General features: G+C 43.5%; 3 protein-coding genes across 4 annotated transcripts; all 3 read left to right on the top strand.

Moving 5' to 3' along the window:
- Window positions 1-21,965: 21,965 nt before the first annotated feature.
- On the top strand, window positions 21,966-25,963 carry LOC124670182 (GATA transcription factor 26-like). Its single transcript, XM_047206690.1, has 6 exons — window positions 21,966-22,202; window positions 23,203-23,556; window positions 24,300-24,729; window positions 24,881-24,953; window positions 25,040-25,157; window positions 25,303-25,963. The coding sequence occupies exons 1-6, from the start codon at window positions 22,163-22,165 to the stop codon at window positions 25,617-25,619; spliced, it is 1,332 nt and encodes a 443-aa protein (XP_047062646.1). The 5' UTR covers window positions 21,966-22,162; the 3' UTR covers window positions 25,620-25,963.
- A 2,614-nt stretch (window positions 25,964-28,577) lies between these two features.
- On the top strand, window positions 28,578-32,061 carry LOC124670181 (pentatricopeptide repeat-containing protein At1g02150-like). Of its 2 annotated transcripts, XM_047206689.1 has the most exons (4): window positions 28,578-28,955; window positions 29,728-31,044; window positions 31,515-31,691; window positions 31,762-32,061. In XM_047206689.1, the coding sequence occupies exons 1-2, from the start codon at window positions 28,578-28,580 to the stop codon at window positions 30,877-30,879; spliced, it is 1,530 nt and encodes a 509-aa protein (XP_047062645.1). In that variant the 3' UTR covers window positions 30,880-31,044; window positions 31,515-31,691; window positions 31,762-32,061. The 2 variants fall into 2 exon arrangements, with proteins under 2 accessions (XP_047062645.1, XP_047062643.1); XM_047206687.1 differs by having other exon boundaries at window positions 31,515-32,061.
- Window positions 32,062-40,463: 8,402 nt separating this feature from the next.
- Window positions 40,464-43,740, top strand: LOC124676940 (cyclin-P4-1-like). Its single transcript, XM_047212951.1, has 2 exons — window positions 40,464-40,892; window positions 43,258-43,740. The coding sequence occupies exons 1-2, from the start codon at window positions 40,516-40,518 to the stop codon at window positions 43,535-43,537; spliced, it is 657 nt and encodes a 218-aa protein (XP_047068907.1). The 5' UTR covers window positions 40,464-40,515; the 3' UTR covers window positions 43,538-43,740.
- The last annotated feature ends 21,323 nt before the right edge of the window (window positions 43,741-65,063 follow it).

Raw genomic sequence — 65,063 nt, 5'->3', positions numbered from 1 at the left:
TAAACAAACCGGCTTGTCCTTTGTGCTAAAAAGGATTGGGCCACTCGCTGCAATTATTTCTCTCGCATTTTATTTACTTGTACTTTATTTATCTGCAATATCAAAACCCCCTGAACACTTTTCTGTGAGCATTTACAGTGAATCCTCCATCGAAACTGCTGCAAACACCTTCTGCTCCTCGTTGGGATCGACATTCTTACTTATCGAAGATACTACGATACACCCCCTATACTTGTGGGTCATCAATAATCAATTTTATTAGTTGTAGTGGGAGCAAATTCAACAAAGTAGCTATCATTATTATTCTCATCAAGTGTAGGAGGCATAGTATAATCATAATAAAATTTACTCTCCATAGTAGGCGGCACCAAAAGACCACTATCATTATAATCATCATAAATAGGAGGCAAAGTATCATCAAAGAAAATTTTCTCCTCAATGCTTGGGGGACTAAAAATATCATGCTCATCAAAACCAGCTTCCCCAAGCTTAGAATTTTCCATATCATTAACAACAATGGTGTTCAAAGCGTTCATACTAATATCATTGCTACTAGCATGCAAATAAGATTCCATAGGTTTTTTAATTTTCGCAGCAAACAATCCATGTCTTAACTCAGGAAATAGAATAAGAAGCTCATTGTTACTCTCCATTATACCTAACTAGTGTAAACAAGAAACCAAAAGATGCAATTGCAGGATCTAAAGGAAATAGCTTCGAGTACTTACAACGGTGCCGGAAAATAGCTTAGTAGCCGAGATCCGGAGTGTGAGTACCTTTTACCTTTCCTCCCCGGCAACGGCGCCAGTAAAATAGCTTGATGTCTACGGGTGCTTCTATTCTTGTAGACAGTGTTGGGCCTCCAAGAGCAGAGGTTTGTAGAACAGCGACAAGTTTTCCCTCAAGTGGATCACCCAAGGTTTATCGAACCCGGGGAGGAAGAGGTCAAAGATATCCCTCTCAAGCAACCCTGCAATCACGATACAAGAAGTCTCTTGTGTCCCCAACACACCTAATACACTTGTCAGATGTATAGGTGCACTAGTTCGGCGAAGAGATAGTGAAATACAAGTAGTATGGATGAATATGAGTGGTAATAGCAATCTGAATAAAATATGGCAACGAGTAAACATGCAACAGAACAGTAAATAAACGGTGTTTGCAGTATTGGAAATAAGGCCTAGGGATCATACTTTCACTAGTGACACTCTCAACATTGATCGCATAATAAATAATAACTTCTCTCATTTGTGCTACATATACTCTTGTTTGATAATGAACACCATTCGTTGCGTAGGATTCCACGAACCCTCAATGCCGGAGTTAACAAGCTCCACAACATTCGATATTCATGTTTAAGTAACCTTAGAGCATAATAGATCTTTGCAAAATAGACCGAGTACTAACATAGCATACACACTCGTCACCTTTACACTATGAAGGGGGAATAAATCACATCAATACTATCATAGCGATAATCAACTCCATAACCTACAAGAGATTATGATCATAATCTACGACAAGAACTACACGATGCACACACTGTCACCATTACACCATGCAGGAGGAATAGACTACTTTAATAACATCACATGAGTAGCACATAACTACTAGCGATACAAAGCTCATCATATGGATCTCAATCATGTAAAGCAGCTCATGAGATCATGGTATTGGAGTACAGAGAGAGAGAGATTAACCACATAGCTACGGTAGAGCCCTCATCCTCAGGGGAGAATTACTCCCTCCTCATCATGGGAACAGCGATGGCGGTGAAGATGGCGGTGGAGATGGCTTCCGGGGGCAATTCTCCGTCCCGGCGGCGTGCCGGAACAGAGACTTCTGTCCCCCGAATCTTGATTTCGCGATGGCGGCGGCTCTGGAAGGTTTTCTCGGGTTTCGTCGAACGGGGTCGAGGATTTAGGTCAGGGACGACTAAATAGGCGAAGAGGCGGAGTCGGAGGGGCCACAGGGGGCCCACACACTAGGGTGGCGCGCCCCCCCTCTTGGCCGCGCCGCCCTGTGGGGTGGGGCCCTCCTGGCTCCCCTCTGGCCCTTCTTCGGTGCTCTGGAAGCTTCCGGGAAAAATAGGATGTTGGGCGTTGATTTCGTCCGATTCCGAGAATATTTCCTTACTAGGATTTCCGAAACCAAAAACAGCGAGAAAACGAGAACTGGCACTTCGGCATCTCGTCAATAGGTTAGTTCCGGAAAACGCATAATAATGACATATAATGTGTATAAAACATGTAGGTATCATCAATAAAGTAGCATGGAACATAAGAAATTATAGATACGTTTGGGACGTATCAATCTCCATCCCATTGTATGATGCACTGATGTCAACACCCGGATTTTTAAGTCCGGATGCCTATTATGTCATTCATCGCAATCCCAGGAATATTGTTGTTGCAAGACATAACAGTTGATATCATAAGTCATCATTCATTATAAACCATCATTGTCTTACAAAAAGGGATCACATGATCCAATATTACACAAATAGTTGATCTATTGATCAACGAACAACATAGTAGCGGAAGCGTAACAGGAGTGGACTATCTAGTTCCACAGGCCAACGCTTGACGTCAGGCGACTCCTAGTTGTTGTAGACGTCCTGCTGACCGTCGTCCTCATACTGCTGCTCTTCTTCATATTCTGGCCATTTGAATAGCCAGGGACACAGCCGTGAGTACTTCAAAGTACTCGCAAACTAATACCAAGTACTAAGATTAACTGTACTAAGGGGGTGCTAAGCTCTAGTTTATTTGCATAAAGCCAGTTTTAGTTCATAAGCATCTCATCAAGACTAAAATTAAGTTAACTAGCTCAAGTGGGAACATTAGTGTCATTCCCACAACTCAGTTGTGGTTTCAAGTTCAAGTCACCACTTCAAATTCAACCATTATTTTCAAATAAGTTCTAATGACGGAACAGTATGGCCTTTCCAATTGTCCGTAACCGTGGACACGGCTATTCGAATAGTTTTACACTCTGCAGAGGTTGCACAATTGTGCCACAAACATTTGATTACATCCGTCAGAGACAACTCTGAATAATCGTAACTCAGTACGCGGATCATCAACTCTAACCTTTCACTTACACATCCTAGTATAGGCACCTCTCCCCATGAGCTTGGCCTCCCGGTGAAAACAAACCGTTAACCCGGGAACCGCACGAGGCTTGGGCCGGACAATTCACCTCATTCACGTCATTTCACATTTCTCGGAGGCAGCCTCGGCATAACCCCTATGACGCTTGTTTAGAGGGAACCCATACTAAGACATATAAACTTCTAGTTAGACCCTACCCATAATCAGGTATTGTGGGGGTACTTGTATATTGGAAAGGTATCGCATCCAACCAACATTAGTTTTTACTTCAAAAATCACTATCTTCTCTTGGTCATATTCACATTCAAGATTTCTTTCATATTTTCATCATCATTCTCACAATGTTCCCATCTAGAGTAGTCAATTTTAGTTACTTAGCACTAGCCACTAGCCATGAGGGGTGCTAACTTAGCTTGCTTGTCATAGACTAACTTTAATGATATTATCCTACTCTAGACCAAGTGAATCATGAATCAAAAAGGACTTCGATAAAAATAAAGTAATAAAGCTTGAAAACAAAACTTGTAATAAAACTGGGATAGGCTTAGTAAACAGGAAATAAAATGGTGGGGTGTTTTGCTCTTGAAGAGCTTTGCACTTTGCAAGGGTATTAGCTTGCCTTGGTTGTTGTACTGATCAAAGTGGTCTTCCTCTCCTTGAGTGTAGACCTCGTCTTCCTCGGCGTACTCCTCGGTACTAGCGTCTAAATACGAGTATAATACACACAATCACCACACAAGCGCAATATTAATCTAAGCACACACATGAATCACTCCTACTAGTTATCATAACTACATGCTTATTATGTGAGTGGATTTAACTTTTATTTTTAAGATAAATAATTTCTCCTCATTATCAATATTAATTAGTGTTCCTATTTATTTCTTGAGAGAAAATAATTTCCTCCTATTGAATCTTATTAGGATTTAATTTCCTCAATTAATATCATATGACCTAGGTTGACCCAAGTCAACCTCTTCATAAGTATTATTTGGGAAAATGATTTAAATGAGGTACATCACCTCATACCTTTTAATAACTCATGATTAATGATTTAATATCATCAACTAATTTAATAGGAGGTTAACTTGACCATGGTCTCTTCCTCATATTAACTTAGTTGAGACAAGATTGAAATGAGAGAGAGGCTCTCATACATATTAATAAATAATATATTGATTTTAAAAAAATGCACTAGAACTAGCCATGGGGCCAATTTTTAAACAAGGGTATGATCATACAAACAACTATGCAAGGTTTTTACATATTCAGATAGCTATATTGAAATATGATTTTTGAGAGTTGGTTTCAACTTAAAAGCATTTTTATTTAATTTTTAATAATTAATCTAAGTGGAAAAAGGCCCTGCCTTGTTTAATTTCTCATATTTATTCGACAAACAATCTAGGGTTGGGACCAGTGTAGTTTTGTAGATATTTTCACAAGGTTTCCAAATATATAAAATTTGTCAAATTTGGTTTGGTAGATTTTATTCTATTTAAATTTGAAAACAGCATCTGAGAGTAATTTAACAAAATTCGAAATTTCCAGTTTGAATTAAATGGGCTGGCGGGAAACATTAACGGGCTAAGCAGGGGAGGAAGGGAATGGGCCGGTCCAGTAGCGCATCCAACGCCACGGGCCAACTGACAAGGTGGGGGCCACCTGTCATTGTGTTTTAAACAGCGAAACGGTATGAGCGAGATAGGCCGTTGGATCAGAACCAGATCGGACGAACGACGTGCGTCGTCGTCTCCGACGAGAAGCGGCTACTGGCGCGGCGAGGCTAGGGGGTCGACGGCTCACCGGCGGCGCGGCGAGGGTCGGCGACGTGCGGCGGCGACGTTGTCGAGGTAGAGGAAGCAGAGGGAAGCAGTGGCGCGTGCTGAGGTGGTCTCCTTCTCCGGCGATCTTCTCAGCACCTCCAGGGGCTCCGAGCTTCAAATTGGACGGCGGCGGTGGCTAATCGAGCAGGGAGAGGTGGCTAGGCGACTCAGGATGAGAAGGGGAAGTGAGAGGTGTGCTCAGTTTGGAGAGGGGAGTGCTCAATTTATAGTGGCGAGGCGATGTCTGCGGGGCCGTGGTGAAGTCATCGTCGCCGACGATGCTACGGCCGGCGCGGGGCACCGGCGATGATGCACACGCGTGGGCGATGTCCCGGCGGTGACGCGGCGCTTGACGGCGTTGAAAAAGAGGGAGAGACGAGGACGAGAGGGTGACGGGAGCTTGCTGTCCGCGGCGGACGTCGTCGGCGTGGGCGTGGCGTACGGCGTTCCCGCGGGCCAATGGCCGTGTCTCGGCGGCGCAAGGTGGCGTCGTGGAGCGTTTGGCGCAGTGGGTGAAGGCTGGGGTCAACGGAGCGGCTCTGGCGTCGACGTGGTCGGGCGCGTCTGTGGCGCGCGCCATGCGCGCTCTGGCGTGCGCGTGCGCGTCTGGGCACGTCTGGGCGTGCACGGCCTGGCGCGTGTGGTGCACCATTTCGTCGAGGCCAGTGTCTAGGTGACTCAGTGAAGTGTGGAGAACCAACGTGACAAGGTGGTGCATGCTGAGATGGAGCAGAGAGGGAGTGAGCATGTCCATGTCATGCCATGCCACGGCATGACATGATCTTGGTCAGTTCATGATGAATTCGTGTACCCCAGTTTGTCCCTTGTGCTTGGCAATGTTCCTGGAGGTCAATGGGGTACTGGTGATGATCTAGGCTTGATGGTGGAGGCCATTGTCCAAAGGATTTTACAATGCACAAGGTTGGCAGATTCATGCACACAAGGTGTTTGTTGAAATGGCCGCAAGAGAAAAAGTTTGGAAATTTTGAATGAATTTTGGTGGGTTTGAATCATATATTATTTGCAGTAGAATGGTGGTGGTGGTCAAATTTGAGTTAGTTTGCAAAAAATCAAAATGGGTATGATCTTCACATTGATTTAAAGTCCTCACTTGTCACCCTTTTTCTGGTCAACCTAGTCAACTCTAGCCAGGGTGGTTAACATGAAAGTTCATCATCTTGACATGGTCTTGGATGACATGGCTTTGGTTGACCAAGTTTAGTTTAAGAAATGATTTAACCAGAGGGGTAAAGAGGGGATCAGGTTAAAAAGTGCACAAATGACCATCATCACATGTGAGATGGTTTTGAGTTCAAATTTGATTTAATTTTGGTTTCTTTGATGCAATTAGGTTTGTTTGAGTTATATAAGCATTTTAGAAACAAAAGATCAAGCCATGGTGGCCTTTGGTGATGATTTGCATATTTGCCCTATGTGTATGAGAGGGTTTTAGATCCAATTTGGTATTTCTTTTATTTTTCTCAAAGAGGGGTGTGATGATCATATATTAGGGTTTATTAGCAAGTGACAATCATATCAACACTCATCATGGCAAATGCATCAAAGAAAATCACTCATATGCATGAACTTGTATGGAACACTATATGCATATAAAAAGTTTTTGTTTGTTGCAAATTTTGAGTACTTGATCTCTCTCTCTTGATTTCATTATGGTTAAAAACTTGGGATGTTACAACTGATGCATTGTGGATGGAATGCAGCAGTTAGCGTGGATCCAATCCCTCCCTAGCAGGACAGCGTAAGTGCTTTTGCTGTCAACGATGAAGAATGACGTAGGGATAGTCTTTCGGCCCACGGTTAGATCTACGTTCAGAACACCCTTTGCTTCTGATGCTTGGCCGTTGAAATCGCTTAAAGTGACATTGGTCTTGATCGGATCTTTATTGGAACGTCCCAAACGTCGTAGCATGGAATACGGCATTATATTGACTGCCGCTCCCGTGTCAAACAACATCTTGCCGATAGGCTGCCCATTGATGTAACCTCTCAGGTATAGGGCCTTCAAATGCCTGTAGCTTCTGTCTCGAGGCTTCTCAAAGATGACTGGCCGTGGACCGCAGTCAAACTGTGCCATTGACGCTTCCTCGTCTTTTGGAGCACAAAATTCTGACGGGAGTATGAACACCATGTTTGTATCAGCCGATTCCTCTGCATCGGATTTTGTCTGTTTGGGGCGCCATACTTTCTTCTGTGGCCATGCCTCTGTCTCCAATGTTTGCTGAATTTTCGCGGCCAGATCGGGCCGTGCTTTCCTCAATGTGTACAGGTACTGTGCCTCGGCTTCCTCTAGGTTTCGTAGCCGCTGCACCCTACGCTTCTGGGAGTGGCTGAGTCCATCAGGACACCACCTTGGCCGGTGATATCTATCTTCTTCTTCATCCGACTCCTCGAAGTCTTCATCTCGAGACGACTCAGCTCGTCTGTTCTGAGGTGGGAGAGGCCCTAGTCGCTTGAACACTGAAACTTCATTTGTTCCCTTCCTCTGTTGTTTACATTTCGGGCAGTTCTCGATTGTAGGCAATCGGCTCATTCTTGAGTCCCAGCAATGTTTAAAGAAAGAACAGTTCCAATGCTTATCCAAGTCCTCTTGCTCTCTCGACCTCCTTCTAGCGTGACGCTCATACCCTTCGTGGTCTCTATCATATCGACGATACTTGCTGTCATCTGTATCAGACCGACGATATCTTTCATCATCTACGTCGTAGCGCCGACGTCGGTCATACTGCTGCTCATATTTGTTAAGGAGATGTGCGGAGAGTGGTCGTTGATACCGCACGCTTCTCACTTTTTCCTCAGTCAGGTACCGTCTGTCATTATGCTGGGGCCGGTCGCGTGGATCGGCCTCCGCTTTATCTTTGCCACGGGAGTGACTGCTTTCTGCTTTATCCTTGCTATGGCGGTCTACAAACCCTGCCATGTTTATATCAAAAGAGAAACCTGGCTCGCTTCTTAAGCAGTGACTGAGATCCACCATGTTGACGCCAGGAAACGGATGTGTGTCAACCTTCATGGCAAACTGACCGAAGAGTAATCGGCCTTGTTCTATCACCATTTGAATCTGTCTGCGCAACACTTTGCAGTCGTTGGTGGCGTGGGTGAACGTGTGATGCCATTTGCAGTATGGTCTCCCGTTCACCTCTTGTAACGTAGGGATTTTGTGGCCTTCGGGTAACTTCAGCTGTTTTTCCTTCAGCAGCAAATCAAAAATCTGCTCCGTTTTGCTTAAATCAAAGTCAAACCCTTTTGCAGGCCCTGGTTGTTTCACCCATTTGCAGGACACGGGTACTGCCCCCCGAGCCCATTCAGCCACGGCGACTTCCTGATCTTCTGCAGCGTCTTCATCTTCTTCTGTCTCGACCAGGGCGACCGGGCGCTTGAACTTGTCCTGGTACAATTCTGGGTGGCGCTGTTCATACGATGTCAATTTCTGAACCATGTGCGCCAGTGAATTGTAGTCTGCTTGGAACGTCAGATCCTTGAGCGACGCTGAGAGGCCTGCTATTGCCAGATCGACTGCTTCCTTCTCAGATAAACGAACCGAATAACATCGGTTCTTGACAGTCCTGAAACGCTGAATGTATTCAGACACTGTCTCTCCTCGCCTCTGCCGTACCTGCGTAAGATCGGCAATGCCAGCTTCAGTAGCTTCTGAATGATATTGTATGTGAAACTGCTCCTCCAGCTGCTTCCATGTTCGAACTGAATCTGGTGGCAACGAGGTGTACCACCCAAAAGCTGGACCTGTGAGAGATTGCGCAAAGAACCTCACACGTAGCTGATCTGAAGCTGAGACCATGCCCAACTGTGTCAAATATCGGCTCACGTGCTCGATTGAGCTAGACCCTTCTGATCCACTGAATTTTGTGAAGTCAGGGAGCCGATACTTAGGCGGTAGCGGGATTAGGTCATACTCATTGGGATACGGCTTGGAATAGCCGATTGTTCTCTTCTTCGGCAGGATACCGAACTGGTCTCTCAAGATTGCACTGATCTGATCCACCGTAGGAGTTGCAGAGGTTGAGCTTTCATGACTCGTTCCGGTGGCATACTTAGATAGCCACGCTTGTTTCTCAGCATGTCTGCTCCGAACTCCCTCCTGTTCCGAGCAATCCCTCTCGTTCCAAGCAATCCCTCCTGCTGTGATCTGGTTCGTATGCATCCAGTTGTTGCAGTCCGGCACGTATGTGCACACGTATCCATGTGGGATCTCCTTGGGCGGCTCAAACAGGAATTGGTAATCGCCAGGATCACCTCCAACCTTGTAGACGAAGTACGCCGGCAAACCTTGTTGCTGTGGAGCTGCCAACGTGTGCGGCAGTGGTGGCCTAGTGTAGAACGGTTTTTCTCCCTGGTGAGTTTCTAGAGCAGGTCCTGACGGAGAATACTGATGCTTCATGATTTCTTGAACCACGCGAAGCGCAACACGTTCAAGAGTGTTCACCAGGCTCTCAGAATGCCGATGTAGAGAGTGAGCCACAGCATAGTTAATTTCCTGGCGCATGGCTCTGGTACGGTCCTCCGAAGGGAGAGACAGATCTATCCCCTCAAACACACCTTCGGGTTGGAATCCTTTGAACCTAATGCCGTGTGAACGGGTCTTCTCGAAATTGCCGATGAGATCGGCTTCGAAGATGGCCTTGATCTCATCGTGTTTCTTCTTGTGCTCTGCAGGCAGATCTTCATACTTGATCGGATCGTCCGCCATCTCGGATGCAGGTGTTGACGTGGTTGCTGTCGAAGATGTCCCACCGGGCGTGCCGAAATGTGTTGCTGCCAAAACCCACCGGCGAGCGGTGGTTAAGCAACACGAAGAGCCGGGAGGCTGCCAAGACTCGCGGGTGGGCCCCGGTCCCTCGACGTCGTCCCGCAATATTCCGGCACACGTCCTGGCGGTTGCAAGGGCGTGCCACCTGACCTATACCTGGTCAGGAAGGTGTTGGATTGTTTCGATTAGTCTCCTGCATGGTAGACACGTAAACATTAAATACGAGCCCGATCGGCTCTCAGGTTGCCTTGTGGATCGGCTCGAAGAGCCGATTGCCCATGATTCACGTTGGGTTTACGGTGACATGGGGATCCTGCTTGATCAATACAAAGTTAAACCAATCCACGACAGTTTAGGGTTTTCACCGTATGATCGGAACATCCTACGCGTAGTTGAGCCTAATAGATACGAAAGATGATGGAAAACTAACCCTAAAAGAGGCCTAAAAACCAACATTAAGTCAATTCCCGGAACAATCCCTCTTAGGGCTAACAAACCGCACCTCTCGCACTACCGGATCGTTCAACCCGTTTGTAAGGCCTAACCATACGGATATTAAACTAATCCTTGAAGAACAAGGAGCAACTATAACAGATTGGATCTACTAAACAATAATCAAGCAAGGTGCTGCCCCTACACCTAGATAGGTATAAGGGCAGCTAGATATCGAGGGACAACATAGCTAAGCAAATATGTATAAGAAAAGCATCAATGCAAGCCCCAAAACATCTATGATAAGTATTGCTACTCGCCATCAACAACGCTTCAGCACGAGTAACACGATGATAACGAATAAACATATACAGCCTAGATCGCAAGATGCGATCTAGGCAGCATGATGCTTACCCGGAAGAAACCCTCGAAACAAGGGGTGGCGATGCGCCTGGTTTCTGTTTGTTGTGAACGTGATTGTACTCTTTTCTCAATAACCCTAGGTACATATTTATAATCCAAGGGACTTTCTAATTCGGGCGTGCACCTAACCGTGCACGGGTTAAACTCTATCTTTTAATTCTAAACTAAGATGTGATATACTATACAGATGCACAGGCAATTCAGCCCAAACTCTTCGTGCAAGGCCGCTTTAGAGACGCTCCACGTGCATATTCTTTAAACCCATCTCAATTACGGCCCATCTCCTGATTTGGCTAAAATCTGGTGATAACAACTAGACAGTGAAAATTGCCTAGGGATATAATTTTTTTAGATGAGTAAAACGCTTCGGGGGTCACGAAGTTGCCACCGATGAGCGTATTAGTCACGAAATGGGAAAATGATAAGTATTGGTCACGAAGTTGCAGAATTGTGTCTCGTTAGTCTTTCCGTCAGGACGGCCGTTAAGTTGATGACGTGGCATCGTTAGTTGTCACCTGAAACGCACGTGCGGCCGGCCCGTAGCTAAAAATCTGACAGAAATTATTGTAATATTGCAAAATCAATATAAAGATATCTATAGGCCTAAATTTAGCAAATAATATACCGTTGGATTCAGAAAAAGGAGTAGAACACATTGGTACTGTTGGTTTGCACTTTTGCAAAACTTACAGATATTCAAATTTTAATGAGTGTTTATGGTGTTTTTATATGATTTAAATTAATTTGAATGCGTTTAATATTAAACCAATACCAAATGACTCATATTGAAATTGCCCATCCACTAGTAGAATTTTGAAACTAAAGCTATTTTCATCATATTTTTACTGTTGTGTTAATATGCCTATTTAAAATCATATTTTTACTATTTTTCGGCCACCTCTCCTGCTTCTAGCGGCGCCCGAGCCAGGCCCGCCTAGCCCCAGATGGGCCCCGAGGGCCCAGCTCTGGGCCGAGAGAGCCTCGTCGCGCGCCACCTCGCTGTCCCGCCACCAAGCAGCCGCGCCATCGCCAGCCTGCCGCCCGTTGCGCTGCCCATAGACCCGCACCGCCGCGGAACCTCCCGAGCCGAGAAGCACCATCGCCGGAGGAGAAGGCCCCGCGCCCCACCTCCAAACGCCCGGGGAGAAGCAGCTCCGCCGCCACTGGCACCGCACGGGGCTTTGCCCGGACGGCCTGCGCCGACGATGGCGCATGGGGAGGCCGGAGGAGGGGGTCGAGGAAGGCTAGGGTCTGGGCGCCCTTCTGTCGCCCGCGAGGAGCGACAACGAGGGCTGGGGGAGTGGGGACACGGGGATGGAAGCGGGGAAGGCCTAGCGGCGGCGGAGGCTAGCGCGGGACGGAACCCTAGTTGCGGAAGCGGCTCGTCACGGTGTTCCTTTGGGTTTAACCCAATTGCAAGCAACCTATCGTCATTCAGAATGATTTTAAATAGGCATTTTAACACAACAGTAAAAATATGATGAAAATAGTTTCAGTTTCAAAATTCTACCACAGGCATACTAGTGGATGGGCAATTACAATAGGAGTCATTTGGTATTGGTTTAATGTAAAACGCATTCACTGAATTTAAATCATGTCAAAAACACCATAAACATTCATTAAAATTTGAATATCTGTAAGTTTTGCAAAAGTGCAAACCAACAGTACCAAAGTGTTCTACTCCTTTTTCTGAATCCAACGGTATATTATTTACTAAATTTGGGCCTGTAGATATTTTTATATTGATTTTACAATATTACAATAATTTATGTCAGATTTTTGGCTACGGGTCGGCCGCACGCGCGTTTCACGTGACCACTGATGGCGCCACGTCATCAACTTAACGGCCGTCCTGACGGAAAGACTAACAAGACACAGTTCTGCAACTTCGTGACTAATAGTTGCCATTTTCCCAGTTCATGACTAATACGCTCATCCATGGCAACTTCGAGACCCCCGAAGCGTTTTACTCTTTTTAGATTGTTATATTACTCAATTTAATTACCAATAACAATATCACATATGCACTAACGTACTTATCCATAAACAACAGACTAAGCATATAGCATATTCGAATATGGAATAGTGCAAGGTAGGAGAAGAGTAGTACATATATTGCGAGCAGGTGATACGTCTCCAACGTATCGATAATTTCTTATGTTCCATGCTACTTTATTGATGATACCTACATGTTTTATGCACATTATATGTCATATTTATGCATTTTCTGGAACTAACCTATTAACAAGATGCCGAAGAGCCGATTCTTTGTTTTCTCGCTGTTTTTGGTTTCAGAAATCCTAGTAAAGAAATATTCTCGGAATTGGACGAAACTTTCGCCCGGGGTCCTATTTTTGCACGAAGCTTCCGGAAGACCGAAGACCCTAACGAAGTGGGGCCACGAGGAGGCCGGGGGGTGGCCGGCGCGGCCCGGGGCCCTGGCCGCGCCGACCTATCCCCTGGGCCCCTCGTGTGGCCCTCGCGTTGACCCTCCGCCTACTTAAAGCTTCCGTCGCGAAAACCCCGATGCCGAGAGCCACGATACGGAAAACCTTACGGAGACGCCGCCGCCGCGAATCCCATCTCGGGGGATTACGGAGATCGCCTCCGGCACCCTGCCGGAGAGGGGATTCATCTCCCGGAGGACTCTACACCGCCATGGTCGCCTCCGGAGTGATGAGTGAGTAGTTCACCCCTGGACCATGGGTCCATAGCAGTAGCTAGATGGTCGTCTTCTCCTTGTTGTGCTTCATTGTTAGATCTTGTGAGCTGCCTAACATGATCAAGATCATCTATATGTAATTCTATATGTTGTGTTTGTCGGGATCCGATGGATAGTGAGTACTATGATTATGGTGATTATCAATCTATTGTTCATGTGTTGTTTATGATCTTGCATGCTCTCCGTTACTAGTAGAGGCTCTGGCCAAGTTTTTACTCTTAACTCCAAGATGGAGTATTTATGCTCGATAGTGGGTTCATGCCTGCATTTACACCAGGACGAGTGACGGAAAGTTCTAAGGTTGTGTTGTCTTGTTGCCACTAGGGATAAAACATTGATGCTATGTCTAAGGATGTAGTTGTTGATTACATTACGCACCATACTTAATGCAATTGTACGTTGCTTTGCAACTTAATACTTGGAGGGGTTCGGACGATAACTCTGAAGGTGGACTTTTTAGGCATAGATGCGGTTGGATGGCGGTCTATGTACTTTGTCGTAATGCCCAATTAAATCTCACTATATTTACCATGTCATGTATATGCATTGTTATGCCTTTCTCTATTTGTTAATTGCCCGACTGTAATTTGTTCACCCAACATGCTTTTATCTTATGGGAGAGACACCTCTAGTGAGCTGTGGACCCCGGTCCTATTCTTTACATAGCATACAATCTACTTGTTTTACTTGTTTTCTTTGCAAACATCTTCCACTCGATACGTTTAATCCTTTGTTACAGACAAGCCGGTGAGATTGACAACCTCACTTGTTTCGTTGGGGCAAAGTACTTTGGTTGTGTTGTGCGGGTTCCTAGTTGGCGCCGGAATCCCTGGTGTTGCGCCGCATCACATTTCGCGACCATCAACCTTCAACGTGCTTCTTGGCTCCTACTGGTTCGATTAAACCTTGGTTTCTTTCTGAGGGAAAACTTGCTACTGTGCGCATCATACCTTCCTCTTGGGGTTCCCAACGAACGTGTGAGTTACACGCCATCAGCAGGGAGGTCGCTCCAGCAACAACATCACCATGGTTATTGTTGATGTTGCTCATGGTGTTGTCGAAGTCGTCGGATCTGTTGAGGAAGCAGGCGAACCAACAAGAAAGAACTCGAACAACAACGAGTAGTCGCGCCTAGATGCTTCCCCAAAACATTATCGGTAATCTCCCTCTGCAGGATCTCGACGTCTTCCATAAAACGGGTGTCTAACTCAAACTCAATTCACGAAACGTGACACACGTGCGATGTGTGACGATGTGAGCGGCGATGGAGGAGTGTGAGTGAACTCCTTATTTTTTCTCACCACTTATAAGAGCTAAAACAACATCCCTTATAAGCCGTCTTAACTCTATCTCAAATTGCAATAATAGCTTCAAACAGGACTTGAGATTTCAGATATTGTAGCCTGTATGAGCTTTTTTTTTTCAGCCCATTTACACCCAACACTCTCATGTTTACTTTTCTTTTTGTTAAAGTTCGCCTCGAAATCACGTGCATCTTATTAATCAAAACGGAGGTAGTACAGTTCTTGTTCGGTGTAAGATGCAGCCGTAAGCACCCCCCGGTTCGGCTAGCGTGGCCATCGTGAGTTCGTGACCGAACTTTTCCCTGGACCCGCCTGGATGATCAAACAAGACCAGAATAATGTCCACATGGTATGACCAGCTTTATCATATGTTCGTAATTTTTCCCCGAGACGTGCAAATGTGCGTGTTCCGTTTCTTTTGCAAGGCAAATTGCTGAAATTTCTGATGCAACGTTGAGGCATTATTATGTCATCACCTGATCACCACTAGATCGATTTAAGTAGTAGTGCCTGCCTGTTATCGTCTGCAAATACGTCACATGAGTCCATTAGGATACTCAATCCTCGCAAGACGTGGTGGTTTATTATCGAAGCAGTGATATGGTAAAAAAAAATGCATCTACGCTCGCAATTGTTTGGGACGCAATCATTGATTCATAACTCCAGTGTATACCTCACTAGGTGTATATTCAACTTAATACTAGAAAATATGTTATGGGGCAAGTTTCTGCTAGGAAAATATTTTGGAGCAAGTTATTACTGGATGAATTTTCGCAAAAAAAAAGTTATTACTGCAGGACTTGTTATATGCAAATCCCCTGCAGTATATTTGTAACTGACAACTGCAGGGAGTATTAAACATGTCACAACGCATGTGCAGGTTGGGGGATTAGAGCACTTCCACCATCCATATCCTATAATTCCATGTTCCCACTACCAAACCAGGGTAATACGCTAAGCAGTTGGAGCAGAATGTATGGAAATACATTGTTTCATCATTGGAAAGTGATGACGCGGCCAGGATAGATCCATTTCTCTGTTCTTTGACCATTTTGTCCTTGGACATGGCTTCCTTTTGTAGTACAGCACGCTCGTTACAGTGTAGTATATCCAGCAACAATACTAAAAATGAATCGACATGGTAATCTTGGTTACTTCTGTCCAAATGATTAAGTTCAGGAAAGGTCACCAAAATCCTAAGTTGTTAATCTGAGGACACCAAGTACTAGAAAAGAAATGGACATTTGGTACACACGTATGCCTAGCATACTTGCCAAAAGAAAGGAAAATGCTGCATATCAGGCGGAGGCACGCGCTCCCGCAACCTCCGGGCGCTGTGCCGTCGGATGGGCTTCATCCTCCGCCCCACAACGTGACACGCATACTATCATGGGGCCCACTCAATTTCTCATATGTTAAGTCAACACTTCCATGGGATCGAGAAGACCACCGCGCGCCTCCGTTCCCACGAGGCCATGAGAGTTACCACCACGCGTCGCCGGGGGAGCCGCCTCCGTCCTCCACCGCGCCTCCCCGTGCCCCTGCAGCGCCGCCGCCGTCCTCCGCCGCGCCTCCATGTGCCCTGCAGCGCCGCCGCCATCCTCCGCCGCGCCTCCCTTGCCCCTGCAGCGCCGCAGCCGTCCTCCGCGGCTCCGCCACGCCTCCATGCCCCTGCAGCGCCGCCGTCGACCTCCGCCGCGCCTACCCCTGCCCCTGCAGCGCACCCGTCGTCCTCCGCCGCGCCGCCCTGTACCAAGAGCATGCTTTGGCCGGCACCCTGCTACTCGCGCCATGCGCGGATCTGGCTTAGGAGCTTGAAGGGCATCTCATTGCGGGTCGAGGAATTTATCCCACGACAGATACGCGGTGGGCCGCATTGCTGCCTGTGGTCGACGGTGGAGCTGCAAACAGTCACCGGCGGTGCTACCAACCACACTACTGACCCATACTGCGGTTCCGCCTCGAGCCCTTAAGTCTCATGTTGTCCCGTAGCTGCCGCGCCGCTCGACGGCCGCTCCCGGCCGTGCCTCCTCTTTCTCCCATGCACACGCATACGAACTGTGCTACAAACGATGTCGGGAGGAGATGCAAATATTGTGGATCGATGGAGATGCAAATGTTGTGGTACGGAGCTGCAATCTATCACCAGCATTGCTCCAAAGGCTCAACGATTGTGCTGCAAACCCTCAACGATGGCGCAAGAAGCGAGTGATGTTGATGCTAGCCGGGGCTAGGATGCCGTCGGCGTTGCGCCAACGAGTAGTTGACGATGTTACAATAGTATAAATCATTTGCTACAAATGTCTATGGTTTTGCTACTTTAGTATAAATGTTGCGCTACAATGTCTCCGGCGAGGTCTCCGGCAATGTCTCTGGCGAGTAGTGGAGGATGCTACTGTAGTATAACTTTTTTTTGCTACAAATGTTATGTGTTTTTTCTACTTTAGTATAAAATTGTTGCTTCAATGTCTAAATGTCTCCAGCCATGTCTCTAGCGAGGTCGGTTTAGCATCAATAGCACAAAGTTTTTGCTACGAAATCTCCGGCGAGGTCTCCGGCGAAGTATGTTGCTTCGAGAGTATCCGGCGAGTCTTTTTTTATTTTCAGTCGAATAATTTTTTGCTTCAATGAAGCAAAAGCAGAAGGTTTTTTGCTGCGATGAAGCAAAGTGTGAACGAATTTGCAACTCTCCTTCTATTTTAGTCGAACCGTTTTTTGCTTCAATGAAGCAAAAGCGGGGGATTTTTTGCTGCGACGAAGCAAAGTCATGATTTTGGTCTTGGATGACACTGTGTCACCTGGTCTTATTTTTTTCTATTTCCAGACGAACCATTTTTGCTTCAATGAAGCAAAAGCGGGGAATTTTTTGTTGCGACGAAGCAAAGTCATGGTTTTGGCTAAAACAAGACACGTGTCATGCAGAGAAGCCGGAGGCTGGGAGGTTTTGAGCCTCCGGAGGATTATCAGCAGGCCCCCAAAAGAAAAGACCAGGCATTGAACTCTGAATCTAGTCTGGGTTTCTCACCTATTTTGGAAGAAAAGCAGAAGCTTTACCAACTTATTTTTTGAAAGGACAAACTAGAGTGGATTCCAGAAGGGAAAAAATTAAGACAAAAAAAGTAAGTTTCGCCGAAAAAATCAATGATTTGAAACCCGCTAGCGATCAAGATTATTTTTTTCTTGGGTTTTGCAACAAGCACATGCCACTTTATATTTTTTTAAAGATCATAACCTTTGCTTCTTCCATATATCCTACATCGGTCAAAATAATGGTGGATCTCGCCATTTTCCTAGACAACACCCTCTTTCTCCCCTCTATACCAAGATAAGAGCATCACACTGCTCCTACATCAACTGCATTTTCAAGATAATTCCTCCCAAAAGACCCATAATCCCTATAGAAAATGTCACAAATTGGAAAATTATGCCATTGTATCGTTGGAAAAAGAAAAAATAATTGACATACTCGCCGGCACGAGAGCGGTATCATCATTAGTCATATGTCGCTTCAAATCACACAAGTGTGTCTTAGTACTACATACAAATAAGTGCATGCATTTTTCCGTGCTTTTTTGGTTCCTATTCTTTTTCCGTACAGAGTGTCCTCTATCCTTGATTTGTTTTGGAAGATCATATCATTTCACCCGTTATGTATTTTGCCATGATAGTGGGCCTTCCACATCGATCCCATTCCGACGAAGAAAAGAGAATCCCACCCCTTTTGCACCGGCTATGCTCTCTAGGGTAAACCCCACAAAAGACGAGGTCACCCAGTTCAGAATACTGCAACTTGGAAATTACAATCAACGATGGCATATCAAGTGGGTGACCACCGCTCTTGCATCCATGATTTATCTTATGGCAGTTGAAACTGTGATATGATTACAATGAACTAGCAAATTTTGGAAGGTATAGTCGGCGTAATAAAACAAAAGAGACCTATTTTCCGAAAGAGGGTGTCACTCTCAAGATTTATCTTATGACAGTTGAAATTGTGATATGATTAGGACTACATCCAAAATATTTAATGTATTTTTCCTACACTTTTTAGTGGATACATGTTTATTTTTTCTTTGAGAGTATCCCATCTCTCACTAGATTTAATTTGAACAATCCTAGCATATGATGCATTCTATTTCTGTCTTTGATATCCGTTATCCTTTAAAGTCGATAGTCCAAGGTAAGACCTACAAAATACCCGATCATCCAATTTAAAGTGTCATGGCATGTCAAGTTATTATCAATGATGGAAGAATAAATAAGTGACAAATATGAATCTTCGATGAAGTGGGAGAAAGAGGAAGGAGAGGTCACATTGTTTGTTCTTTTGGTGCCTGAAAGCACTACATTGGTCGGTATTTCATATTCAAAAAAAATCATGCATTTTCTCACCCTTTTTTGGTGGATACATTTTCCCACTTGACGATGTGTGTTTTTACAAACTATGCATACCTAAACTATGCACCAACTTATATTGTGTTTTTTCTTAAAAAATAACATGTATCTTGGTTAACAACATCATTTTAATCAGTAAAATTGACCTCCTTACTTTGTGTTTTGGCCTTACCTTAAAACATCGACCAGCCTACGAGCATCTTCGGTACTATAATGAAGGACGTTGACACTATCCCATTCTACGTAGCAGGGGTAATTCCAGAAACATCCTATCTCAAAATCAAAGATTTCCAATATTGTACCCATGGGAAAGAAGTATTTCTCGGCCCAATAGATTAGGCATATCTTACCCGCCTCATGCCCAAGGGCTCTTTTCTTCAATATGTCTTTTTGCAAGCAAGCACTAAATTTAGGCAAACAAAATATTTTTTATAGAATACTAAAGTATTCTAAAAAAACGAGGTTTCGATCACGTCTATCCGAAGTAAATTCTCCTACGGATGCTGGCACGTCTTTCTCAGATGTACCACATGTCCGTTCTTTTGTGGCATTTTCATTTCTCTTGATGTGCATCGGTGAACATAACAAGGATTAAATATGCATAACTTGAAATTACTTTATATCGAGTTGGGGTTTCTCACTACCTATTTTGGAAAAAAAAATGACAATTTAACCTATTTATATAGTTTTCAAAGGAGCTAGAACAGATACCGATATGGTAGAAAGATAAAAAAATCTTGAGAAAACCCTAAGGTTCAATGAATCATGGTGATTTAGCACCCTATGGCGAGTTTGCTCCGACCTTAAGTTTTGGAACCAGCACAAGCCACATTTTGGATTTGTTTTAGAACATTATAACCTTCCCTTCCATACATTCTACAAGGGTCAAATTAAATAACTGCGGATCTCGTGACTCATAGATAGTGCCTCTTTCCCCGGCCCACTCTCTACCAAGAAAAGTCACATTACTCCTCTATATATTGCATCTCCAAGGTAAGCACCCCCACCCAAAAAAGACCCAAAAAATTATGGTATCATATCATTGAGCAAAGAACAAATAACTGACATATTAATCTGTTTGAGGGAGATCTTGTCATTATTCTCATGACTCTTAAAATCGCGCAAAGTGTTTCTCTGTAATACATAGAAGGAAGTGCATATATTTTCCCGCCCTTTTTCCTGGATGGATGCATGTTTCTTTTTCCCCCATAGAGAGCAATCTATCATAGACTTTCTGAAAAGATCATAAATTTCTCCCATTCTATCTTTTTCCTGGATAGTGGACCCTCGTCGCCAACTAAAGACCATTCCACCCCTTCTTCATCGGATGTGCTCTCTAGGTTAAACCCCACAAAAGAACATGCTGACAAGTGACAAGTTCAAAGCTAAATCACAACGTTTAAAATCGCATCGTGTTCCCCAGTAATACATTCAAATATGTACATGCATTTCCCGTGCTTTCTGGTAGATACATGTTTGCTATATTTTCCACTCGACCATATGTACGTGGTTCATATGTGCTACGTATCTCTTCTTTTCCATTACATAGAAAAGTGGCATCCCATTGCTCTTGCATTGACTTCCTGACCGGGGTAAGGCCTACATAAGGTCAAGGCACCCAAATTCAGAACCTTGCAAAGTAGCAAATTATGGTGGTATCGTCGGCTGAAGAAAAACAAGTGACCTATTTGCTGGAAGAGGGACGCATATCTCTTGAATTATCGTATGCCGGTTGAAATCTCGAGACTACATTTAGTAGTGTACATGTATGTTTGTTCCCACACTTTTAGGTGGATACATTTTTGTTTTTCTCATTCTATTTTCGCCTCGGCTATCCCTCATCCTCCATCGTCAATATTCCAGGGTAAGCCCGATCGTCCAATTCAGAATGTCGTAACCGGGAAAGTTATGATCAGTGATGGAAAAATAAATGAGAGTCAAACTCCACTCTTCGATTGAGCGGGAAAATGGGAAGGGAGGTCACATTGTTGTTCTTATGGCGCATGAATGCACTGTATTTGTCGGCATTATATTTAGAAAGAAGTACATGCATTTTCCCGCGCTTTTTTTGATGGGTAGATTTTTCCACACGAACCATATGTGGTTTTTAAACACAACACCACACCTGGATTTCATTTAATAAATATGTGTATTTAATTAGTATAAAAACTACACATACCTAAACTAGGCACCAACTTATATTGTGTTTTTCTTTTAGAAAAGAAACATGTATTTTGCTTAGAAGCATCAATTTAATCAATCAAAATTGACCTCATATATTTTGTGTGTCGGCTTTAGCTTCAAATGACCCCCCTTGGCTGTGCTTTCGTGGTGTATTCATTGCTGTAGACTAGATGTGCATGGGTGAACAGAACATGCGTTATCTCTTAAGGGGGCAAAATGCAAAGGACCTAAGGAAAAGATTCTTCCAATAGCACCAGAAATGGAGGGCTTTAAAGGTAAGCAAATTGACTAAATAGTTGTTGAAATATCCTCCCCTTCTTGTACTTAGTCACCACCACATGATTAGGGATGACATTAAATTAGATCACAACAAGCAAACCCCAAAGGCTGAAAGACAGAATAGAAAAGAGGCTTTGGCCTCTATCTCTCTACCTCCTCTCCTTTTCCTACTTTGGCCAATTCCTAATCTCTTCCGTGTCATTACAAAATATTTACAACTTTTTTAAACTATTAATTATTTTGGATTCCTCCCCCAAATGCCTTTCACCCAAAGACTCACTCCCCTCGGGCCTTTGTAAATCTGCCTTGCGGCTTGCATTCCTTCCTCCATTATTTCTCCATCCCTTTCCCCTCTCCCCTCTCTCTCTCCTCACCCTCTCCAAAAGACTGGATACAGAACAGAAGGAAAAGAAAAAAGAATACAGAGAAGAAGAAAGAAAGAACAACACCTACCAAACAAGTCTTGGTTTTTCGAGTTCATGTGCTGAGGAAATTGTTCCCAGGAATCCCCTCTGGGTCTGAACAGATTCATACCGAGAAACACTTCTTGAATTTCCCCTCTTTTTTTTTGCTCAGGAATTATTTAGTACGGAGGAACTGCTCCTTCTTGTTTCTGCCTTGTTTTTCCGTGTTCCTCTGGTTGGGATTTTCTCCGGTTCTTCCTCGTTTGCTTGTGGGGGCGAGAAGAAGAGAGGGGCATGGGAAAGGAAGGGCCTTGCCGTCATTGCGGAGTCACAAGTGAGAGCTCCTGTTCTCCAGTAAAGCAATTTTTTTATACTTCCTCTTGTTGTTTCTTTGCTTATTTTGCATCTGTTATCCCTTTGTTCCTCCGCGAGTTGTATATTGCGGGTGATGATTTCGTCGAATTATGCATCTGGGAAGCGGGTCTTGGAAGAAATCTTCCGCCCCCCCTGGACTCGGATGCCCAATCTTGCTTGTTCCTTGTGGATTGAAGTTGGTTCGTTGTTTGGTGGATATTAGCTGAAATCAAATCCGTCGAACTGTCAGAAGTCTTGAAGAGAGTTCCGGACATCTTTGGATATGGTGGTCGAGACCTTTGGATGCAAAATTCAGAATATCAGGAACAAATCACCTAATCCTCACGCGCACATTCAGAACCTTGTTTGACTATGGTGGATATATACTTGTTAGATATATTGTGCAGACAATGAGCAGTTAGATGTAGCTCAAACTCCTATTATGCAAGAAGAAAAGAGCCATCTGCTCTTGCCAAGCAGAAATTTAGAGTCCCTTAGCTGCTGCAACTACATAAATGCTTAATTTTTTGGACAGCACTGAACTGAGATCGTCGCTGCTTCGTGTAATTACACAGACTGGTCCTCTCTTTTGCTTTAGCCTCAGTAGATCTTTAGCTCTTACTGAAGCAAGCTGCTCAATTGCGCTGATAATCTACATTTGGTATGCCTCATTTTATCTGAAATATGCAGTGCTAACTATGCATGTACTCTGCAAACATGTCTGTAATATGCAGTTTGACTATGTATGTGGCTAGTTACTAATTGCCTGAAGATACATTTTTGAAAATGTTTAGTTTCTGAGTGTTCCCTTCCTTGATACCACAAAACTTTGTGATAGCAAAGATATGATTTTGTACAACTCAAAATGAAATCTCCTGATGGACTCACTAGCACTAGACAATATATCTGCTATACTGCACACATCTTGCGTATTAGTTTTATGCTGCATTTTTTCTTACATGTGGCAAATATTGGAACAGGCACTCCACTTTGGCGAAATGGGCCACCAAATAAGCCAGTGCTCTGCAATGCATGTGGCTCGAGATGGAGAACAAAGGGTTCATTGGAGAATTACACACCAATGCATTCTCGTGACGATATTGATGCTGAACAACCTAGAGTTAGCAAGCTGAAGCCTCCGACATCGAGGCTGGCGGAACATAAGCAACTAAAGAAAAAGCCAAACCACAGCATAAGGGAGAATGAACCATATTCTGATCAAAACTTCTGGAAGATGGCGGATACTGGCCCAAGCCGATCTAGTTCTGGATCAGCAGTATCATATTCAGAGAGTTTTGCGCCATATGGGTCTGCTGATGCAAGTGAAATGGCTGGTCAGTTATCTCTAATTTCCTAATGTGCTGCTGATAAATAGGAAAACTTTTATGTTTGTTCACAATCTTGACAAGTACCACACGGTATATGATTAGGTTCAGTTCAAACAAGTTATATAGAAGTCTTGAACTTGGTGCTTGAGATGGATGGTAAAAGTTACACACTTAAATGTTTGTCTGCAATGTTAATTCAATCTCCCCTAAGATTTCTTGTGGACATATTTAGGCAGCTCTTGTAGTATTAAGCATTTCAAAGCCTCTACTAATAAATTGTGTATAATGCAGAGCTAGTTCTTCTTTGAATTAACTTACTGATTGTACTGAAACATACTTCAGCAACTCTACTTCACTGCTGCTTACTTTGTAATCCTGCATTATCAATTCACAAGACTTCATGTGATTGATACATCAAAATTTGCTTATGATCAAAAGGTTTGCCTGTATTCATCTTGTCCACATATTTTTCAAATTGCATCAACCATAAAATTAGGTGAAAAACACATTTCACTAAAGATCAGTGCTTGATACGTAAGTTATACTATCATTGCCTTCATTTACCACATATGAACTAGATTAAATAAATAAATAAGCCCCATGAGTGGTAATACTACTTTACCATACCATAAGCTTCAATTTACGTAATCCGTATTTCCTATCTATAACCCATAATTGTTTTTTCTCATTTTTTTTATAACTGTTGTTAGATATTTTAATGATAGTTCTCTAATATCTTTTAAATTCAGGTTCAGCGCAATCTCATGCTTGGGAGTCACTGGTACCATCAAAAAAGAGAAGTTGTGTCACTCGGCCTAAGCCTTCACAGGTGGAAAAGCTTGCCAAGGATCTTAACTCCATAATGCATGAAGAGCAGTTATATTATTTTTCTGGATCCTCAGAGGAAGATCTACTTTACCATAGTGAAACTCCTGTGGGCTCCTTTGAGATTGGATATGGAAGTGTGCTTCTTAGAAATTCAAACTCAAAATCAGTGGAGGAAGATTGGGAAGCAAACTCTGTTCCTGCAGATAATAAGTCATACCTTACAAGTGAATCGTATTCAGAGACTGCCTCGTTTGTTGTACATAGTGGAAGCAAGGGAGCAAGCAATTCAAATGCTGGGCCTGAGAAGGCAAAGTCGTTTCCCGTGCAGACACAGCCGGAAAAGGCTAGAAGGTATTCTCACCTTTATTACGAGTATTTAGCATTGGTTTCTGGTGCATACACAGGCTAATGCTTACCACAGCCTTACATGCTATTAGTAAAAGAAGGTATTGTAGCAGGAATCAGTCTAAGGACATTTTTGGTTGGTTTACCTCTTTTGCAGGGATAAATTTCATTATTCAAAGCAAGAGACCTTGGAAAATGTAGATTCGGCTTTAGTTTCAGTAGCTTTAGAGGTATGCAGTCTGTCATGCTCTCTCTCTCTCACCAAGCTTTGTGGGGTGTGATGTAAACGATTAAGTGTTCGTTTCTCTTATTTTAGGGAAACGACACTAACGAAGCAGGTGGAAATGAAAATACCAGTACTTTGTATGGCCTTACAAAGTGCACTATGAAGCATCTCAAAAGACCTCATGAAAGCCAGTTGCAAAGCTTCCCAGGTCAGTAATCTTTGATGCACATTATCTCTAGACGCGGACATCTGAAAACGTCCTCTATGTTAGTTCATACTTCATCATTCCCTTAATTTATTGCAAATAACATGGAGAAGTATTTTAATTCGTTTTTTTGCTTTGGAACATGCAGAAGGAACCATGAGGGGTCCAAAAAGAGTTTCTAGATATGGGGCTATGGCTCCTCAGTTCAAAGGTTCAGTTTTGCCCAAATCTGGAGGAGCGGCATTGAACTTATTCATGCTACCTCCAGATAAATTATCCATGCTGCCCCCTCCTCAGTACATGGATGATGATTGTGATCAAGACTTGCTGCTGGAGGTTCCTCGCAATGCACGCCAACCAGAGGCAGAACTTCTTTGCCAACCATTTCAACTTAGCTCAGTAACCCGCAGCTTCACCTCAGAGGACGTGGTCGCTGATGGAGAGGGGTGTCTCAAGCAACCGTAGTCCCAGTTCGTCTAGCAACCAACTTAGGAACAGGTGTTAGCAGTAGTTTCCCTTAGGTTCCTGGATCATTATGGTACCTTTATTTACCGATTACCAATAGGGCTTTCTGCGGTTTGTTCATGGTTGCGCTGCCGTCATCATCGCCCTGATTTACATTGACAATGCGCATCGGCCAGCTCAGGCAAAATTGTCCGTTCAGCTAACGTTTGTGGCGGTGCTTTTGGTTAGGCTTGTTGTGTTGGTTTCTGTAGAATATGGCTTTTGGAGAAAAATTATACCTCATATAAATGTATGGTGGGGAAATGGAAAAGAAAAGGATACCATAGATTTACCAGTCACTTTTATTTTTGGCCCACTTCTTTTCCCAGTTGAACATGTCTGTGTCTTCATGGTAAGCCCTGTTTTTTCTAGGGAAATGGCAGGTTCAGATGCATCAATGATTTTGATGATATCATTGATAAATGATATGTACAGGTGTACCTGATCAATCTTTAGGTGAACTAGCAACATCACCTGTGATCTCGGTAACATTGCCTGCCTCCAGGTGAAATTGCCATCATCAATTTTCCTTGTTGTGAGTGAACTTTTTTTTTACCACTAATCTCAGTAACACATACGTTGCCTTTTTGAACTGATACAGTTCCAAACGTTGGCAATATGAAAACAGAGCAACTAGTTGACGCTAGCCAATAGCTCTACACACTCTTACTTCCACCTGTGTCTGTCTATACTCCATGGCCGCCCTACCCTTCTTTATCCTTCATAGCTCTTCTTTTTCTTAGGCTCAATTATCAGCTGTGGAACTGTGCCGTGTTTAACAGCAATTTTTGTACCAATTCTAGTAATATGATTTTGTTACATCTTTAATAGATGAAAAATGACTAACGTGCAACTACACCTCCCTGCCTCCTCTTCGCCTTCCTCTATCTCCCTCCTACCATAGCATTGTTGTCTCTTCTCTCTTCAATGCTGTTTTCCTGCCCTGCCATCACCTCCCTCCTACGCTGCCACCGTTTCTCTCCTCTTTGTCTCCCCCTCTTAAGCCTGGATGTGTAACCTCTGGAGTGGCCTATCATTGTAACCATGGCTTCGACAGTCAGTTCTCCTTTTTTTTTTCTCGAATAGGGGAGCATAGCCCCAGCCTTGCATCAGAAGGATACACGCGACCTTCTTTATTGCAGACTCAAAGTATCATGGTATCAAAAAAGTTACATGTCATGGGTCGCACAATGTTACCACATGAATCAACCAGCGAAAAACGGAATGCAAAGGATGCCTAACCATCATTAATTCTAAGCGATTGGCGCCATCCACCTTGGTTGAAGATAGCCCGGACGGCCACCATCAACAGAGTGCATCCAGTATCCATATGTTCCCGTTGCTCCGCAGGAAGAAGGAAACACCACATGTGGATCCAATACATAACCATGTAAATGACCTACACAAAATTTGGAACCGTTGTATTGTTAAAAACAACATTATTTCGACAATTTCATATTGCTCAAACGCCAAACCAATGCACAAACTCCCACTCGAATTCAAGCCTTAACAGATGATTTAATTCTGTTAAGTCAATTCCCAAACATATTGGTTACATTAGCAGGTGTTGAGATATTAAACGTGAAATGAAGAACTCTCCATACACATCTAGTCAAATGACATGAAATAAAATGATGATTAATTGATTCTTGAGCATTACAAAGAACACATTTTGTACACCCATTTCAATTCCTTTGTGCTAAATTATCTTTAGTAAGAATAACCTTTTTAATGAGAAACCGCAGAAAAACCTTTATCTTAAGTGGTACTTTAAGTTTCCACAGGTATTTTTGCAAAAACCTAGTTGACCACTCATAAAGTTCGCATACATAGACTTAACTGAAAACACCCCAGAGGGAGTTAGGTGCAATGAGAATCTATCTGGCTCATCTACCAACTGAATCTCCATTAATCTTTCCACTAAGTTCAGCCACAATAGCCATCTATCTCTTGGTAAAGCTTGCCTGAAACTAATGTTCAACGACAAACTCGATAAAACATTAGCAACAGTAACATCCTTATGTATGACAATGTTAAAAAGAGATGGGTATCGAGTAGAAAGAGGTTGATCACCTAACCAAATATCCTCTCAGAAACGAATATTGACCCCATTATCGATTACAAAAGAGCCCCTATCTAAGAACTCATCTTTGACCCCATTAGCCCCTTCCAAAACTACGAATTAGTAGGTTTCGCTTTAAGGTGGGTAAGAGTTTTCTGACCGAGGTATTTATTATGTAGCAGATCCTGCCACATCTCTTGCTCATTTAGTAGCTTAAAAAGCCATTTGTTTGATAAGCACTTATTTGCTCATGGGCTAGTTCTCCTTGTGTCTTTCTCCTCATGTGCTTTCACTCCTCCTCCCCTATTAACCGGTGTCTGCCCATTTGCACGATAATACCAATGCACGGCTGTTTCAAAGATATATTTACTGCAAAATGTACATTCTTCCGACCGATTGCTCTGCCTTGCTAGACAATAGAATAACGAATGGGGATTTGCTATTTCTCATGTGACTAAGAAATAACTAATTCTAAATTGATGGTAACATAATCATTCGAGAACAGTGAGATTCGTCCAAAGTATAAAATGTGATCTATATCGGGCCGCAAAATGTTGACAGATATTTTTAGCACAGAATGTCGAGAGAAATAGTCATGACCATCACTCTAATCTAAAGAAAAGAACCAGGTTTTGCAACGGAGCAGATCGTAGTTCAGAGACAGACCCGGCCAATGGGCCAGCCGCGGCCCAAAAATACAAATCCGCGCGGGAAGCCGCGAACTCATCGAAGCGTGGGGCCTGGATCCCTCCGATCCGCTCGCACGAATCTCAAAGCGCGAGCCTGAACCCCACTCTCCGGTTCATCTTATCTCCTCTCCACCCGCAGTCACCGGCCGCTCCATTGCCACTGCCGCCATGCTGCTCCACCTCCTCACTCCCTCCTCCGCGGCCCCGGCCCGGCCATCTCCGCGGCGGCCGTGCGCCGCGGCTGCGTTCACGGTGCGGTGCGCGTCCTCCTCGGCCGCTTCGCCGTCGTCGTCGTCGTCGGCGGCGGTCGCGGCGGCTGGGCAGCAGGTGGCGAATGTGCACAGCTACGGGACGGTGGACTTCGAGCGGCGGCCGGCGCTGCGGTGGAGCAGCCTGTACCGGCGTTTGGCAGTGGGAAACGGCGGCCGTCCGGTGGGGCGGATTCTCGCGGACTGGGACGAGGGCGAGCGCCGTCTTGACAAGTGGGAGCTCTGCCGCATCGCCAAGGAGCTCCGCAAGTTCCGCCGGTTCAACCTCGCGCTCCAGGTAACGGTTCCTGGCCGCGTTCGTATCCCGGGGATCTATTCAATCTTAGACTTTTGCTGCTTGTTAAGTCATCCGGGCGATAGTGCCGGCGATGTTGGGTACTGTTGTGTTAGTTTTGTTCGAATTAAGAGGCTAATGTTGAGATCATTATGCGTATTGCCATCCACAGAAATTGCTGTACTACTAAATATGGCTTGTTCTATGCCTCCTTGCACAACTACATTGGCTTCAGTATTGCAAATCTTAGGAATTTTTTTGTGTCTAGTCTGTGTGATGTTGAAATTGTAAGTGGTAGTTAGAGCACTTTATTTATGGTGAATACTTTTGTGAGATGGAAATTTAGGGTGATCGATGCATGCTAGTTAATACTTTGCTGAAGTTAGGAGAGGAAGCTAATTTCTAAGGGTTTTTTTTACTGAAGTTATGAATCATTTAGGTTATACTTTGAACAGATTTACTGCCATATTTATTAGCGATTCATTGCTCAAAGGATGATCTAGCAAATTTGTAACTACATAAAGACAGAAGATAACTGTACTTACTCCATTTCACACATTGGCACAATATACCTTTGTATCCTGAACATGGAGCCAAATTGCAAAGCTAGTTCTAGTTGGAAATCCTTTTCCAGGCTCAGCTTCCATAAATGATAATGATTGTTTATGCAAGTGTCTGGACTTACTTTCTTGCTATTTTCGCTGATTGGTGCCTTTTCATGGCCAATCCTTCTAATCTTATGGGTTCTAATCATGATTACCTGTTGCATCTGCAGGTATATGATTGGATGACTGAGCGCAGGGATAGATTTCCGCTATCAGCGAGTGATATGGCAATCCAGTTGGATCTGGTTGCAAAAGTACGTGGTGTTCCAGATGCTGAAGAATATTTCGAAAAACTTCCTGATCCTCTGAAGGACAAGCGAACATATGGGTCTCTTCTCAATGTTTATGCCCAAGCTAAGATGAAAGAGAAAACAGAAAACACATTTGAGCTGATGAGGAAAAAGGGATTTGCAACTGACACATTACCTTTTAATGTATTGATGAATTTTTATGTGGATATTGAAGAGCCTGAAAAGGCGTCTACAGTTACTGATGAGATGAAGAAAAGAAATGTAGCTTTTGATGTCTGCACTTACAATATTTGGATAAGGAGTTGTGCAGCTATGAAAGATGCCGATGGAATGGAACGAGTCTTTAACGAGATGATTGCTGATGAGTCTGTTGTTTCCAATTGGACTACTTATACCACACTTGCTAGCATGCATATTAAGTTTGAGAACTTTGAGAAGGCAGAAGAATGCCTGAAAGAAGCTGAAAAGAGAACAACAGGTAGGGATAAGAAATGTTTCCATTTTCTCATCACACTCTATAGCCACCTCCAAAAGAAGGAAGAAGTATATCGCATTTGGAATCGGTATAAAGCAACTTTCCACACAATTCACAACCTAGGTTACCAAGAGGTACTGTCTGCCCTTGTTAGGCTAGGGGATATTGAGGGAGCTGAACTTCTGTACGAAGAATGGGCGTCCAAAAGTTCGAGTTATGATCCCAAGACTATGAACATTTTATTGGCATGGTACTCTAGAGAAGGTTTTGTTGTCAAGGCGGAGCAAACTCTCAACAGATTTGTTGAGAAAGGTGGGAACCCCAAACCAAACACCTGGGAAATCCTTGCCACAGCATACCTGAAGAATAATCAACTATCTGAAGCTCTTTCATCTATGGAGAAAGCCGCGGCAGTTACTAGTGCAAGTAAATGGAGACCAAGACTAACCAATGTTGAGACTCTCCTGTCATATTTCAAGGATAAGAATGACACAGAGAGTGCAAACAGGTTAATGAGTGTACTTGAAAGTAGAGGGTGTGCTGAGAATGAAGAGTACAAGTCTCTGATTAACACCTATGCTTTTGCTGCCGCATGATGGTGAACCAACAATATGATCAGTGAAAGGTCCCTGAACATTTGTATCACTTGCTTGTAACCTAAATCTCATGATAACCCTTGTAGCTGCGAATTCATGTGGTACAGTTCTGTGAGCAGCTAGGCACATTTCGTGAGCTGTTTCCTGACAAAATTGGACAGTGAGGTACATAGACCGATCACTTAGCTCAGTTAGAAATTATGTAATCATCAAGAGGAGGCCATTTACAGGGTTCCTAAGTACTTTCTACATGTATATTGACATTAGTACATTACCACTGAAGATTAAATCTTGCCTTCTCCATGGAAGATTTCATTTATGAGACACTTCTTTTGTCTTGTCCACTGTCTTTGTTGTTGTTTGCACTGAATATGTTACGCATGGCTGCTTTGCTTGATTACCGAGAAAGTCAATCAGAGTATCAGACGGTGATTGAAGGGGCTACTTCAATACTTGCACGTTGTCCCTCTTTGAAACTGTTTAATTTCAGTACTTTGGCCCTTTGCTTGAAATCGACGTCCTTGGCAGCAGCTTTCTAACTAAGATGTTCAGCTCAAGTTTTCAAATAGCAGTTGTTTTTGTCAACTTCCTGGATCATGCCATATTAATTTCTGATTGGTACATCTATTCTGCAGATTTTGAAGCAACGACAGCGGGAGGTGGAACAGCTCGGACAATCGGCGAGGACCACCTGGAATTTTCTCTTGCCAATGGATATCTAAATCAGTTTATCTGATTACGGATTGCTCCCAATAATGTGAATTTTTAAAAGGATGTGCGGGGTCGCTGGAGTCTGGAGGGACTGCATGAAGGTGGGTGGTCGCATCGAAGTTCAGATCAGGATACAGCACGCACTAAACTAATGGTCAGATTCGTTCACAGCTAGGTGACGAGCGAGCAGTGAGCTCAAAAGCCGAAGCTAAAGGAGGGCCATCTTTCGCTTTACTGAAACGTCACCGACCATTTCGTTGCTGAACGAAACTTCAGTTTCAGATTTTCGAGTTGGAGTAATGAATCCCGTCGTGGACAACGTGATCGAGACGTCCTTTTGGCGATTGCCTAGTATACAAAATTGTGGCCGACTGACCACTATCTAAGCAGACGTGATCAGCATTCTCATCTCAGGAATTTGGGAAGAGAGATTAGCTGTGATTTGTGAATATGTGGTTCCACGACCGGCAAGCCAGCTTGCGTGCCCTTGTACAGTTGTACTCCATTTTGGCACTCTTCCAACGTCATGTACTCAATTTGACACGTTTGTGACACGCCTAAGGTCAAGAGAGCTAGGAACAGCCGGGCGTGCAACTCTCATACGGAGTAGTAAAGAATGCCTTCTGGTATATTTGCTACACCTAAGTAATCAACAACCAGTCACGTGCCGGATCGATCGTGTCAAAATGGAACCAATTTTCCTGGTTAGGGTAAAAAGTGAGCCATCTAGAAATGATCATGTGCTTGAAACTTGTCATCCATGTGGTGATCATGGATATACGAATATATGCCAAAGAAGTGTCTCTCCCATAGTATAGAACTAGAAGGACCTGGCACGCTTTGCCGCGTCATTTTCTGATGTTGTCGTTTTTTTTTTCGTTTGATCATGGCATTTCAGAAGAATCTTAATCATTTTTGTTAATCCAAAGATACACTCAATTAAGTCAAGTAAATAGCTTGCCCCTAGTTCCAGCAATCACAACTTCACAAGACAAACATCAAAAAATCTTTATTCAAGAGGTGAATTTAAAATGTTGTAAGAAATATACAACCCATAAGACATTGTCACAAACGTTCTAAAAAATGTCATAGAATGAAGCCGACGTAGCATTACCTTTTATCATTTTTAAAAACTTAAATGTAGTAATACATCTTCTATAACCCACCAAGAATTAGAAGGCATAACCACCCTTGCGCGAACACAACATCCAAATTCCGTATCACGATCATCATTTACTTACGGTGCGTATTTTCGAAAGGAGGCTGAAGTTTGTACCTCGACACATGGAAGTGATTTATCTTCCAGGTTTGCAGGTTAAGAAAACATACCATACATGATTTCGCTTAAACATATCTTCATCGGATTTGTCACTTTGAACTTAAATAGGAAGAATACGTTACTCAGACTTCCTTCAAGCCATTCAAGCAAACAATTCACAAGTTTCCCCTTGATAAAGTCAACCACAGATGAACTTCAAGAATCTGTATTGAAGATCTCAATTATTATAGTATTGTGATCAAGATATTTACATACAATCTTGTAATTCTGCATATCTCATCTACCTCCCAGTCAAGCCTAACACAAGCATAATCCTTGAGCATGCGTTACAGGTCGATGAACCCTTTCGTAGTTCTAGGGAACCGTAATCAAAGAGAACAATATACATTGGGCGAACATTTTTTGCAGTAAGTATTATGTGTGTAAAAACAAAAGGAACTCTTATATACAGACTTAGATGCAGTGCAGCGTCTAAATAATGCCCAAGCACACAAGGGTTTTTATCTCCCATCCAATTGCAATGTGATTGATTCTCTGACTAAAAATTGTTAAGATCGGAAAAGTATAGATGTGAGCAACCTGAAGGCTGAAGTGCTGGTCCATATGCCATAAAATAGCCTCCTAAGCTTTACATGTCGACGCCATAGAGCATCGGCACAAACTCACTTTCAAGCTGGAAAATATTGGTCTCCTTAATTACCATGTGACTGGAAGCAAGTGAAAACATTGTATGAAAAGTAATGATTCCATCCAGGGAAAATGATGCTACATTGCTACAGTAGAAGGCATCTGTGAAAATAATATCTAAAATCAACTGTCAAATTCGTATGAAGTACTCCCTCTGTCTAATGGAACTTATCTTAACTTCGTCAAAAGTTAGATGTATCTAGGTGCTAAATAGTGTCTAATACATGCAAATTTAGGCAAAATTGAGACGAATTTCATAGGACGGAGGGAGCAAAATGCATTGAGTTTTTAAACTGATCATAGATCAAGAATTCACAAATGCCTCATCAGGCATTACCTGCCGGATTGCCTATATGTCTACCATCAGAAATAGAGTGTTATCATAGTTCAGGAACAAATGGCAATAAGGTAGTAAATCCAAGTATGAATGCACTATATCAAATATTAGGATAACCAACTTTACACAGGATATACAAAGTCACAACTGACGGTTTGCAACTGAGGAAGTTCTGTTAACTGATTGTGGTCGCAGGTTAGCCATGTATATGTAGCCTGATTATAGTAGTCTTCATGATGAAGAAGAGCTGATGTAGTTCTATGATGGTATATTCTCTACACACACAGCAGGAAGAAGAAAATCAAAAGTAACAAAAAAACTGAAATTACAATAGCAAATATTTATTATGAGATCCAACATGAGACATAGCAGGAAGAAGAAAACCATAAATAAAACAAAACTGAAATCACAACAACAAATATTTATTATGAGATCCAACATGAAAACATCTATAAAAAGATCAAGACTATGATCAATCAAGATGTACATAGTTTGCTCATCATATACTCCCCATGAAAAAAAGATATAGATGCAAAGGAATGTCAATCGACAAAATTGTGTTAGGGGAAAATTAAAAGGGTGTTGTGTGAGCTGTCTTGTCTCTCAATTTCATTCATATTGATCAATTGTGAACTCCTACGGAGCACTCTATTTCTGAACTTAGTGATTTGGTTCGAACATGTGAACTCTATGCTATAAGCAAAGTACATTATGACTGGATTCTAATCTTTAGAATACATGCGCCAATTTGATAATCTAGGTCATAATCCACTTTCAGCTGAAGACATTTCGGATGAGCTCTACTGCAATTTCTCTTGTAGCACAATATAAGCCTAGTTGAGTCTGCTATTCGATCTTTCAGCCTGACACCTTCATGCTGATTTCCATCTATTAATCTTCTGAGCTCTAAATCTTTCCATTGTTATTTTTCTAATTGAAAGAGAGATGTAAATCATTTGTTAATTATGGATATGACAAGCAGGGAGGCAGACAAGCATGCGGCCACATGTAGAAGAAGAGCAATTAGGAGAAGCTAACCATATGGTCCCTCTCTGCTACTCCTCGTAGCATCGGATGAGCCCTATTTGTGTGCCTTCGACAAAGCGCGCGGAGAAGCCGCTGCCCGGCCCGCTGCTAGTCTGCTACTCCACCTGCTAGACATGATGGCGAGCAAGGAGGTGAGGCACACAGACACCAAAGAAAAACATCGCACCCTCACGCGTAAAGTGTCTCCGAAGACCAATGACAATCCACAGAAAAATCAAGAAACAATTCCCCAAATCACAAAGGAAAATACACAGCCTAACCACAGAATGCCCTGGAATACACCCACGCGCGCAGCGCACCCCGCCCACAGCCCCTCCATCACTGAAGAACAAACCAAACCACAGCCCATTCACTAAATAGAAAAAAACCAGCAGCCACAGCCGACCATAAATCCACTCGATCGTTAATGAATCTTCCCCAATAAACGAAACCAAACGCCCCAAGAGTAACCACCCAGAGAGGTCGACGCAGGCGAAACCGCCGGCGAAACCACCCTAAACAACCAGAGAGAAGCAAGTTTGCAAGACAGGGAGAGAGAGCTAACCAAAGCAGGGAGGAAGGACCCCTGTCGGAGAAGACGCGAGCCTCGAGCACGGTGGCGAACAAGGCACAACAGTGGCTGTCGAACGATGAGGAAGAAGAGCACCATGGGGCAAAGAGAACCGCCGCCACACGGAACATGAACGAGGAAGACGGATCTCTCGGGTAAAGACTCAAGAGATAGGTGCGAACCGACCTCTCAGGTCAAAAGACACCGAGCGAACCGACCTGCGTCGAGGGCCATCACCGAACACAACTGGTGGGACCCGTGACAGTGACCTGCAAATCAACCAGAATCGCTCCCAATAGTGGGAGCTTAGAGCTCTTAGAAGATGGGAGATCAATCCATAAGACTTCATCAAGCAAGCACAATAAGGAAAGTCGTTTCATCTTGTTCTGGTCAAGATTGTCATCATCTAGCTCAAGTGAAATGTGCAATGTTAAGATTTTCTTTTGATATAGTTTCTTTTTTACCGGTCTCGTGGTATTGTTAGGAGACCGGGGTAGTTGGCCTACTATTAAGAGTGCTCTCAAGTGATAACTTGATCGTATCATTCAAAAAGAGCTCAAAACATTGCATACTTGTCATTATCTTTTTTGGTTATTATTTGAATCATATCCATGAGATGTTTGGGGTTATTCTCATGACAATCTCTAGTTCATCGAAAATGGACTTGTTGCGTTTTTTCTATTGGAGTTTTTCCCGGTTCTTCGTATTGAGAGATTCATGAAAAAAAAATCTATCCCACTTGTTATTAATATTTTGCGGAGTAGATTTGTCGTCCTCTTTCCAATAAAATTTGTTTCACCTAAATCAGAGTTTCTTAACTCTATTTGTTGTTTTCGAGGTTTGGAGTTTGTCTGGGAGTCACTATAGTATCCTGCTGAAGTCATCCGGCTGGGCCAGCCAGTCCGGCCACCCCGGACCAATTTCCTGGAGTGGTCTGGCCTCGATCCGGGTTAATTCACGGGTGCCCATCCTTTTTGTTGTTTTTTTACCAGATATGTTTCGGCTAGCCCAGCCCAGTCTGGCTGGCCGGAGTGGTCCAGCCCAGGCAGCCATTCCAGGCATCTCGAAAATCTGTTGTGTGTTTCTAATGGTAAGATTTCGTGAGGGGGCTATCTAAGGGATCTTCTTCTCCAAACTTTCACAAGTTATTGTGCATGTTTTTTACCACCATTCTTGACCCTCTTGAGCTTCCTTTCTTCCCAATCCCACCATGATTCTTACACCTATCTGAGGAAAAAGATAGAGGAGATCTTGATCTACATCTTCACCAATCAAATCCCTCTCTTTGTGAGGGGAACCCTTTACATATAAATCTTGGAGAAATTTGGTGTTCTCCTCTTTTTTCTTCCTCTCTTATTCTCCCAATAGCTTTTGTAGATTGGGCGGAATTTTAGGGTGAGGTTCTTTCCATTGCACTTGGTGCATATGTTTGAGTTCCGCGGTGATACGTGGAAGTGAGAGTTCGTGAGTTGATTACTTTAGGTGCTTGTACACGGATCTTGTTACTCTTAGGTATTTGGGCCCTAGACAACTTGTGTTCTTGGGGCCTCCAATTAAATTGTGTAGATTTCTCAAGCGTGAGTCCTTCGCGGCGATTTTTGGAAGCCTCCAATTAAGTTGTGGAGTTTCCCCCAAGCTTGTATGGGTTTGTGATTGTCCTCAAGGGTCTGTTAGTGGATGGAGGTATTCCCTTTGGGTGGGAAGGCTCGAGGAGAATATGGTGAGGCCTTCGTGACGTTTGGGGTGCTTTGGCCTCCATGCCGCTCCAACAGACAGTAGCACTCACAAGAGTGTGAACTTCGGGATATATCGTTGTTTTCGCGTGCCTCGTTTATTTCTATGCCCGACCTCTTTACTTATGCACTTTACTTACCTTGTGATAGCGTTCATGCTTATATATCTTGCCCTATCATATATTTGCTTGTCTTCAAGTTTCAAACCGCCTATTCACCTCCGCTCCCCGCTTAGGCAACATCGGTGTCCTTTCAGATGATGATATGTCGGATGCTCCGAAAGACCAAAAGAGATATGAAGGGAAAATGATGATAATGTGAAAGATAATGTGGAAAAAGGAATGTAAGATGGTAAAGTGAGTGATAATGAAACACAAAAAGCAGGACGGGAGGTGTTATGATATCTATTTCCCATGCACGTACGACTCATCACAACAAATTTACACGTCTATACAAACTCGTTACGACTCCAAGCGCAGAATGATGCAACAAGAAAAAATTTCACCACCTTGTGACTCGAGATTTTATATCGAACTCTTAGGTGAAATATTAATATCCTCTCCTTCCGTTTCTAGCAACCTACGATAGCAAAACACTTGTATTGTGTCCCCAACTCCACCGTGGTATTTGCTAGGCACACATGAGATGTGTAAGTTTCAAACCAAATACTAAGATAATAAATATAAAACTAATGCAAATACAATGGTAAGTAAAATCATAGTGATGGTGGTGGTAAATATGTAAACTAAACTAACAAAACTAGAAATGCAAAGTATTTTTGTATTTTTAGATTTAAACAGAACTGAAAAAGTGAAAATAAAAGAGCATAGAAAGTAAAGTAAAAGATGTTTCTTATATGTGCTACAAATTGGACGGAGGTTCATGGTTTTTTTTTTTGACAACTCGAAGGTTCATGGTTTCACTTGACCTCTCTCTCAAAAACATAGTTGCACGAATATAGCTTTACATCCTAATATTGAGATGATGCAACACATCTCACTAATACTTCCTTAGAGAAATTCCACAAACCAAGTTTAAGTTTAAACAGAGTATTACTTTAGATTGACATGATGTTTAATAACAAATATGGTACCTTGATCTAATAAAATCATCTAGTTGTCAAATATGAACATAACACAAGCAATCATTTATCCCCTGGTGAGGTAAACAATGTAAAGGTAAAAAAGTTAGTAGAAATCAAATTCCTTTCACTATCCAATTACATTTGAATCCATTTTACTACTTGAATTGCCAAGGTCAACTTCTCCATCTTTTCTTCATCCTTCATTCCCCAGATGCAAGAAATCATGTTTGTCCATGGATCAGTAATACAGTGGCGATCTCGGAGAGCGAACCTCCCATTTTGTTACCCTTATTTTCCTTTGGAGGCCACTTGAGGAGAACGAGAACTAGTTCGAACAACTCACATATTACTACAAATAATACATGCATTCCCCTCTTGGGTTACGTTCTTGCATACAAGTTTAATCAAAACATCGCATACATGAACATGTAATATATACATCTATTAATAGATCAAGCACATAGTAAAAGTTCACATCTCATAACTCGTATCATAAAAAAAATCCGCCACAAGGGGGTTACAAATATGACCACTATGAGCACAATCATGTAGGATAGCTCATGTGGTTCTAAAACAATTAATTTCATAGATAGATTAATCAAGCCACTTCCACAAACCCATAGTCCATGCGGTGGACTACCCCCTCTTTATCATGTAGATGCGGGAGATGACATTGATGGACGTGGAGGGGTAACTAGGGGCAACTCCGGTGGCATTTCCTCTCCAATCTTCGCAGGTTATGTCATTGTTCTGTGGTTTCTCTTTTTGTGCACCTCGTGGAGGGGGTATTTATGTAGTCGGTTTTAGGTCAATCCACATTATTGGGCGTTGAAACCGGGTCAAAAGATGCATCGAGGTGCGAGTGGGCCCCCATGGCACAGCATGAGGTTTTGGTTGCACCGTGGGACCTACCAGGCGGCTCGTTGAACTTAAGGTGATCTCCTTCAACGTGAAGTCTTCGTCCTTTCAAAAAAGTGACATGTCAAAAAGTTTCGCTCTGGTTGAGGTCCAGCTTGCACCACCAGTTCCCTAATCAATGTTTGAACCAACACAAAAGAGGATGCTGACCGCCAAAACCGGTGGAGAGGAGAGAACTAGATGAAAGGACGAGATCCGACCTTCCGGATTTGGCGCGCCAATAGAAGAAGCAAACATCACACACGACCGGCAACCCCCGTTGTCTCCTTGTCGCCCGCGGGTGAAGGACGTCGGCGAACAACATCCGCGCACGCTATCGGCCGCATGGTTTGTCGCCTCTCCACTCGAGGCCGCCACCTCAACGCCCAAAACCCTCCGCACAGGACGTAGAGCACCAGATCCTCGCTACCACTTTCATTGGCGGATCCCGACGACTTGCCCAAAGCCCTTCTCCTACGCCTGTGTGGTAAGGCGAGCAAGAGTGGGGCTTGCGATGCAAGGGGAAACTCTAGTCAGCATCCCCGGGAGGACAATGTGAGGGCCAAGCCGGCGGCTAAGTTTCGTGTTTAGAACCTTATATCACACAACCTTTGCGAAAATTTAGATAAATCACAGATCATGAAAAATTATATCCCAATATTAAAACGGCGTTGAGAACCAAACTGAGGTTGGGTGGTTAGGAGGGTGGTTGTACCCCCAGCCCACCAGAGTTCAAACCCCAGGTTTGACATCTGTGTGTCTCATAAAGGCGGAATATTCATTCGGTGGAAGGCGGCGTTCTCGTCGACAGCGAGGTGTTTGTGGCGACTTCGTCAATTTTAAGATCCAATCAGCTGGCTCAGTCTTTCGAAGATGTCCATAGGGATAGAATGTGCGTGTGTGCGTTTATAATGATAAGTGTATGCGTTTTTATGTGAGCGTCAGCATTTGTAATGTGTTTTTAAAAAAACGGTGCTTTAAAGTTCTTAGAAACTTGTTCATGCATTGTGGGAGGGATATAAATTTAGTCGCTCATGAGTTGGCTAGGGATAGTTTTTCCAGAAAATCTTGTTGTAATTGGCTCGATGAGCCCCTAGCTTTCTCCTTTCAGCCCTCCTGAATGATGTAACTGTACTTTGATTGGGAGCAGCAAGTTTCTGATATACTCTTTTCCTTACCAGGGTATCCAAGGGGAAGGTTTTTAATGAGGCGTCTTGCTTGCTCGGTGTAATATATATGTTTAACTAAAAAAAAACTATTCAACTCTGCATCAAGTTCACCCGCTAGAGAACCCACAGGTACACAGTACACATGGCGAAGGTTTTCGTGGCGGCCATAAGAGAAACCATCATGGCCGAGGAGGAGGATCTAGGGGCGGCGGACATGCCACGGGTGGTGGGCGCCCTCTCTGTGCTTCTGGAGCGCGTCACGGAGCGCAACGACGCGGTGGCTGGGCCGCGGACTGACGCGTCGGCGTTCCGGGCGACGGCGAAGCCGGACATATCGGTGCGCACGTACATGGCACGCATCGCGCGGTTCGCGAACTGCAGCCCGGCGTGCTTCGTGGCGGCGTACATCTACCTCGACCGCCTCCTTCGCCGCCGCCGTGCGCTCACCGTGGACTCATATAGCGTGCACCGCCTGCTCATCACCGCCGTGCTCGCCGCCGTCAAGTTCATGGATGACATGTGAGTTCACCTACACTACACGCCCTGGTCACGATTCAACTGCTAGTCTGCTATGACGATTATGATTTATGACATTACATATGATCGAGTTCTTAGTTTTCTGGGGAAGTTGTCCTGTTCGTTGGCCGAGTTGGTTCTCGGTCTGCTAATGCTTCGCTTACATGAGAGAATTGGATCAGGAACAGGTGGAATTCTTTAGATTAGGCTACTATTTAGGAAGACTCAAATGGTGTGTGGGCACTATTCTTTGAAATATTCCCTTGAATCAATAGGTTACAATTAATGACAGGTACTGAACCATGAGAGGAATAATTCAGAGGCTCAGCCCGAGCATGCGAATTGTGCTGGAAAGATAGCTTGATTCTCATATGAATCTTGTTCTTTCGTGCTTAGCTTGGGCAGAGGTGCAGGCCAACCATTATTGCAGACTCTTATCTTTTCTTCCTTTGTGCGTGATCAATCACTATCAACCAGTTAACAGCCAGGACCTTAATTAATCTACCATGTCAACGCGACCTTGGATTTGCGAAGGAGCTTATTAGTCTGATTCTCTACTGCTCAAGTTGGTGCTAAACTACTAATTGTTTCAATGCTAGCTCAATGTTACATGTTTATAGAGCCATAATGGACAATTTGATGAGTTGTGTTCATAGAAGTCTCTGATGAGATAAGGCCAATATCTAATTCTGGATCCGGATCACGTAGGATGCATTGGCAGAGAACATTCTTTAAGAAGCAGAACCAACAACCTCTTTCCTAATTCCTAACAAACACTGGCAATCGAAAGCTCCATCGATTACCAATATGAAAGAGCAAATTGCATTGGAGAATTCTTTAGATAGTTCAGGCAGGGCACATAATGAGCACAGCATGTAGTGGAGTGTTATCTGATCCTGAGGTGATGTGTGTGGTGTGGGCAAAATTATACCTGCCAACAAAGAAGCAACGGTGGCTCCTTCCATCCAAGTTCCAACCACATTTTTGCACTGGGGACCCAAGACAAGATTTAAGATAGAGCCACCTCCCTTTCAGCACTCTTTCTCTCTTTCCGGAATTTAATTCATTGTCAAGTTATGATTGAGTGGGACACTGGCAAGTGGCAACTTGCCCCTTGCTGATGCTCATACCTATCCCAATTAGATCCTGCCAGGAGCCTCTAACCCTATCCTTCCTTCTTCTGAAATCATTATGCAGTTGATGATCGATTGTATCTTTCTCCTTTGAAACAAGAGTAAATTACACTTTTTACCACTTAGTATATTGTGATACTTTTACCCCCATCAAAAGAATCTTGCCATATTGTACCCCATAGTTATAGCACTGTGACAGGTATCACGAGTGCAGCAATTTGGAGCTTGCGCTCCATGGAGGCTGAAAATTAAAATGAAATAGCATTTAATTGTTCAAAAAGTTTCTGTAAATAAATCTACATGTATATATAGATGTAATCTAAATTTTATTATGAAATATTTTCACTCCTAGGCTACATAAAAGAGATGAAATTGTGGACTTGTAGTACTCCATGGAGTAGCAGATACTATGTTTAATCTGGAATATTTTCAGATCCAAATATTTGCTTTTTGTGTACCCACAGTGAAAATGATTATATAGACAGACCACATTTATAAGTACATGTATCTCAGATTTTTTTTTGAAATTTCAACCATTTTAAAAAATCGCCTCACATTTTGAGTTTTCGCAGGTTCTACACCTTATTTACTTATTTATTTATTTATTTATTTGTTCAAACTGAGAAACTAGATCGACTTGTATGATGGTATGCCAATTGACTGGGCTGACACACGGATGCATACTCATTAGGGGCATACCAAATTATGTCAAATTTCTTCAGAATCGGTCAAGTTCTGTGAAATAATAGATATTCTGTCAAACAAGTGCGGGTAGGTCCACCATGCAGCTCCCCCTTATTGAACACCGGCGTGAGTTGTTTGTCTCAGACGGGCAGCGCGTCATTCTGACACATGGGTCCACCTTGTTAATTTGGGGAAATAATGAAATGAGGGGAAAAAAAACCTCATATGTCACAGTGAAGCGGTAAAATGTTGCAAATTCTGAACTGGGTAAACATTCAGTATGGTATCATCGTTTGCCAATCGACATTCTACAGAGTTGATTATCTTCCAAGGGGAATTCTGAATAAATTGTTTGGTGCGTGCATCTGGTTTGCTGCACACCGCTATTCTGCACAGATGTTTTCAGTAGACTACCAGCGTACTACCATGACCATTTTTTTGTACGAAAAATAACAACTTAATCTGACAGCTATAAAAAACCACATGATCTATATGAATCTTGATGCATATGACATGTTAACACACGATATGTGCGTTGCTGTTCGGTGCAGATGCTACAACAACGCCTACTTCGCCAAGGTGGGCGGGATCAGCCTTCCGGAGATGAACTACCTGGAGGTGGACTTCCTCTTCGGCGTCGGCTTCGACCTGAAGGTGTCACCGGAGACGTTCGGCCACTACTGTGGCATCCTCCAGTCTGAGATGCTGTGCCTGGAGATGGAGCCGGAGCCACCCCTTGCCCTCCCTGACGCTCCAGGCAGCAGCAGGCTGCATCGCTGCATCTCTGAAGACGACGGCAGCAGTAGCAGTCAGCAGCAGATGGCTGCGTAGGTGGTAGAGAGCTTGCTTGCAAGCATAGATATAGATAGTGTGGGTGCAGTACATGTAGAGAGGAATGCGTTGCTTAGCGGGCAGAGTGCCTTGGTCACTTGGTGTGATGTACTGCTGTTTGGTGCCTCTGGTTGTAAGTATTCAGTACTCAAGTCACCTAGCTTGTTTAGTTTCCATTTAGTAGAACAGCCTGCTTAGTGCAATTCAACGTGTGTGTTGACTCTTGTGATTATCTTCTGTACTGACATTTTAACACTTCGATGCAAAGAGAAGAACCTTAGGAGGAAGATACCTTCATGTACCGCTTTGGGGCGCAATGTCCAAACCACCCATAATATGACAAGCATCTTAATGAAGTCTTCATGCCACAGCGAGTCAACCATCGTTCCATGGCTTTGCATCCAGATTTCTACATTCATGTGCTCTCTTCTATGTCTATCCACCAAGACCCATACGGACTGGGCCATATTGTACTCGATCAAAATATGGGTCCAATAACCTATTTAATGGGATGTGGTATCCTTTCAATAACAACTCTTCTATTCCAATTCAATTTAATTATTTTTTTCTATGTCTAGTTACGAGTTTTCCACCTTTTGCATGATGGGTGGCGGGGAAATGGGAACAGTGGCTTAAGCCATTAGATGTAGGCTTTCCAGAGAGACGGAAGGTTTACGTTCTTCTTATTTGACCCGAAGCCAATTGATCTAGCCACGAGCAGGTTGAAGAGAGCTCTAACGGGCCTTGGAGGAACGAACCCGCGTATGTGTCAAAATACAAGTATGACTTGTGGCTAGGGGTGAAAGGCCAATCAAGATCAAATATAGTTGGTTTCACTTTTTACCCTACAAATGTATATTTGTAACACCTATTACCCCATTCTGTGGAATTTCAACCAAAATATCCCATATAGGAGATTTTGAAAACGGTTTTAAATGAGTTTAATATTTTGCATGTTTTGACATATCGAGTGGGCATGTTACATTGATCTGGCGCGGCGAAATGTGTAAATATCATGTCCAAACTTATCTTATACATGTACCAATTTTGGTTCGCTATGCATGTCCCTCCCATGGCCCCTACGGAGTTGGTAGCGGCGGGGCCTGGTTCTCTTCTCCTCTGCGATGGTGGCGAGCTCGCGGTGGTGTTGGTGACAAGGTATCAGCTTGTCAATGCCTACGAATTGTAGACTAGGGTTTCGTGGAAAGTAGAGGGCAAGTAGATCTCGAAGGTTTCAGCCGGGAAAGTACTCGACTATTAGAAAATTAGGGTTGTGTTGACAATGAATCGATCCTCTTTTTGTCCCTCGACTCCCCCTTATATAGGAGGCGGAGCCGAGGGTTTCGTGATGTACAAGTTACAAAGTCCGGGAGACTCTTTGAGTTCATCCCGTAATAGTTACAAGTCATTATTCCTAATACAACTATATATTTCCAAACTATTTCGTAACTGGGCTTCCGGGCTTCATAAACTTTGGGTCGTGGGCCTTCAGTAAACCCCGGGTACCATCTTCGGCATGCCCATTGGGGATGCCTATGTTAGTAGCCCCCAGATTTTGCTTGAATCAAAGAATCAGGGAAAATCTCCATCTTTTACAATTATCATATGATCCCTTCGAGTCAATAAATAACCTTTATAAAGCAATTGTATGTTGTACAGGGATAACGGTAGTTGGGGCTGGTTCATCTGACGGATCAGGTACCAGTTAACTGCTCTTGTGGCAATCCGCAAAAACCTACTTCAAGATCACGTCCCTGGACATGATCTCGGGGATACTGGCGTAATTCGACATGTGCCACTTAAGGTCTTACCAGATGCTGAATTCCAGTTATGTATTATCGGGTACCTAACACGTCCGTTAGGATTTTTCTTCATATCTGTTGATACGGAAAAAAGTAGCAGAACGCAGTCAGAAACGGTGCCACGCCGCGCAGGACAGATCCTGGGGACTTACCTTCGCAAAGTATTGTGGCATTCAAAGATTAATTCGCGACTGAGGCGCTCTGAGAATATATTGTCGAGTGCCTTTTTCGGCTGCTGGAATAGCACATTTATTCGAGTCAACGGATGACTTGTATATTGTTATCTTGTCTTCCCGATGAGAGTATATGAAGAGTTATTTTATAACTCGGAATATGCTCACCATGACTTCTTGAACTTCATCGGGCACGCGAACAGCGTTCCCGATGGGAGTAGCCCCCGAGGCTACGTGCCCAAGTGCTTGTACTTGGTTGTAGGCTCACCTTTTAGCACCTTTGTCGCTATATTGTCATTTCTTCTAATTCTCCCATCTTTATCGGGTGTGCGACCAGCGCTCCCGATGGGAGTAGCCCCCGAGGCTACAATTGAGTATTTATACTTGGTTGTAGGCTCAACTTTTTTTTCTGTGGAACAACTCTATATTTTATCATCCGCGTTACCCTCTTATAAGAAGTATAAACAATATGTCTGATAAGAGTAGCCCCCGAGCATATGAACAAATGCTTGTATTTGATCATAGGCGCTTGCCTTTTCTTTGTTGCAATACTCGAAATTTCCCTGTCGATATTCTTGATGAAACTGCTCGAAGTTTTCTTTCAATGACGTTGTTTTTGATGACAGCTGTAGACTAATGTTTTATCCTTCTAAATCAACTCCTTTACCAAACCTCTTTAAAAATTAGCCCCGAGCATTTGAACAAAAACTTGTATTTGATCAAAGGCTCCCGAATTATCATTAATACTCTTCTGTCGACAATCCTCAAAGTATTTGCAGCCACAGTTTTCTCCATAGTGACGTCATTGCTGACGATAGCCACGATCATTGTATCGGGAAGACGCGAGTTCTGTCCTGTCGCTGACTTGTGGGCCCAAAAGTCTGCAGTACTTGACACGTTACGCAAGTGGGGAACACACGTCCTCCACTTTTCCTGGCACGCGCGCTGTAGCGCCTGTCCGGTTCCTTCGCAGTAAAAAGACCTTTTTTCCCAGGGAGACACATGTAGGGCATCAAATCCATTCTCCTACCATCCGACGGCGTGGCGATTCGTTTGACCCACTATAAATGACCTTCTTCCTCCTCCAGTTATTCCCTTCACTGCGCCGCGCTCCTGCTCTTCCTCTCCCAAAATCCTCCATTGCCACTTCAAAGCTCATGCGCCCTTGCTCCTCACCAAACCTCCTTCTGGAACCCAAAAACTCACTCCATGCCGCCGCGCGTGAGGCTATCGAAGCATACCTCCACCGGCACAACCGCTACAATGGAGGACGCCCAGATACATGGATGAGAGAGGTCCAAGCTCACCAATCAGGATAAGAAGGGCCTGAAGAAACTCGGATTGGAGCAGAAGGTCTCCCTCATCTTCCCCGGCGACGAGAGCATCCCCAAACCGCCAATGGGCTACCGGGTAACTTTCATTGACCATCTCATCCGTGGTCTTTCCGTTCCCATCCACGAATTCCTCCGTGGATTGCTTTTTGTTTATGGGATCCAGCTACATCAGCTGACCCCAAACTCCCTCCTCCATATTTCCATCTTTGTCACACTCTGCGAATGTTTCCTCGGGTCCCATCCTCATTGGGGCCTGTGGAAATGTATCCCTCCGGCGAAACAACTCTCGCAGCGCCGTCTACAATGTAGGCGGTGTTTGCATCTGCGTCCGATCCGACGTGGATTATGTTGACGTTAAGTTTCCCGACTCCGTCCAAGGATGGCGCAAAAAATGGCTATATATCCACGACAAAACCATTGCTGGCTGATGACCCACAAGTATAGGGGATCGCAACAGTCTTCGAGGGAAGTATTACCGAATTTATTGATTCGACACAAGGGGAGACAAAGAATACTTGTAAGCCTTAACAGCGGAGTTGTCAATTCAGTCGCACTGGAAACGGACTTGCTCGCAAGAGTTTATCGATAGTAACAGTTTTATAGCAGTAGGAATAGTAAAATAACGACAGCGGTGAAATAAAGACAGCAGTAGTGATTATAGTAAACAGACAAGATTAAAATATCGTAGGCACGAGGGACGGATTAACGGGTGTTGCATGGATGAGAGAAACTCATATAACAATCAAAGCGGGGGCATTTGCGGATAATAATAAACGGTATCCAAGTACTAATCAATCAATAGGCATGTGTTCCATATTTAGTCGTACGTGCTCGCAATGAGAAACTTGCACAACATCTTTTGTCCTACCAGACCGGTGGCGTACGGGCCTCTAGGGAAACTATCGGAAATTAAGGTACTCCTTTTAATAGAGTACCGGAGCAAAGCATTAACGCTCCGTGAACACATGTGATCCTCACATCACTACCATCCCCTCCGGTTGTCCCGATTTCTGTCACTTCGGGGCCATTGGTTCCGGACAGCGACATGTGTATACAACTTGCAGGTAAGATCATAAACAACGAATATCTTCATGAATCAATAACATGTTCAGATCTGAGATCATGGCACTCGGGCCCTAGTGACAAGCATTAAGCATAACAAGTTGCAACAATATCATAAAAGTGACATCTACGGATACTAGGCACTATGCCCTAACAATCTTATGACTATTACATGACCAATCTCATCCAATCCCTACCATCCCCTTCAGCCTACGGCGGGGGAATTACTCACACATGGATGGGGGAAACATGGCTGGTCGATGGAGAGGCGTTGGCGGTGATGGCGGTGAAGATCCAATTCCCCGTCCCGGCGGAGTGCCAGAACGGAGACTTCTGGCTCCCGAGACGGAGTTTCGCGATGTGGCGGCTCTCTGGAGGGTTTCTGGCGACGTTGACTTCTCTCCGTGCGTTTTTAGGTCGAGGGCGATAAGTAGTCCGAAAGAGGGCGTCGGGGGCCAGCCGAGGGGGCCACACACTAGGGCCGCGCGGGCCCCTCCTGGGCCGCGCCGGCCTAGTGTGTGGGGCCCTCGTGCCCCCACCTGGCTTGCCCTTCTGGCTCCGCCAATATTCTGGGAAAATAGGGCCTTCTGCATAAATTCCGAGGATTTTCCCCGAAAGTTGGATTTCCGCACAAAAACGAGACACCAGAGCAATCTCGTCGAAAACAGCGTTAGTCCGTGTTAGTTGTATCCAAAATACACAAATTAGAGGCAAAACAATAGCAAAAGTGTTCGGGAAAGTAGATACGTTTTGGACGTATCAACTCCCCCAAACTTAGCTTATTGCTTGTCCTCAAGCAATTTAGTTAACAACCGAGCGATAAAAGAACTTTCACGAACACATTTGCTCATATGATGTATATATTCTCATGCTATGGCTAATACTTAAGCAGTTCATAATGAGATACATGCAAATAAGATCATCCAACAGCTATGTCAATCATGGAGATGTACCAACAATTAATAATAAGCATCATGAATCATGTATATAAGCAGGATTGCAATGTTCATAAGAGAGTATGATAAAGTGGTATCTCGCTTGCCCGTATTTGGTCGGCAAAACATAAATGCCCAGGCACCTCGATCTGGAGCTCATAGAAAGACTAGAAGTAGTGATTGTCAAAGATAAAAGCATCAAAGTTATACCACAATCAATCATATTTTGAGACAAGCATATTATACTAAGAATGACAGTTGTGCTCTCAAGATAGTGCTCAAAGAAAGAATGGAGACACAACATAAAAGTAAAAGATTGACCCTTCGCAGAGGGAAGCGAGGGATTAACATGCGCTAGAGCTTTTCATTTTTAAAACAGGAGTAAAATTATTTTGAGAGGTGCTTGTTGTTGTCAACGAATGGTAATGGGTACACTAACTACCCCGTCAACCGGACTCCCAAGAGCGGCTCCCATGAATTATTTGTATGTTTATGTGGCACTCCTTCCAACCTTTCTTACACAAACCATGGCTAATCGAATCCTCGGGTGCTCGCCAACAATCACATACCATGAAGGAGTGCCTTTTTATTTAAGTTTTATTATGATGATGACACTCCCCCAACCTTTGATTACACAAGCCATGGCTAACCGAATCCTTCGGGTGCCGTCCAACAATCAAAAACCATGGAGGAGTGTCTATTTAAGTTAATTAATTTGGGACTCGGGAATCCCATTGCCGACTCTTTTTGCAAAATTATTGGATAAGCGGATGTGCCACTAGTCCATATGAGAGTCCGTCAAAAGTAAATGATAAGGTTGAAAGCTAAACACCACATACTTCCTCATGAGCTATGAAACATTAACACAAATTGAGAAGCATTTTGAAAGTTTTAAAGGTAGCGCATGAGAATTTACTTGGAATGGTTTGAAATGCCATGCATAGGTATTTATGGTGGACACTTTGGAACAACTTGGTTTTCAGGTGTTTGGAAGCACGAGCGGCGTTCCCGCTCGGTACAAGTGAAGGCTAGCAAAAGACTAGGGAGCGATAAATCAAGAGAGCAATGAACTCGTCATAATCATGCTTGCGGCAAAATAAATTAACGGAGGCATAAAAGTGATGCAAGAACTCGAAGCAATATGAATCATCGAGGCTTAATTGACTTTTTGTTCAGTCATATGCATGCGTGAGCATGTGCCAAGTCGATATAAATGAATTATTCAGAGGAGGATACCACAATTCCATACTTACTTATGAATAAAACAATGCAAGCGAACATCCATGACATGCTACTCATATTAATAAATTGGAGCTAAACATGAGAGATCATGAACTACTAGACTTTCTCAAATAACATATACCTCACATGAACCAAATAAGCATGCTCACATGGATGAGTATATGTACAAAAATGAAAACAAATAGAGTTCATACCAGACCTCTCACCACAATCCAATTGTTGTAGATCGTCATTATTGCCTTTCACTTGTGTAGCTTGGATAATATGAAATGAAAACCACGCTCCAGCCACCGAAGACCATTGAACTCATGATGAACTTTACAAACCAAAGAAGAACATCAAATATTTTTGGTGTTTTCGAATTGGAAACAAGAACAAAAGAAACAAGAAAACAAAGCAAAATCTTTTTGGGTTTTCTCATAGCAAACTAACGATAGCAAATAAAGTAAAATAAGAGCAAATAACCATATAAAAAAATGGTGAAGATAAACAACAGAAATATTTTTGGTCTTTTTGTGTTTTAGGAAAGAAACAAAGTGAAAACAAGAGAATGCAAACTAACAGAAACACAGAAAAGCAGGATGACAGAAATCTGCCAAATCCTGACAGCAGTACAGAAATCGAAATTAACAAAAATCTTCCATTGCTCAGCTCAAAAAGTGTTCAACTAATGAAAGTTAGATAACAACCTGGGGCACATGCTAAAATTTTTGCAACTCAAAATAACGCTCTGGCTGTGCGTACGGATTTTTTTGGTAACAGCCCAGAATCTGTTTTTGGACAGCACTTCCCCAAATATCATCTCCTTCTCATTAGAAAACCACTCTAAGAAACTAAACAAGTATGTACAAGTATCCAGCAACCATAATATGCAAAGAATGAGTGATGCCGGTATACCTCCCCCCAAGCTTAGGCTTTTGGCCTAAGTGGAGTTCATTCCCATCGAGGGTCGGAGTTCCACGCCGGTGGATCATACATGGAGTGATAATAAGGCCCCTGCGCAGAAGAATGTCGTGGAGGTTCCACATGACCATAATGTTGATATGAGGAGCTTGCTGCATCGGATGAAGAGTCGGGATGCTCTTCGGCCTCCTCCGTGCCTTCCCTTGCACGATGGCCTTCCCTTTCTATGTATGTGTTTAGCTCATTTTCTGTGATCGACCACCCTTTCCTGGCATCAAGGTTAAACAGAGCAGGTGCATGCAATCGTACTAGTTTTTCAATTTTCTTAGTTATTCTCCAATTTTTCTTATACAAAGTTATCCTATAATGCAGGTTGTTCAAATTAGATGCATCTGAAATAAACTCATGTTTAATCATGGAAACAACATCAAGTTTCTCTATGGAAAGCGGAATATCTAGATGGTGAGGTTCTACACCATGCATAGCTAATAAGCGAGAGGCGATAAGACCTCCACAAATTCCTCCTTTCTCACGGTTAGTAGCAAGTCTACAAGCTATTAAAGAACCCAAATTATAAGTCCTATCCTGTTGCAAAGCGGCGGCTAAGAAAGCCATATCTTGAACAGACAACTTACTCGCATTCCTTCTAGCAAGAACGCACTTTGTAACGAAGTAAGCGAAGTAGCGGATAGCTGGTTGTTGAATGCTACTAATCTTACCACCATCATCGGAGAAGCTCCTCCCATTACAAATCATTGTATAAAGATTCGAGAGCTCCCGCGGCGTTCCCCTGACCTTCTCGCAGGATCCCCACCGCGGCACTCTAATTGCTGCACAAAAATCACTGAAAGGCAAGTTGATAGTTTTGTTATAAATCTTGTACCGGACCATGGGGTTAGTTGGAGACCGATGAAATTCGAAATCATGTACAACCGACACCGTTAGTTTAGCGTATTGGTAAGGTTCACCAACAGTAAAACCTTCCAACCCTGCATTGGAAATCAGTGTTTGAACATCTTGCAGGATTCCTGCATTCCGCATAAAATCAGTACATGGGTAATAAGAGGGGTACACTCCCTCTTCGCGGTGCACCCTCATGACTTGCTGTACCTCCAATTCTTGTTGGTTTAGTTGGTGCCTACTCCCTTCCATTTTCTGAAATTTTTCAACAATCATTATAAAATTTGATTTCAAGGTATATAATTGAGGGGAACTACTATAGGAACTTGCTAGAGTACTAAACATGCATCAAAACTAGTTTCTACCACTTAGAACAAGCATGCAAGCTCACTAAACATGTTATCTACAGCAGCAAAATATTCAAGATATACTCAATCAAACACAATTCTAATTGGACAATCAAAGGAGTCACATACCGGAGAGCAAATGTGCCAAATTTCAGACAGAAATCTGGGCTGAGCAAAGAGATCGAGAAATCGCGAGTTCTTGAGCAGAAACGCGAGTGAGAGAAACCTGGTGCGAGTTTTTTCGGGAGAGAGAAGATTCTGGGAGAAAGAGATGAAGTAGTGGGGCAAGGAGGGGCCCACACCACAGGGTGGGGCGCCCCCCTCCTTGGCCGCGCCGGCTGGTGGGGTGGCCCCCTGGGGTGCCCCACAGGTCATCCTCTGGTGCTCCCAGATGCCTCTTCGAAAAATAGGACCAACGGTATAATTTTTGTAAATTTTTGAGAACTTCGAAAAATGCACATTTCTGGGTGTTAAGTTAATTATTGCTGCGCAGGAAAATGATTTCCAAAATCTTAAACAACTAAAGCATATTGCAAAACAAAAGGTGCTACAACAAGTAAAACAAATGGAGGGAGAAAGAAAGAAAGAAATGTTGTTTAGTTCACTTATGCATTAAAATATACTTGTTAACAAGGTTGATCAAGTCTTGCTACCAAATAAATTTTGTATGACATAAGAAGAAATAAACCTCAAATCAATCATGTTACCTTATATTGAATTGATATGGATCCAATCACAAGAGTTTGATATTCTTCTTTAGGCTCATATATAGGACAATCAATGAATCCCACTTTGATAGTTTTCACATTAAAAATTGTATTAACTCCATATACTTTATCAATCCTCTTGGGAAAATAGACAGGTATGTTCCTTATCATCAACATTGAAAGTAACCATGCCTTTATTGCAATCAATAACAGCACTGCAGATATTAAGAAAGGGTCTTCCAAGAATAATGGACATATTATCATCTTCGAGCATTTCCAACACAACAAAATCGGTTAATATCAAGCACTTGTTGAGTAACTTGAACAGGAACATTTTCACATACACCAACAGGAATAGCGGTAGATTTATCAGCCATTTGCAAAGATATATCAGTTGGTATCAACTTATCTAAATCAAGTCTCTTATAAAGAGAAAAAGGCATTACACTAACACCTGCTCCCAAATCACATAGAGCAGTTCTAACATAATTATTCTTGATGGAACAAGGAATAGTCGGTATACCGGGTCTCCCGAGCTTCTTTGGAACCTTACCATTGAAGGAGTAATTAGCGAGCATAGTGGAAATCTCCTCATTGGGAATTTTCCTTTTGTTAGAGACAATATCTTTCATGTACTTTGAATAAGGAGGCAATTTAATAGCATCAGTCAAAGGGATTTGCAAAAATAAAGGTTTCATCCAATCACAGAATTTATTATAATGTTCCTCCTCCTTTGATTTTAGTTTCTTAGCAGGAAAAGGCATTTGCTTTTGAACCGAAGGTTCTCTTTCATTACCATGTTTCTTTGTAATAAAATCTTCTTTAGTGTACTTTTTATTTTTATCATGTTTTCCAGGTTCTCTTTCAATTTCTTCTTTATCAGGAGTATCATTCTTATCATTATCTTCCTCATGCTCATTACCACTTTCAGTTTCAGCATCAGAAATAGAAATACTATTAGGATCATTAACAGGTTCAGAGGATTCTACAACATTCTTATGTTTCTTTTTCTTTTTCTTAGATGGAGCACTAGTTTTAGTTAGTTGAGAATCTTGTTCAACTCTTTTGGGATGCCCTTCAGGATATATAGAGGATCCTGGGTAGAAACACCACCTCTAGTTGTTACTTCATAAGCATGTTTTTCTTTAGAATTATTTCCCAACAAGTCATTTTGCACTTTAGTGAGTTGATCAATTTGAGTTTGAACCATATGAAAATGTTTAACAAGTATCTTAACATCATTGGAGGTTCTCTCCACAATATCATGCAATTCACTAATAGCTCGAGAATTTTCCATTAAATGATTCTCTACTCTCATATTAAAGTTTTCTTGCTTAACAATATAATTATCAAACTCATCTAAGCATTGAGCAGGAGGTTTTGAATACGGAATATCTTCCCTAGTAAAGCGTTGAAGAGAGTGTACCTCAATCATTGATGAAGGGGGAGTTATCTTACATAAATCTTCTATAGGAGGTAAATTCTTCACATCTTCAGGTTTAATACCCTTCTCTTTAAGAGACTTTTTGGCTTCCCTCATATCTTCATCATTTAATTTAATCATACCCCTCTTCTTCAATATCGGTGTCGGGGTTGGTTCAGGTGTAGACCAATCATCATGATTCCGTCCTATTTTAGCCAATAATTCTTCGGCGTACGTACGGAGTTCTTTTCTGAAAACACAACCAGCACAACTATCCAGGTATGCCCTAGACTCAATGGTTAGTCCACTATAAAATATATCAAGTAAATCATGCTTTTCCAAATCATGATCGAGGCTGAGCTCTAATAAGAGAGCAAAATCTCGCCCAAGCCTCGGGCAATTTCTCTCCATCTTCCTGGTCAAAATTATAAATTCTCTCGCAAAGCAATATGTTGAGCGCTAGCAGGAAAGTATTTTCGAAAGAAAACATCACGCAAGTCAATTGGACTTCTAATAGAACCAGGAGGCAAATTATTATACCAAGTTTTAGCATCATCCTTTAATGAGAAAGGAAAAATTTTAGCGACAAAATAAGTACGCATCTTGACATCATCAGAAAACAAGCTACTCAGAGTAGATAACTCAATCATGTGTTCAACAGCACTTTCTTTTTCAGTACCACAAAAGGGTGTTTTCTCAACAATAGCTATATGAGATAGATCAAGAGAAAAATCATAATCTTTATCCTTAATGTTTATAGGAGATGTGGCAAATTTAGGATCGGGAGACAGTTTATATCTAACGAGCATGTTACTGCAAGCAACTTTTTAATTTTTCTTGCATCGGTAGTAGCATTGCATTTTTCAATAAAATCATCATCAAGCTCTACATAATCTTCATCAAGATCATCACTAGAATATTCAACGAGACTCGGAGTGAATTAACGAGTGTAGCAGCATTTTCATTAGGAGTTTCGGTATTTTCAATTTGCCTAGACCTAGCAATTGTAGCATCTAGAAAAGATCCTAACGAACCATCATTATCAAGCACGGCGAAACATCATCACAATTATAAGAGGAATTTTCAGATTCAGCGAAGTACCGGCATTTGAAGCTTGTGGTGGTGAAACAAGTTTACTTATCACGGATGGTGAATCAAGAGCAGCAGAGGTACTAAGAGTTGTACCTTTTCTTGTAGTGGATGGTAATATGGCGACTTTAGTATCGCGAGGTTTACCCATGATGGAGAATTTGCAGCGAACAATATCAATCCAAGTGAACTTCCAAATAAAGCTATGCTCCCCGGCAACGGCGCCGGAAAATAGTCTTGATGACCCACAAGTATAGGGGATCGCAACAGTCTTCGAGGGAAGTATTACCGAATTTATTGATTCGACACAAGGGGAGACAAAGAATACTTGTAAGCCTTAACAGCGGAGTTGTCAATTCAGTTGCACTCGGAAACGAGACTTGCTCGCAAGAGTTTATCGATAGTAACAGTTTTATAGCGAGTATGAATAGTAAAATAACGACGGCGGTGAAATAAAGACAGCGAGTAGTGATTATAGTAAACAGCGAGGATTAAAATACTGTAGGCACGGGGACGGATTAACGGGCGTTGCATGGATGAGAGAAACTCATATAACAATCAAAGCGAGGGCATTTGCGAGATAATAATAAAACGGTATCCAAGTACTAATCAATCAATAGGCATGTGTTCCATATTTAGTCGTACGTGCTCGCAATGAGAAACTTGCACAACATCTTTTGTCCTACCAGCCGGTGGCAGCCGGGCCTCTAGGGAAACTACTGGAAATTAAGGTACTCCTTTTAATAGAGTACCGGAGCAAAGCATTAACGCTCCGTGAACACATGTGATCCTCACATCACTACCATCCCCTCCGGTTGTCCCGATTTCTGTCACTTCGTGGCCATTGGTTCCGGACAGCGACGTGTGTATACAACTTGCAGGTAAGATCATAAACAACGAATATCTTCATGAATCAATAACATGTTCAGATGCTGAGATCATGGCACTCGGGCCCTAGTGACAAGCATTAAGCATAACAAGTTGCAACAATATCATAAAAGTGACATCTACGGATACTAGGCACTATGCCCTAACAATCTTATGACTATTACATGACCAATCTCATCCAATCCCTACCATCCCCTTCAGCCTACAGCGGGGGAATTACTCACACATGGATGGGGGAAACATGGCTGGTCGATGGAGAGGCGTTGGCGGTGATGGCGGTGAAGATCTCCTCCAATTCCCCGTCCCGGCGAAGTGCCAGAACGGAGACTTCTAGCTCCCGAGACGGAGTTTCGCGATGTGGCGGCTCTCTGGAGGGTTTCTGGCGACTTCGACTTCTCTATGTGCGTTTTTAGGTCGAGGGCGATAAGTAGTCCGAAAGAGGGCGTCGGGGGCCAGCCGAGGGGGCCACACACTAGGGCCGCGCGGGCCCCTCCTTGGCCGCGCCGGCCTAGTGTGTGGGGCCCTCGTGCCCCCACCGGCTTGCCCTTACGGCTCCGCCAATATTCCGGGAAAATAGGGCCTTCCGCATAAATTCCGAGGATTTTCCCGAAAGTTGGATTTACGCACAAAAACGAGACACCAGAGCAATCCTGCTGAAAACAGCGTTAGTCCGTGTTAGTTGTATCCAAAATACACAAATTAGAGGCAAAACAATAGCAAAAGTGTTCGGGAAAGTAGATACGTTTTGGACGTATCAGTGGCCAAGAGTACGGCATTGCTCCCTTTGATAGTACTGCCGAAATTCTGAGGCGCAAATCTTGGGATGCTGAAGCCACTGCCGAAGAAAAGGCCGCCACCGATGCTCTGATAAAGCGCATCCACCAACTCCAAAACACCCAAGGTAGAGAACTTTCAGGTGTCCAAATTACCGCCTATTTCCTGAAAATCCGGGTGCAGCCTCTTCAGGCTCGCAAAAACCCCCTTTGGGCGTACACTGGCGCAGAAGATGTTGATCGCCTATCCGAGGATCTTTCCACGAAAGATCTGGAGAAGCTTATTCTACGCTTCTCCTCGCTAAGCAAGAAGGATGAAGTTCCTACCTCATGCCGCGTGGGGCCATATAGTGCCAGCCACACCCTTCCCGAAGTAAGTGTCTTTTCATCGGGGTATATTTGAGTTTATCGACTGCTATCTTGTTTCCTTATCATTTTTTGTATTTACTCGCTGATTTTTCGACAGAACCACCAAATCCTTTCTTCTCTTCCTCCCCTTCCTGAAGGTGGAGAAGTGGATGAGCGAACCATCATTAATGATGAGTCGCAAGAATCCACTCCCCCTGAAACTGAAGTCGCAGGATCTCATAAATCAGCGGCTTCTTCTGACAAAGTCACGGAATCAGATGCTTCTGACTCCGTGCACTCTCCTCCTCCTGCTGTTTCTCCCAAGAACAAAAGGAAGAGGATTGAAACTGAAGATTCCGGCGCCTCCAAGCCTACTGGACCTGCTGTCAAAGAAACATCTCCTGAAGATGAGGGTGCCTTCGATCCGTACGGCGATGCAGGCTCAGTTAGCTCGTAAGTTTCTGTAGTACTGTCTTTGATATGACCTTTGTTTACTTGTTATATTTACTTTTCTATGTTGTCAGTGGCGAAAAGGCGGAAGAAGAGAAACTCGCGGTTACTGGCACGGCTCCAACGAGCATGTCCAACACCGTGATCCTTTCCGAGGAAAACCTTGCTGCCGCGGATTCTTCGCCTCCTCCCCAGTAGATTGTTAATACGTCGACTCCACCGCCCAGCCCCCAAGCACCTTCTCCGAAAAGAAAAAAGGTCGGGGTTGGCGATGAGCAAATGCTTATTTTGGGGAGCTCCTCGACCTCCTTGGTGAATGATGTAAGTATCTTTTGTACTCTATTTTTTCCTGCATCTTGTCGTGCTTTTCCTTATTCGTCCCAATCTTTCTTACTCCTTTTCTTCGACTGCGCTTTTCCTAAATTTTTCTTGCTCCACTTGTTTTTTGACAGCCTATAATGGATCAGTTCATCCGCCTTGGTTCCCAATCTATTGGGTTCCGTGATGAGGCCAACGCCTTGAAAGGTACCTCTCGAGTAACTTGTTTTACATAAGATGCTTTTTTCCTTTTAGCCCTTATTGAATAAAACTCCACCCCTGTATTTCTTCTCAGCTTCCCTCCAGCAAGCCGAAGAACGTGCTGAGGCTCTCAAAGCCAAGCTGAAACTTAATGAGGAGGCTCTCAAAAAAGCCCAAGCTGATGCTGCTTCTGTTGAAGAACTTCGCCAACGCCTTTACAAGGCAGAAACTTCATTAAGCGACAATATCACAGAGCAGATTGCGCGGGAAAAAGGCATTGTAGATCGGATTGAAGCCCAAAGTCGACGCTTTTTCCGTAAGTTTACTCCTTTTGCCTGGAAGCTTTCCGTGTTTTACCCTCTTATCTGATCATGACCATGTATTTTGCTACAACAGGGAGGAATGAGGAGAGGTTTGAGCTGCTGGAACCAAAAAATGATCATCTACTCGACGCTCTTTCCATCCTTGAACTGCAGGGCGACCTAGCGTGCACCAATCTCGATGAATGAAGGGCCGCCTTTTCGCGGATTTCCCCCCACTTCTTCCCCAAGGAGACCAGGCCAGAGATGTTCTCTGCCATTGTCAAGCCCTTCCTGCCGAAGGAAGACCTTGCACTGGCCTATCGATGCGAAAACTTGAAGATCGGCGTTGAGGGAACTATTGCTCTGGTTGCCAACAGCGGCCAAAAAGTCGACTGGGCCAAAGTTGGAGACTCCCTCAAAGTTGGCAAGGATAAGTGGAAAGCGTTGGTGAAGGACGCCAAAGCCCACTCGAAGAAGATTATCGACTTCTTCAATCCAAATCCTGCTGGTTCTACCAGCACTTCCAAGACGGAGGTCAAGTAGACCATCTTGTCTCTGTCTTTTTCTTTTTCGTTTGCGACAGCTTACCATTGGTTCACTAAGAGCCAATCTTTTGTAATGAACGTGTAAATATCTTGACAATTAATGGAATTCTATTTTGCAAATTGATTGATGTCGAATTTTTCTTTCCAGTTGGTTTTTGACAACTATACTGCGGCACCTGGTTCCTCGGATGCTTTGCCTGCTACTTCTTGCTCGAGGAAAACGTCAGTCGATGATTTTACTGAAGATTATTCAAACGCTAACCTGTCGCAAGAACTAAATGATCTTCGTCAGCAACTTCAGTCGATGAAGAGACAGGCTATTATCATCATGGATCGATTTTGCAAGTCGTCTGAGCGAGAAAAAGTAGCTCTTCAACAGGCCAAAGAAGCTTTATCATTAAGAGACACTGCAGTTGCTGAAGCTACCCAGGCCGCTTCTCGAGAATATTATATGCTCAACTAACTGACTGACGCCGGTTTGGATATGGCAGGTATGCTTCGAGTTTTAGTCCTGTTGTACATACATTCTCTCAATTTCCGTTCCTCATTGTGTTCTTTTCCCTTAATAGGTTCCTTTCTGGATACTGCTACTAAAAATCAACGGGTTGATGCGAGGTCAGCTCTCCTCATTAAACTTGCCCTGGAAAATGATTCCAGTTTTTGGTCTTCCCCAGATCGAACCCGACGAATTGCCAGATTTTAAGATCGCGCGGGCCAGGTTCGGGAATATCTTGAGTTATGTACCAAGACTTTGGCCATGGTTTATAATGCCATGTTTCCTCGAAACATTCAGCCTAAAACACTTCCTGAATTGATGAAAAAAATCAAAAGCCCTCATCAAGTCCATGGATTTGTGAAATCCCAATTAATGGCTGCTGCCAGGTTTGCCATGATCATGCTGCAGATCTGCCATCCGAAGTTGGAGATGACCAGTGTTGTTGAAACTTGTCATGCTAAGTTGAGGAAGCGACGGAAGAATATCGACAAAATCAATGACAGGGTTACGCCAGTAGCCGAAGAAATGATTGATGATCTTATTCAGATGGATGCTGATTTTTTCATGGACGGCCATTATGCGGATTTCATGGGTGCATCTGCAGAAGACGAAAGAATAAACATAGATGACATTATGGGGATGGAGTGAAAACTTATCTCTGTCGTCGCGCCTTTTCCTGAGAGGAAATCTTGTATATTGCGAAGACTTTGTATATTCAAAGCTATTCATTTATTTCCTGTTTCTTTTAGCCCCTAGAAGTTTTCGGTGTCTATTGTATTTATATTTATTGCTTTGCGAGGTGTTTAAACCAAGGCAAATATCTTGCGAGTTTGTATATTGTACGAATTTCTGTATGCATAGAACTTTTTCGGGTGACAAGCCCCCGAGCCTGTCGAAGAAAAAGATGTATATCACCAATATTTTTACTATATTGCAGCACCGCGAGCCCGCCTCATTAAAAACCTTTCAGCCCCACTCGGTGCCCTGAAAGGAAAAGAGTGCGTCTGAAAACTCGCGGGCGTTTCAGTACAATGTATGTTTACATGTAGTACTATATTTTTGACCTATGCGTAAAAACGCCTAAGCTGCGCCACGTTCCAAGGGTTTGGTTCTGCAATCCTTGTCTTCTTGTCCTTTACCATGTATGCTCCTCCTTCAATTAGTTCGGTGACGATGTACGGGCCTACCCATGGTGACTCGAATTTTTCATGGCTGTCTTGCATGAGCCGAAGAACTAAGTCACCAACTTGGAAGGACCTTGGTCGCAGACGTCGACTGTGGTAATTTTCAAATCTTGCTGGTACTTGGTGACTCTTGACAGCACCTCGTCTCGAGCTTCATCGAGGGCATCGACATCGTCCTCCAATGCCTTTCTCGAAGTTTTTTCGTCAAATTCCGCCACTTTCGGAGAATTGTGTTCTATCTCTATCGGGAGCACTGCCTCAGCTCCATGAACCAGAAAGAACGGAGTTTCTTGTGTCGCTATATTGGGTGTCGTCCGTATACTCCATAGCACGCTAGGCAATTCATCTGGCCAGGTTTGTCGAGCTTTTTCCAATGGTGTTAGCATACGTTTCTTGATACCGTTGCAGATGATATCGTTTGCTTTCTCGACTTGATCATTAGTCTGCGGGTGCACAACTGAGGCGAAGTGTAGTTTGATGCCTACTTCTGTGCAATATGCCTTGAATTCCTTGGAGGTGAAGTTGCTGCCATTGTCTGTGACGATGCTATGAGAAACTCCAAATTGAAAAACAATACTTTTGATGAAACTAACTGCGGATGCTGCATCTGGCGAGTTTATCGTCTTTGCCTCAATCCACTTAGTAAACTTGTCGACAGCTACAAGCATATACTCGTATCCTCCTGGCCACGCCTTATGCAATTTTCCCACCATATCAAGACCCCATTGAGCGAAATGCCATGATAATGGTATTGGCATCAGTTCTGCTGCCGGAGAATGAGGTTTTGCCGCAAACCTTTGGCACGCATCACAGGTACGCACTATGTCCTTTGCATTTTCAATTGCTGTTAGCCAATAAAATCCTGCTGTGAAAACCTTGGCTGCTATAGCTCGACTTCTTGCGTGGTGTCCACACACTCCTTCATGCACATCCTTCAAGATAACTCTGCCTTCTTCGGGTGTAACATATCGCTGCAATACTCCCGATATATTTCGCTTGTATAGTTCTCCTTTGACCACAGTAAAGGCTTTGGACCGTCGAATAACTCGCCTTGCTTCTACTGGATCTTCGGGTATTTCTTTCCTTAAGATATATGCTATCTAGACCTGCATCCAAGGAACTTGCACCACCATCACCTCATGTGGATCTTCTTTGTCTCCCGATATATTTACTTTTGGTGTTACTGGAGCCCCCGAATGTTTCTCCGTCTTCTCTTTTTTCTTTGGCTGTTTCTTCGCCTTGGTTGACCTTTCACTTATCTCCTCCCAAAAAACGCCGGGTGGTATTGCCAAACACTGCGACCCGATGTTTGCCAAAACGTCGGCTTCATCGTTGCTGAGCCTGATTATATGATTCACTTAGCATCCATCGAAAAGTTTTTTGAGTTCATTGTATACCTCCTTGTACGCTATCATGCTGTCATTGACTGCATCACACTGGTTCATCACCTGTTGAGCTACCAATTGGGAATCGCCGAAGATTTTCAATCGGGTTGCGCCACAGGCTTTCGCCATCTTCATCCCATGTATGAGTACCTCATACTCTGCCTCATTATTAGATGCGTTAGGAAACATCATCCTCAACACATACTTCATATTATGTCCTTGAGGTGACACTAATATCACGCCTGCTCCAGCTTCTTCTAGCCTTTTGAACCCGTCGAAGTTCATGGTCCAGGTTCTCGACAAATCTGGGGGTCCCGTATTTTGCAACTCCATCCACTCTGCAACAAAGTCTGGTAAGATCTGCGACTTTGTTGTTTTTCTTTTCTCATACGTGATGTCCCGAGGGGAAAGTTCTATTCCCCAAAGGGAGACACGACCCGTAGCTTCTGGATTGTTTAATATATTTGATAATGGCGCCTCATTGACCACTATTATCGGATGCGCCGAAAAATAGTGTCGCAACTTTCTTGCCGTTGTAAACACTCCATATGCCAGCTTCTGATAATGCGGGTATCGCTGTTTTGAAGGCGATAAAACTTCACTAATGAAATATACCGCCCTTTGTACTCCGTGAAGTTTCCCTTCTTCTTCTCTTTCGACTACCAGTATCGTGCTAACCACCTGAGGTGTGGATGCGATGTATAACAGGAGAGGTTACTTTTCCTTGGGCGCCACCAATATTGGTGGTGTTGAGATTGTGCGCTTGAGGTCCTCAAAAGTCTGTCCGCTTGTTCGTTCCACTCGAACTTTACTCCCTGCTTGATAAAGGCGTAAAGCGGCAACGCCTTTTCTCCCAGCCTGGCGACGAATCTGCTTAAAGCTGTGATACGTCTCAAACGTATCTATAATTTCTTATGTTCCATGCTACTTTTATGACAATACTTGAATGTTTTATACATACTTTACATCATTATTATACATTTACCGGCACTAACCTATTAACAAGATGCCGAAGCGCCGATTGCTTGTTTTCTGCTGTTTTTGGTTTCAGAAATCCTAGTAAGGAAATATTCTCGGAATTGGACGAAATCAACGCTCAGGGTCCTATTTTTCCACGAAGCTTCCAGAAGACCGGAGGAGATACGAAGTGGGGCCGCGAGGAGACGCCACACTAGGGCGGCGCGGCCAGGCTTGGACCCGCGCGGCCCTAGCATGTGGGTCCCTCGCGTCGCCCCCTGACCTACCATTCCGCCTACTTAAAGCCTTCGTCGCGAATACCCCTGTACCGAGAGCCATGATGGCGTGTAACTCACACGTTCGTTGGGAACCCCAAGAGGAAGGTATGATGCGCACAGTAGCAAGTTTTCCCTCAGAAAGAAACCAAGGTTTAATCGAACCAGTAGGAGCCAAGAAGCACGTTGAAGGTTGATGGTGGCGAAATGTGATGCGGCGCAACAACGGGGATTCCGGCGCCAACGTGGAATCTGCACAACAAAACCAAAGTACTTTGTCCCAACGAAACGAGTGAGGTTGTCAATCTCACCGGCTTGCTGTAACAAAGGATTAAGCGTATCGAGTGGAAGATGATTGTTTGCAAGAAAATAGTAAAACACAATTGCGGTAGATTGTATGCTATGTAAAGAATAGGACCGGGGTCCACAGTTCACTAGAGGTGTCTCTCCCATAAGATAAAAGCATGTTGGGTGAACAAATTACAGTCGGGCAATTGACAAATAGAGAAAGGCATAACAATGCATGTACATGATATGATAAATATAGTGAGATTTAATTGGGCATTACGACAAAGTACATAGACCGCCATCCAAGCTGCATCTATGCCTAAAAAGTCCACCTTCGGGTTATCATCCGAACCCCATTCGGTATTAAGTTGCAAAGCAACGAGACAATTGCATTAAGTATGGTGCGTAATGTAATCAACAACTACATCCTTAGACATAGCATCAATGTTTTATCCCTAGTGGCAACGAGCACAACACAACCTTAGAACTTTCACATCCATTGTCCCGAGTGTCAATGCAGACATGAACCCACTATCGAGCATAAATACTCCCTCTTGGAGTTAAGAGTACAAACTTGGCCGAGCCTCTACTAATAACGGAGAGCATGCAAGATCATAAACAACACATAAACAATAGATTGATAATCACCATAACATAGTATTCTCTATCCATCGGATCCCGACAAACACAACATATAGTATTACAGATAGATGATCTTGATCATGTTAGGCAGCTCACAAGATCCAACAATGAAGCACAACAAGGAGAAGACGACCATCTAGCTACTGCTATGGACCCATGGTCCAGGGGTGAACTATGTAGGACAACGTAGCATAGAAAACAAAAAAATTTCTATCGCGAACACGCAATCCAAGCCAAGATGCAATCTAGAAGACGGTAGCAACGAGGGGATGATCAAGACTAACCCTTGAAGAGATTCCAAAGCCTATAAGAGTAGGCTCTCATTGCTGCGGTAGACGATCACTTGCCGCTTGCAAAAGCGCGTAGAAGATCTTGATCACGATCGGTTCCGGCGCCACGAACGGGCAGCACCTCCGTACTCGGTCACACGTTCGGTTGTTGATGAAGACGACGTCCACCTCCCCGTTCCAGCGGGCAGCGGAAGTAGTAGCTCCTCTTGAATCCGACGGCACGACGGCGTGGTGTCGGTGGCGGTGGAGAAATCCGGCGGAGCTTCG

The sequence above is a fragment of the Lolium rigidum genome, chromosome 7, assembly GCF_022539505.1.
Source record: "Lolium rigidum isolate FL_2022 chromosome 7, APGP_CSIRO_Lrig_0.1, whole genome shotgun sequence".
Taxonomy (NCBI): domain Eukaryota; kingdom Viridiplantae; phylum Streptophyta; class Magnoliopsida; order Poales; family Poaceae; genus Lolium; species Lolium rigidum.
This window is presented reverse-complemented; position numbering and strand designations above follow the sequence as displayed.

Excerpts from the sequence above, each read along its gene's own strand:
- LOC124676940 (XM_047212951.1), top strand. The coding sequence starts at position 40,516 with ATGGCGAAGGTTTTCGTGGCGGCCATAAGAGAAACCATCATGGCCGAG. Across the intron at positions 40,893-43,257 it reads GTCAAGTTCATGGATGACAT|ATGCTACAACAACGCCTACT; the intron begins GTGAGTTCACCT and ends TGTTCGGTGCAG.
- LOC124670182 (XM_047206690.1), top strand. The coding sequence starts at position 22,163 with ATGGGAAAGGAAGGGCCTTGCCGTCATTGCGGAGTCACAA. Across the intron at positions 24,730-24,880 it reads CAGCCGGAAAAGGCTAGAAG|GGATAAATTTCATTATTCAA; the intron begins GTATTCTCACCT and ends CCTCTTTTGCAG. Across the intron at positions 24,954-25,039 it reads TAGTTTCAGTAGCTTTAGAG|GGAAACGACACTAACGAAGC; the intron begins GTATGCAGTCTG and ends CTCTTATTTTAG.
- LOC124670181 (XM_047206689.1), top strand. The coding sequence starts at position 28,578 with ATGCTGCTCCACCTCCTCACTCCCTCCTCCGCGGCCCCGGCCCGGCCA. Across the intron at positions 28,956-29,727 it reads GGTTCAACCTCGCGCTCCAG|GTATATGATTGGATGACTGA; the intron begins GTAACGGTTCCT and ends TTGCATCTGCAG.